Source organism: Gracilinanus agilis, chromosome 1 (assembly GCF_016433145.1).
Source record: "Gracilinanus agilis isolate LMUSP501 chromosome 1, AgileGrace, whole genome shotgun sequence".
Classification (NCBI taxonomy): Eukaryota; Metazoa; Chordata; class Mammalia; order Didelphimorphia; family Didelphidae; genus Gracilinanus; species Gracilinanus agilis.
Genome location: NC_058130.1, coordinates 94895380 through 94967468, shown reverse-complemented (window position 1 = coordinate 94967468; position 72089 = coordinate 94895380). Strand labels below are relative to the sequence as shown.

The window sequence follows — 72089 nt, the reverse complement described above, 5'->3', positions numbered from 1 at the left end:
CTTGACCCATTATCATCACAATTTTCTTTTAGAAGATGTATCTTTTCTAAAGATGGCAACAGAAACCTGTTTCTAGGTTTTCTAGATCAAACCTAGTATGATCTAGGAAAAAGGACACAACCTCCATACCCCTTGACCATGACCCTCTCAAACTGTGGAAGAGGAAGAGGCAGACATCCTGGGGTTCAGAATTTACTGGGAATGCCCCTTTGCCAGCTCTCTAGAACCATTCATAAGGGAATCTGAGTTTGGAAATGGTAAGGCTGCCTCTAAGGCACACTAGTATAGAAAAAAGCACAATTGCTCAGGAGGCAGAAGATTTGGGTTTCGATTTCAGGTCTGCTTCTAGAAGCTATCTCAAATCCCTTCTAGCTCAACATCACCAGACCCTACATTTTCTGGGGGACAGGAAAAGAGCCATCTAGGGCCTTCGATTCAGTGATCACGCATTCATCTTCGGATTTTCCTTGTGGCAAGAGCTCGGTAGAAGCTCATCCCCAGAGTCAGCAGTATGCCTAGGGTGTTGTGTCTCTGTCCTTGGTTCTGTCTTTCCCTGGCTGTTTGTTGGCATGTGATAAGGGAAGGCAGACCTACTTTAATCTCTCTCTGAGCCAGACAACTAAAAGATAAAGAATCCCTCCCTCTCCCCTTTCTCCTTGGAAAGAACCTCAGAGCACATCCCCTAGTCAAACATAAAGGATCCATTCATGTGGTGGGGATTCTCAGAGTTAGGATTCCTGTTGCCATCCTTCCACTGGGCAGCTAATCGATGATTGACCCTATCTCTTCGCCATATCACCATGTGTTTGTGCAGTCTTTTAGCCTATCCCTGGCCCCATTAATTGTGCAAAGGTAATTCTTGCCCTGACTAGTATTTGTTAGAGGTTTAAAGCATGAGAAGCCCCGGGGAAGGAATTACAGTCCCCCATCTGGGAAGAGGTAGGAGTTCCTTTCTTATCCTCATTCCCATTCCCTCTCAAAGCACCAAGACACACTCTTTGGGGAGAGCACAATTCACCGTGGTATCCCTACCATGATCCAAGAGGCAAGATTTGGTGAGTGTGGTGAGGACTTGCCTGGCATCATCCTCATTCTCTTTCCTGCTTCCTCTGGGATCCCAGCAAGAGTCAGGGTCCAGGATGGAGAGAGAGGGAGAAGAAAGGTATGTCAAAGAGAAGGGAATTAAAATGGTGACACAAGGATGGCTTCTAGAGCCCCTCAGAAACTGAGAAATTTCAAAAGTAAGTCCAACAGGTTTTGGAGGCCATGTGGCTATGACCTAAAGCCAAAGCAATGCTCAGAGCATCCTCTCCTCAAGGCTGTTCCTAGAGATAGTTAGAGTGGGGGGGGGGGGGCAGCTAAGTAGCTCAGTGGATTGAGAGCCAAGCCTCGAGATGGGAGATCCTAAGTTCAAATCTGGCCTCAGACACTTCCTAGCTGGGTGACCCTGGGCAAGTCACTTAATCCCCACTGCCTAGCCCTTACCACTCTTCTGCCTTGGAACCAATACACAGTATTGGTTCTAAGGTAGAAGGCAAGGAGTTAAAAAAATAGAGAAGAGGTTGCCCTCGCAGTGTAATTTGAGGGGCACTCCCTCTGACTACCTGCCATAGTGCTTGAGATTCTACCATCATCACTATATTGCTTTGGGTTTTAAAGGCTCCTTAGCTTTCCAAAGGTCCCTGTTCTCTGGAAAGCAAGCTATTTTATACATGTTAGTTACATATGAGTTACCAGCTAATGCCTTAGTTGACCCCTCATTAAGAATAAGCCTTCCTTGTTATTATAGGGGTAAGGCACTGAATGGATTTCTCAAGGCATGGAAGAAGGTGATGAAATAGAAAGTGGAAGGAACTGGAGGTGGGTGTGTGTGTGTGTGAGAAATGAATGTCTAGCTGAGGCTCCCTTGACCATGGACTCTAGGGAATCCCAACTGCTCTACTGACTAGTTGTGTGATCTTAGGTGGATTGGACCCCTCTTTGGACCTGAGTTTTCTTTTCTATAAAGATACATTTGATGATTATTAGGGTTTCTTCCAGATCTGTTGGTCCACATTCACTCTTCAATGCCTTTCCCAGATTGGATGATCTATGAATCTTGGGACTAGGAAGCAAGTATTTCCTTTCCAGTGGGAAGGAGAATGGACAGTCTTGGGGAGAGGAAGACTGAGAGTAGAGGTGGAACGAGGATCTGGAGGAATTCAGCATCATTTCAAGAGTACAGAGATGCCCAGAAGGTGATTCTAGGGGTGCCAGAATCCTCTCTCCTCTCTCAGGCAAAGGGCTGAGATCGTCTCCCAGTCTCAAGTATCCTCAGACCTAGCCAATTATACTACTGGAGAGATGAAAGGAAGGGACTAGTCAAGAACAACACAGTCATCAGGCAAGGATCTTAGCCTGGAGGAAACACAGTGGGTGACAGGAGATAACTCTTAATTATTAACAAAACCAACCCAGCATTCTGCCTCCCTAGAGCCACCCTAAAATGCCATTTTATGGCATCTCCTCTCTCTTTATATACCCAGAAGAATAACCCCTCTAGTGACCAGGACAATTTCATATCTCTGGGAGACACAAAACCAGGCTCATAGGCATTGGGTAAGACTAAGGAGGTGAGCTCTAGGGACACACAGAATCTTTATGTGAGGTTCTAACTCTTTCCATTGCCCTTATGCATAAGGGGACCTAGAACACCTCAAGCTAACCCATCTACATTTTGTCTAATGCTGCAGAATTTCTGCTTCAAGGACAAATGATCTGATCTATAGGTGGTGGGGAAAGTGGCAGAGAGACCCAAATGGAAGGAGAGAGCCAGCTACTTTAATTCACTGGAACTAGCTCACTTTGGCCTTGCCCTAGTTCCTGTGCCAGCCCCTGCTGACTTGTTCTGATATTAGCTTAAGTCAAGCCAAACCACTGGAGGAAGGGAGGTCTGTTGCCTGTCTACTTGTCTGTATTTTCTGTGGAGCAGACTAGAGAAAGTATAAGACCAGAAATAAAACCATATAGGACTGCAGTCTTCCTCTCTCTTACCAAAGGGGTACATCAAGTACATCGATACTTGACAACATTCATCTTAGTTGAAGGCACCAGACTCTGCCCTCTCTCTTGGCTTCATCACAAGTAACTAGCATGGCACAATTGGAAGGAATGTAAAAGCAAATGACACACTGTTAGAGCCGGAGGAGTCCTTAGAGGTCATCCAGGCTAACTCCTTCATTTTACCAAGGAAGAAACTGAGATCTAGAGAGGGAAGTGACTTGCCCTAGAGTCTAGCTCACTTGTTCTTGGTTTCCTGGCACCACAAACTGATTTCTTACTGCCAGGTCAGTTATCTTCTCCTCCGTACTCTGAGATGCTCATAAAATTAGGTTTGGGAAGTGGAGGGATGAAGTGGAGTTTCAGAGTAGATATTCCCTTTTCCAAGGTCCTGGTACATTCATTGAGGACACCTTTGACTTCCTTTCCCCTGAGTCCCATTGACTTTCCATTCCCCTGAGAAATACTTGAAGTCTTCATAAGCCTCAGGGCCAGCCAATGGATTAGCCAGCGAGTTCCGTTTCTATTCCTGCACTAACTCACCTTTGCATCTGGGACTGCCAGTGTAGGGCTGAGAAGCCTGATTCTTAGGATAGCAGGATGAGGGGCAGGAGGCCAGGAGGCCTCTCCCTTTGGTCCTCTCTCCCCATGTCATCACTCAGCCAACCCCAGTTCACCATGGGGGATGTGGGTTCTAATACTAATAGAATGAAATAAAAAAATGAAATAAAACTTGACTTTTGTTTACAATATTCTGCATGTGTCTACCGAGTGTTTGTTTTTTCCAGTCATCAGTGAAACTTTGCTTGCCTCCTATTTTCCCAGACCTGGACTAGTCTTTATATTCAAGACTTGACAGGAAAAGAAGATACAATAAGTGTTCTTTGATGTTCACAGCCTAGTTGAGAAATCAACTCACATCCATGAAACACATAACAATACAAGATGGAATACAGCCAAGATGGAACCACACTAAATTGTGTGGTTCACTTACTCATTCTCTATTCATTCACTCACTGACATTCAGTTATACATTTATTCTCATTCATTCATCATTATCAAGTCCTGTGTTCAAAGCCTTCAGGCTTTTTGGCAGAAAAGATACAAAGATAGCTAATCCTCATTAAGGAATACTTTGGGCCCTCCCAACCTTCAAAGGGTTCATTAACTAAGGGGATGTGACAAAAAAAACTAACTTAAAAAAAAAACAACCTTTTAATAAAAACTTTCTAGGAAGAATATTGAAAAATTGGAAATAATCAACATATCCATTAACTGGAGAATGACTTAATCAGTTTTGGCATATCAAGACAATGGAATATTTTTATACCACAAAAAAAAACAAAAACCCAAGATCAACTCAATGACCCTTAAGATCCTTTCTTTTTTTTTTTTAAGCCCTCACCTTCTGTCTTAGATACTGGGTATTGGTTCTAAGACAGAAGAGTGGTAAGAGCTAGGCAAGGGGGGGTTAAGTGACTTGCCCAGGGTCACACAGCTGGGAGTGTCTGAGGCCAGATTTGAACTTAGGGTGTCCCTTCTCTAGGCCTGATTCTCAATCCACTGAGTCACCCAGCTGCCTGCTACAATCCTTTCTAATTCTGAAATTCCATGACTGAAACACGAACTGTGTGAAAACATATATAAAGTGATGCACGAGAAATAAAGTAGAATTTGAACAACCTATATTTTGACCATAACCATATTAAAAATAACAACAGCAACAAAGCTTTCTAAATATTGAAAGGGAAACAAGAATAAAGGACCATTTCTCCTAAAAACATTCTTATGATAATCTAACTCCCCTGAAGTCTAAAGGTTATCCTGGAAACTCTGGTTCCCCAGTAATCTCACTCACTGAGCAATGTTCTAGATCAATTAAAAAAAACAACCCACACCTTCCATCTCAGAATCAATATAAGACTATTGATTTCAAGGCAGAAGAGCAGTAAGGGATAAGCAATTGGGATTAAGTGACTTGCCCAGCTGTCACTTGTCTGAGATGTGTCTGAAGTCATATTTGAATCCAAGACCTCCCATCTCTTGGCTTGGCTCTCAAACCACTGAGCCACCTACCTGCCCCCAGATCAATTTTTTTGCTGTGATTGTGTGAGATCTTAATTGTAGGGTTCCCTCCTACTTCAACAAAGATTGTCCAAGGAACCAATTGGTGGAACTTAGTTTGCCCACAAAAGAAAAGACTGAGTGGAGGCAAAATTACATAATTATTGTCTTCAAATTCTTCAAATACGCAAAGGGATGTGATATATAGGAGAAAGGTTCCACTTATTCCCCGATTTAGATGGTAAGCTCCTTGAAGTCAGTGTCTGTCTTTTGCCTCTTTTTATATCACCAGCACATGGTAGACATTAATAAATTATATCACCAGCACATGGTAAACATTAGTAAATGTTTATAGATTAATTGAGTATTCTATGCATGGTGCTGGAGGCACTGTGCTAGGCATTGGAGGTAAAATTACAGACAGAAGATAGTCTCTCTACTCAAGGATCACCCTATCATGGAAACAAGTCTTCTCTTAATGAATTATGCATGTTTGTTACAAGGATTTTGGCCTTTTTTTCTTTTTCGATGGATTGGAAGTAGTGGAAGGGAGAAAAAAATATTTATTAATTTCAAAATTTTAATTTAAAAAATAAAGAATACTGAAAGGCTAATGAAGATTAAAAGAAAAAGAAAACAATCAAGAAAGGACCCAAAGTAAATAAATTCTTCTACTTTCCCTTTTATTAAATTATCTCCACTAAAGTCTTCCTTTGGTGCCTCCTTGTGGTGTGGAGATGACCCTGGATTCTTAAAGGTTATATAAATTAAATGCAAGCTCTGGATGATGCCAATTAAACTGGGAAGGCTTCTAACAGTCCTGACAGTAGACTAGAAACTAGCATGGCACGAAGGAATGTAAAAGCAAATGACACAGTGTTAGAGCTGGAGGAGACTTTAGAGGTCATCCAGTCCAAATCCTTCATTTTACCAAGGAAGAAACCAAGACCCAAGGAAACAATTCCCAAATTAGGGTAAGACTGTGGTCTGTGGTCCTTGGATCAGCCTGGCTAAGCCCAGAAAGATTTGGTCAGCTGGAGATAACTTTTTAAAAGCACAATAATTTACAAAGATAGTTTTTACTAAAGAGTTGAGACCTGCATCTTGAAGTATCAAAATAGAAATCATTCAGAATGTATAAGTTTTATTGGGGATTTCAATCCTTGTGTTTATTCAGAGTATTATTAGGTTTCCAATTTTTAAAAAATACTTTTTTAAACAAAGAAAAGAAACATTCCACACAGAAATAGACTTCCCATCTTCCACCCAACCCCCTCTCTCCATCCTCTAGCTCTGTTCAGCTATGTCCTCCATTGGGACAATGGGTCATTAAGGTGCCAGAACTCAATAGAGGTCAGGAAAGCTCATCCTCTCTAGGGGAACACTGACACAGCCTGGCAGACCTGGCCTGGCTCCCTTCTTCCTCCCCCTCTGGACAAAGGATAGAGGAAGAAAAGATCAAAACAGGAGAAGAATCATTTCCTTCTAAAGCTTCACACCCTTTCATGGCCATGGACTGAATTCTAACCTTGGCCATTAACTCATCTTCAAAGCCTGATTATGGGAGTATCTGCCATGGATCATATCAGCCCCTTTAAAGGAGAGCATTCATGGGTCTGTGGGATATCTTGTTAGGGGTTCATCTCTGTTCTTTCATCAATCAGGACCAGGACTCCCCTGTCCCAGCCCACACTCCTAGATAGTATTACCACTTATTAATTCAGGTCTATTCATATTTAGGAAGTTTTGGGGGTGGGGGAAGAATTGAAGTTTTATCTTGGTCCTTACTCTCAAATCTAATCCTAATCTACCATTCCTCAGCATGAACCTGTCTCTAAAGACAACCAGAATTCCTAGTTCTAAACCTTATCCTATCCCAAACTCCAGAGCCATCTTTAATCCCAAATCTAAGAAAATTCACAGTTCTACTCCAAAATGTAGGCTAACCCCAACCTTAATCCTAACCCAAACTCCAAGGCTGTCTTTAATCCTAAACCAACCTAGGATCTTATGCCAGAAATGTTGACTAAAATATTTGTGTCTCAGCTTTGCTACTAGTGCTAGACCTGGAGCCAGGAAGAACCTGGATTCCATTTTCAACACTCGTTATCTGTATGACCATGGGCACACAAACCAAGATGTTTGGCTGATCTATCCACAGAGGAAAGCCGAAATGGATAAAGAACGCCCCTTGCCCATGTGGCCTTCTCTTTGGCTGTTCTCTCTTGAGTTGGCTCCACTGACAGCATGGAGTGACTTTCAGGAAAGGTCTCCAGCATGTTTGGTGGAACTTCCATGGGGAACTTTGGGGAAAGCATTAACAAGAATAACATGGGAAAGTACAGGCACAGAGAAATCACAGTCTGCATTGCTGGGAATCAATGAGAACATGGATCCACTTGAGCATCTGAAGCCAAAAGCAAGTAATTTTCCATCTTTGGGCCTCAGATCTGTAAAGTGGGCACTGATGATAGGGTCATTGTGCTGGTTAAATGAGATCATGCTCACGTAGACCTTTGCCAACCTTAAAATATCACCCAAACATCGGCAGTTGTTAGTGTTATCTGTGTGGCTTTGGCAAAGTCACTTGGCCTTCCTAAGCCTTAATTCTTTCATGGTAAAAAATGTTTGGTTAGTATATCTCTATAGCCCCTTTGAGCTCAAAATCCTCTGATCCTAAGGCAGGTAAAAAAAATGTAAGCAACCAGGAAGAAGAAATGGTCACTTACATCTAGTCACTAGCATAGGGGGAAAGGTGAATAAAGTCTGAATGGAAGGCAGTTCATAATTCAAGCGAAAGAATAGGTCCTCAAGATCCTAGGGAGTTCAGGGCCTGAGAGAGAGAACAATCACTGGTGAAAGCATTAGGGGAATCTCTGGCCCTTAGAGCAAATGATCCCTAGATCCAGCAGAAGAGTTGGTACCTAGGAGAGTGGATATGGTTTTCTCTGAGGCTCAGAGTCCAGGGCATCATGCTTCTATGTCTTCCCCACCAGACCCTCCGTGCCTTGATCTACTCTCATACTGGGAGCAACTTCTGCTATTTTTAAGATCTTTCACAGCCTAAGGATATATTTCTGCCTTGACTCACTGAAAAAGAGTTGGAAACGAAGCCCACTGAGACCACAAGCCCAGGAAGGAGGGATCAGTTCCTTGAGGATATTAGAAGGCCAGAGAGGGAAAAGCCAGGAGTGTTATATAAAGACATGGCCTGGCTCTTGACTAGTTTGAATCCCCTAATAACCCAGAAGAATGTGAACCTGTGGCCTAGGGAAGAGCTTCTGTTTTTACATTTCCTTTTCCAGTTAGAGAATCTCACACCTGTCCTAGGATGCTTAAAGCCAGAGGATGGGAAAGATGGGAGGTGAAAGGTGGAGAATTGGATATTAGAGCACAATCAGAAAGGAATGGGCCATTCAATGTAACTCATTTCCATCCATTGAGCCAATTTTCCTTGTGCTCATAGGAGAAATATTTCATAGACTGCTGCCATGGTGTGTCTGGGGGAAGTGTAATAGAGACACCCCCAAGCAGAGAGAGCTTTCCTCTCTTTGAGCTCCAGGATTGGGCTTAGGGGGTGGGACTGGTGACTAAGAGGAGAATAACAGGAAAATAAGGCCCCAGAGTAGCAGCTCCAGGAAAACCCTAGCCAGCCTTACAGAGACCTGTGTCCCCTCCAACGGCTGTGTTTCCATCCCTCCTTGATTGTCCCACAGCCCAGTTTTCAAAAGCAAATAGAGGAGGAGGAGATGACAACAGGGGGTGAAAATAAGTCATCTGGGGGGCCAGTTTCACACAGCAGCCTGGACTCCAAGCCAAAAGCTCAATGAACAGGGACTTACAAGTTGGCAAAGGGCTGAAAATGGTTTGATTTGAAAATTCAAACCCTATAGATAAAATGGAGACATAGAGTTTGGTAGATTAGGGTGTGGCTAAATGACTGGTCCCAGAAGTGGATTGAAGGAGATCAGGATGTCACTTGCTAGCATAGATCTAACAGGTTGAACCACCTGCCAGCATCTTCATCAATAACCAGAAGACATAGATAGCAAGAACAAGATGCCCCTCTCAAGCTAAGCTCATCAACTCTAATCTCATCTCTAAGCTGGTAACGCTAACCTTGATTAATGCAACCTTCTTCAGCATCCTCTCCCTTGTGATTCGAGGGCTGGAAGATGGAGAACCAAACTTCTTCCAGTGCCTTCCTCTAGAGAGAGCAGAAACTAAACTCTAGACTCACCCCACTTTGTATCTGTTGTTCTTTCTGATTTCAGCTCCCCAAACTTGGTGCCCCTTGGTGTCCAGGCCTCACCTTTTTTGCCTCCTTTTGTGTCTTGTCTCCCTCTTCAGATTGTAAGCTTCCTGAGGACAAGGCTCTTTTATATTTTTAAGTTTTTTTTATTTAAGTATTTTCCCATAGTTACATGATTCCTGTTCTTTCCCTCCCCTTTTCTCCTCCCCCTCCCAGAGCCAACAAGCAATTCTACTGGTTTATACATGTATTATCACTCAATACCTATTTCCATGTTACTCATTTTTGTAATAATCTTTTAAAAACCAAAACCCCACATCCAATACCCATATAAACATGTGAAAAAGGAGAACATTGTACACACTAACCACAATATTTTGAAATGATCAACTGTGCTATTATCAGCAATATAATGATCCATGTAATGGGGATAATTTGAGGAATGGTGTGTGGTAAAAGGGGATTTTGAAGGGAGGTTGTCAGGGACTTGCTAGGTAAGTAATATGGGTTACAGGTAGGCTGGAATAAGGAGATTCAGGATATAATATGGGTTGAAGTCAGGGAGTATAGCACTGAAGGGAACAAAGATCTTCAGGGAGAAGAGGAATTAATATAAACAGGCAAAGACAGCAGGGCTTATAGACTAGGACTTAGACTTAAAGACAAACTGAGGGAAATAGACTGAACTGAAATTAACTACAGGCTTTAGTTAATTTCACAGGAAAGGACTTGTTTTGAAGTTACGCCTTCCTTCAAGCCCAGAGTATGTTGGTTCTTTCTCTCTTCTTCCCTCTCTTACTAATTAACTGACAAAGTAACTAACAGGTCTGTTGAACACAAAGGGTTTATTATCTTTAAGGTTAATTTGTCAGGAAAGTGGATTGAGGAAGCCCTAACAGTTGTTTACAGGAACCTCAGGTGGGGGAAGGGAGGCAGAGATGGAGTCTGAGCAAGGTCCTGCCTTAGCTCAGCTCTCAAGGTGCTCTTGATGTCTAAAGGGAATAAAATGATGACTAACCAATTTCTTTAGATAAAATACTGCCAAATTATAGTTAAACCCCTCACAGATTTGAACTACTCTCTAATTTACTCTCCTTATTAACTCCACAGACATTTAAGGTAAGGGAAGGAAGGTAGAAATAAGGTAGGGAATGAAGATACAAAGGTTTTATCTATACCAACAATTATTAAATAAATATTTCAAAGCTAGGCTCAATTTTCAATTCTTCAGATAGGCATGGAAGCAGCTCAACTGGTCTGAACCTCTCTCCACGAGATTCCCAAACCAACTGCCTTCTCTCCCTCAAGATTCTCAACTCCTAACTGATTTCAGAACTCAGCCAAAGCTTGAAAAAACTATCATGACCCCCCTCTCTCTGTACTACATCCAGGACAATTCCAAGGGATGTATAACAAAGAATGCTATCCACCTCCAGAGAAAGAATTGTTGGAGTAAGAATACAAATCAAAGCATACTATTCTTGACTGTAGTTTATTTGGGTATATGTTATGGAGTTTTGATTTTACAGAATTACTCACAAAAATGAACAATATGAAAATGTGTTTTGTGTGATAATACATGGATAACCCAGATTGAATCAACTACTAGCACTGGGAAGGAAAAAGGAAGAGAAGGAGGGACATAATTTTGATCATATAACTTAGGAAAACTTGTATGGAAATTTTTTATTACATTATTTGGTAAAAAAATCATAATAAAAATAAATTGGTGTTGTTTGAAGAGCTCATTTGGGTCATTTTTGGAGGGGTGTATCTAGAAATGACTATGATGTAAAAACCAAAAAGAATCAAAGTGTATTTTTAAAAAGAAAATACAAATTCTTTATCCTAGTATATAAAGTCCTCTACAATCTATCTCCCACCACCTTTTTTACTTTATTTCAAACTATTCTATTTCAGCCAAACTAGAATACTAGCTATTCTCCCAATTGTGACTTTCCTTTTCCTGCTTCCATGCATTTCCATAAGTAATTCTTCATGCCTGAAATACATTCCCTCTTCAAATCTACAACAGAATTCTTATTTTCTTCAAAACCCAGCTTCAAAAGATAGCTAGTTGGCTCAGTGGATAGAGCCAGACCTGGACACAAGAGGTCCTGGGTTTAAATCTGGACTCAGACACTTCCTAACTGTGTGACCCTGAGCAAGTCACTTAACCCCAGTTGCCTAGCCCTTAACACTCTTTAGCCTTGGAAACAATACATTGTATTGATTCTAACACAGAAGGCAAGGGTTTTAAAAAAACAAACCCAGCCTTGGGTATCAATTTCTTTTTGGAGCTTTCCCTGATCTCCTCTTTAAATTATATGGTTTGTATTTATTCACCTCAAGCCCAATGTCTACTGAAACATGGGAGAAATTTTCCACTGAATAATATCAGATCACCTCTTTCAAGCAAATTGGCCACAGTCTATTAATCATCAAGAATTTAATACTTCCTCACTGTATGCCAAGCACCACACTATGCAATAGAAATAATTTAATAAAGCAAAAATAATATTGCCCTCAGGGAACTTATATTCTAATGAAGAGTTTACATATCAGAGGGAGGTTTTATGAAAATAATTTTTTAAAATAACAACTGTATATTCTGCACCAAATAGCTTAACCTACATTATAAAGATCACAGGATCTTAGAATTAAGACTACAGAGGGGATATCCTTCATTTGGGGGATGACTGAACAAATTGTGGTATCTGTTGGTGATGGAATATTATTGTGCTAAAAGAAATAATGAACTGGAGGAATTCCATGTGAACTGGAAAGACCTCCAGGAATTGATGCAGAGCGAAAGGAGCAGAACCAGGAGAACATTATACACTGAGACGGATACACTGTGGCACAACTGAGCATAATGGGCTTCTCTACTAGCAGCAATGCAATGATCCAGGACAATTCTGAGGGACTTATGAGAAAGAACACTACCCACATCCAGAGAAAGAACTGTGGGAGCAGAAACACAGAAGAAAAACAACTGCTTGACCACATGGGTTGATGAGGATATGATTGGGGATATAGACTCTAAACAATCATCCTAGTACAATTATCAATAATATGGAAATAGGTCTTGATCAATGATACATGTAAAACCCAGTGGAATTGCGCATTGGCTACAGGGTGTGTGTGTGTGTGTGTGTGTGTGTGTGTGTGTGTGTGTGTGTGTGTGAAGGGTTGGGGGGAGGGAAAGAACATGAATCATGGAAAAATATTCTAAATTAATCAGTTAAATAAAAATTTTCAATTAAAAAAAAAAAGAATTAAGGCTTCCAAGTCCAAACCTCTCTTTTTATAGATGAAGAAATTGAGACAAAAGAAAGGTTAAGTGACTTGCCCAGGCTTACACAGCTAGAAAAGATTGGGGATAAGATGTGAACCTCTCTGCAAGTCCAAGTCCCTATCACCATACGGGGATGAAGACTTCTCAATGTTTGCTAGAGTCCTGGTGCAAAATGTCATAAGCTGGGGGTGGTATGTGGCTCAGTGAACAGAAAGCCAGATATAGAGACAGAAGGTTCTGGGTTCAAAAGTGACCTCAGACAATTCCTAGTGGTGTGACCCTGGACAAGTCATTTAACCCTCTTTGCCAGGCCCTTACCACTCTTCCGCCTTGGATAACTGATTCCAAGACAGAAGGAAAAGGTTTTTTAAAAAGTCATAGGTGTGAAAAAGATCTTAAAAATCTTCTACTCCACCTCCCTCATTTTCCAGAAGAGTTGGCTGAGTTTCAGTGAGGAGAAATGCATAGCCAGGAACTAGCAGAGCCAGGATTTGCACCCAGATCTTCTCATTCCCCATCCATTGAGTGGATATCCCTTGCTGCTCCAGCTCCTTGACTAAATGGCACCTCTTTCTTTTCTTTTCTGAGGGGCAGCTGAATGGAAGGAACCCCAAGAGGGGACTGCAATGAACTCAGTCTTAACTCCTCAATCTGCCACTTATTAACTGTACAGGCCAGTCAGTTCCTTCTCAGGGCCCTTGTTTCCTCCATAAAATGCTAATAATATGTGTATTCCCTACCATGCAAGACTGTTATAAAGAAAGAGCTTTGAACATCTGCAGAAATGCAAGCTGTGATTATTTTTATAGGGGGAGGATCTTTGGGTTACTTTCCCAGAGAGACTCTCCCACTTCCTTCATAAGATTATAGATTTATCGCTGGCAGAGACCTCCTGTTGTACCTCTCCATTGTAAAGATGGAGAGAGAGAGGAAGTTGAGGCCAATGGAGCTAAAATGAGGAAGATCACACAGGCGGTTGGGAGGAGAGCGAAGATTGGAACCCGAGTCTTCCGATGCCAGGTGGAAGTTTCCTTCCATGGGGCTACTCATTCAGCAGCAGGATGTTCCTCCACACACACCCCGGCCCCCCCGCAACATCCATAAATATACAATATGTATAGATGTCTTTGTCTACACCAGTTTCCATAGAGATAGATAGAAGGTAAAGGTTCAAAAAAAATAATCACAGGCTTTGGAGGTGGAAGAGATCTTAGAAATGCAAATGGCGTCACAAAGAATTGGACATGATGGAAATGACTAAATATTTAACAACAAGTACCTGTCTGCAGAGTGAATCCATTTTCTGAATCAAGTCGGTCCTTTGGAGTTTGAAGATGCCTCAACTTTATGCAAGTAGGGCTTGGAAAGACATTTGGTTGCACTAAAACTACATTGAAGCAGTTTTATATATATATAAAAAAATAAAATATATGTTTAGGTGTTATGGAAACACACAAACATATTATATACATACATGGGTATGTTGGTATATATGTAAAAACACATACACTATATACACACTCATATATCCGTTTTCGCAGAGCTAGATGGATACATCCATAGATATCTCTGTGGAAACTGGTGTACAGTATATGCACAAACATACACATATGTGTACCTTGCTGTATATATACACATATATGTATTTGTGTAGAGATGTGTGCTGATAATGGAAATATATATTCTATATACTCTTGTGTGCATCTGTATATGTCTCGGGGTGTACAAATCCATACAGTTTTGATGTCCTGTTATGAGTGCTTTCACTCTCCTGAAATCACCTTGTATTATTTTGAATAAACTCTGCATTGACTTCCTTGTGTGCATGTTGTATATCCTCCCCTAGTAGGCTATAAGCCACTTGAGGGCAGGGACTATTTTTTGGTAGCCTTAGTGGATGGTACAATGACTTGCACACAGTAGGTACCTTAAACTATTTACCAAATTGAAGAAGAATAATAGCCAATGTTTATATAATGCCTTATATATATATGTATATATACATGTGCATATATACATATATATGCCAAAAGTGCTTTACAAATATTTTTTTTGCAAAGTGCTTTACAAATATTTTTCATTAGATTAGATCTTCACAATAACTCTGGGAGATGAGTGCTATTATTATCCCTATTTTGCAGCTGAGGAAACTGAGGCATGCAGAGGCTAAGGGACTTGCTCAGGGTCACACTGCTACTGAGTATCTGAGGCCAGATTTTAAATTTTAAATAGTGTAGGTTAAAAATGTAAAGATTCCATGATCAGTGACACATGTAAAACCCAGTGGAACTGCTCCTTGACTATGGAGGGAGGTGGGAGGAGGGGAGGGAAAGAGCATGAATCATGTAACCATGGGAAAATATTCTAAATCAATTAGTTAAATAAAAAATTTCAAATAAAAAAACTTAAAGATTCCAGGTCCAGTGCTCTACCTACTCTACCACCTAGCTGCTTCAAATAAGTCTCAGCCTAGCCAAAGTATCTTTCCAAGACCTACTTGCAAAAAAGCGAGGCATCTTTAAACTCCAAAGGACCAACTTGATTCAGAAAATTGAATTAGTTCTTTAGGTATGCATTTGTTGTTGTTCAGACTTTTCAGTCATGCCTGACTCTTTGCAACCCCAACTGGAATTTTCTTGACAAAGACACTAGAATGGTTTGTCATTTTCTTCTCCAGCTTATTTTACAGATAAGGAAACTGAGGCAGACAGGGGTAAGTGACTTGCCCAGAGACACACAGCTAGTAAGTGTCTGAGGTCAGATTTGAACCAGGAGAAGATGAGTCTTCCTGACTCTAAGCCTGGTACTTTCTCCACAGCACCATCTATTATATTCAGGGCCCTCCACTTGGCACAAGGGAGGGGGTGGTGCATATAAAGTTGAATCTCTTCCTTCAAGATTCTTATAATCTGGCAGTAGCAATGCCACATGGTCATAAATAAATACAATGCAAGGCATGATCTGGTAGGAAGGGCCCAAAGTGCTCTGGGAAAATCAGAGCAAAGGGAAATCACTTTCAACCATGGATAGAGGTAAGAGGAGCCCAGTGACTTGTCCACGCTAACTCTGCTAAATAGCATCAGAGCTAGGCTGGACCTCATCCCAGCCCTCCTAGAACCACACTTAGCCGTGGACATCCCATCTAACCCCACGTCCCCAGCCAGCCAGTAATCTAGAAGCAGCGGAGTGTAGTACATGGCCATGACCTAGCTTCAGTTTCCTGTTCCTAGATCATCTCAAAGGTCTCTTCCAGCTCAAACATTCTGTGATTCTATTTTCAAATGGTCCATCTGAATGTTTGAAAGGGAGGACTGGGTCATGTCTTATTTTTGTATAACCAGTGTTTTACTCAGGGCTTATCCTAGAGCAAGGAACGAATATTTATTGGCTATGAGCTAATCAACCAATAATGATACTCTTTCCCTCCTGCCTTGTCCTTTGGTTTTTCCTTTTTTTAAAAATATTATTTTAATTTAATATTATTTTAATTTGGATTTTTTATTTTAGTGACAAATTTCCACACATGTTTTCTGAAGTTACGTGATCCATATTGTCTCCTTCCCTTGTTCCCTCCCCCGTCCTGGAGTTGACAAACCATTCAATCTGGGTTATACACGATTTATCACCCAAAACATATTTCCATATTATTCATTTTTGTAAGTGAATACTCTTATAGAACGGAAACCCCCAAACATATGACCCTATAAACAAGTGATGAATCATGTTTTCATCTGCATTTTTACTCCAACAATTCTTTCTCTGGGGGTAGATAGTATTTTTTTCATAAGTCCATCAGAGTTGTCCTGGATCATTGTATCGCTGGTAGTAGCAAAGCCCAATTCTTTTCCACCACAAAAAGAGCAGCAATAAATATTCCTTTGGTTTTTCTTAACCGTTTTTCTTTTTGACAACGCCATTAGGGCAAAAGGAGAAGACACTCTTGATTTTTCTTCATTTCCATCTTTATCCCCAGCACCTACCACACCTAGGCATTTTATAAAAAGCTGATGAGTGAAAAACAGCATTTTCCCACTATATCAGATTGGAAGAAGAAGGAGGCCCGACGGGCAAGGCCATGAAGGGTCAACTACGTCACAGCTAAAGAAAACCGTGGAAAATAAAAATATTTTTAAAAATATGGAATTTAGATATTAATCAATGATACGTGTAAAACCCAGTGGAATTGTGCATCAGCTAGGGGGTTAAGAGGGGTTTGGGGAGAGGGAAAGAACATGAAACATGTAACTATGGGAAAATACTCAAAATAAAAATAAAAAATATTAAAAAAAATAAAGAAAACTGCGGGAATGATGAGCCACAGGGACATCCTGCTCCTGGGACAAGGCGGATGCCCAGGTAAGCCAGAGAGGCTTTACCTGTGTCCACGGGCTGCCTGGCACAAGGCTCTGGCTCCAGGCCCAAAGCAACAGTGTCAATGGGAGTGGGCCAGCTTCTTGGCCGCCTGCTGGGTTCAGCCTTCGTTATCCTTGGCACCCAGCGCAGGTGACCTCTTCTGGTAGTTAAGCCTCATTCTTTCCTTCTTCCTGATGGCTTCTCTCTGGCCCCGGCTGCCTGCAGGATGGGAAGTGGATTCTTCTGCTGGTCAGATCCAGGTCTCCTGCCTTCTAAAGGACAGCCAAGAAACGGGGAGGAATGTGCCCCCATGAGGCCCTCCGGGTCAAGCCAGGTCCTGTCTGGGCCTTGTTATTATTCTCATCCCTCTTCTGTTTTCTAGTCCCCAGAAGCTGGCCGGTGGCAGCACTGTACCAGGCCACAGGGACCATCCAGAACAGGAATTCCCGGTCAGGGGTCAAGTCCGGCTCTAGGGAGGAGAGCAGGAAGGCCTTTCATTGGAGAAAAGAGGAGCCTGAGGGGTGGGTTGAAGCAAGACGGAGAAGCAGGCTCCCCAGGAACAGTGCTGGGAGGCGGACAGACGGACGGGTGGCCTGCCCCACGGACCCTGGGTTTGCAAGTCGGCCCTGACATTTCTTCGTTGGGTGGTTATAGGCCAGTGACTTCATTGTTCTAAGCCTGGGCTCTCACTAAAAGCAGGATTGACGCACACTACTACTATTTACTCTTGCCTCACAGAGTTGTTTAGAGGAAAAGCACTTTGTAAGTTTTCCGTCGTTATAGAAACATGAATGTTAGGTCTGTGTCAGACAGCCAGAGCCCTTGAAAGGAGGTGGGGGACTGTGGTGGGTGCCAGAGAGCCCAGGGAAAGGGCAAGCACAAAAACCTTTTTTTTAACCCTTATCTTCCATCTTGGAATCTGTACTGGGTATGGGTTCCAAGGCAGAAGACCAGTAAAGGCTAGGCAATGGGGATTAAGTGACTTGCCCAGGGTCACTTAGCTAGGAAGTGGATGAGGTCAGAATCCAGGACCTCCCAGTTCAGGGTCTGGTTCTTCATTTACTAAGTCACCTAGTTGCCCCTTACATAGCCACTTTTATTTTATTTTATGTTTTTATTTTACAAGTGAAAAGACAATTAAAAAAAACTTTAAAAAATATATTTAGATTTTTTTCCCACAGTTACATGATTCTATATTGCCACTTTTAAATTGGTCTGACAATATAGACATGGACCTGGGGGTTGGGGTAGGGACAAAATCTAAACACCCAAAGAACTTCTTTCTGTAAAACTTTAGCCTAGATTTCTAGACGTTCAGACCTGGCTCTGAAAGGGTTCTAGTTTCCTCTTGTTCTGACTCTGGGCTCTCTCCCCATTGTTTCTGCTCCTGGCCACCTCACCCCTCTGCTTCCATTGGTGCCCTCACTCTTTGGGGTAAAGATGGGAAATAGGCTTCATTATTTATTCTCTGAGATCAGGATTCCTGTCATGCTTACTCACTTGTGTTCATTGGCTTTTTGCTCTTGGGGGTTAGGACAGGACATGGGTAATTAGATGACCAATTATTTAGGAATGAATATGGTCAGGATACCAGCAACTCAGCCTGTGATCAGAAGGCTTTCTTGATGTATAAAAGCAAACTCAGGCTTATAAACCAAATGATGAGTTTAGTCTAGAAGTCAGAGAAGAAAATGGGCTTTCTTTAATTTGAAAATTTTTATTTAATTAGTTGATTTAGAATATTTTCCCATGGTTACATGATTCATGTTCTTTCCCTTCCCTTCTTTCATCCCACTCCCATAGCATGTGTCATTGATCAAGACTTATTTCCATATTATTGATATTTGCACTAGGGTGATGGTTTAGAGTCTACATCCCCAATCATGTCCCCATCAACCCATGTGATCAAGCAATTGTTTTTCTTCTGCGTTTCTACTCCGACAGTTCTTTCTCTGGATATGGGTAGTGTTCTTTTTCATAAGTCCCTCAGAATCGTCCTGGATCATTGCATTATTGCTAGTAGAGAAGCCCATTACATTCGATTGTGCCACAGCGTATCAGTCTCTGTGAATAATGTTCTCCTGGTTCTGCTCCTTTCGCTCTGCATCAATTCCTGGAGGTCTTTCCAGTTCACATGGAATTCCTCCAGTTCATTATTTCTTTTAGCACAATAATATTCCATCACCAACAGATACCACAATTTGTTCAGTCATTCCCCAATCGAAGGACATTCTCTCATTTTCCAATTTTTTGCCACTACAAAGAGCAGGACTATAAATATTTTTGTACAGCTTTTTCCTTATTATCTGTCTGGGGCACAAATCTAGCAGTGGTATGCTGGATCAAAGGGCAGGCAGTATTTTAAAGCCCTTTGGGCATAGTTCCAAATTGCCATCCAGAATGGTTGGATCAATTCACAACTCCACCAGCAATGCATTAGTTTCCCAATTTTGCCACATCCCCTCCAACATTCATTACTCTCCCCTTCCATCATTGTAGCCAATCTGCTAGGTGTGAGGTGGTACCTCAGAGTTGTTTTGATTTGCATTTCTCTAATTATAAGAGATTTAGAACACTTTTTCACATGCTTATTGATAGCTTTGATTTCTTTATCTGAAATTGCCTATTCATGTCCCTTGTCCATTTATCAATTGGGGAATGGCTTGCTTTTTTGAACAATTGATTTAGCTCCTTGTAAATTTGAGTAACTAGACCTTTGTCAGAGGTTTTCGTTATAAAGATTTTTTCCCAATTTGTTGCTTCCCTTCTAATTTTGATTGCATTGGTTTTGTTTGTACAAAACCTTTTTAATTTAATGCAATCAAAATTATTTATTTGACATTTTGTAATATTGTTACAAAAGGAGGAAGAAGAAAAAGAAGAGTTTTACAGTTCCCTACAGGCACTACTTGATGGCACACCAAGAAGAGACCTGAAGATCGTTATGGGAGACTTGAATGCAAAGGTAGGAGAAGACAACACAGGAAAGGAATTCATCATGGGAAGGCATGGAGTAGGCACCTGTAACGAAAATGGAGAGCTCTTTACGGATTTCTGCGCCTTCAACGATCTTGCTATTGGGGATACTATATTCCCACACAAGAAAATTCATAAGTCAACCTGGACTTCGCCTGATGGAAGGACGGAAAATCAGATAGATCACATCACAGTTTCCAGCAAGTGGAGAAGAAGCCTTCTAGATGTTAGAGCAAGACGTGGTGCAGATGTGGCCTCGGACCACCAACTCCTGGTGGCAACTTTTAGAACCAAGCTGAAATCATTCAACGACCTTTCAGGCAGATTACACCATAAGTTCAACATGCAAGATCTAAAGACCAGAGAGGAAAAAGAAGCATTCAATTGCAAAATCAAGAACAGGTTCTCGGCCTTGACAGGACTCACGGGAGAGACAGTTGAAAACCACTGGACCAAACTCCAGCAGACCTGGAAGACCACCTGCGTAGAAGTCCTGAGAAAGAGAGAGAGAAAGCGCAAGGAATGGTTAACACAAGAGACTTGGGCCAAGATACAACAGAGAAGAGATTTGAGACAGAAGATCAGCCAGTGCCAAGATCAACAGGAGAAAGAAGAACTTCGAACACAGTACTGGGAAATTAACCGTCAAGTCAAGAAGAGCGCAAGATATGACAAGAGACGGTTCATTCACGATATGACCGAAGAAGCAGAAACAGCAGCTGGGCAGGGGAACATGAAGAGGCTATATGAAATAACAAGAACTCTATCGGGAAAGAATTACAACCCTAGCAAGCCAGTGAAGGACAAGACTGGCAAGACAATAACAAGCAAGGCAGGGCAGAGAGCCCGATGGGCAGAGCATTTCGAAGAAATCCTGAACTGAACGCCTCCACCAACTGTTCCGGACATACCACCAGCCACCGAACTGCTTCAGGTGAACACGGGCCCACCTGCCAAAGTTGAGATCATCAAAGCCATCAAGACTATGAAAAATGGTAAGGCTGCAGGTCCAGACGGCATCCCCCCTGAGGCACTCAAGGCAGACCCAGAAATGTCAGCAGAGATGCTACAACCCCTCCTGCAGAAGGTCTGGGAACAGGAACAAGTCCCGACAGACTGGAAACTAGGCTACCTGGTGAAGCTACCCAAGAAAGGTGACCTATCCCAATGCAGCAACTGGCGAGGAATCATGCTTCTATCCGCTCCCTGCAAAATCCTGACCAGAGTCATCTTAGAAAGACTGAAGGAGGCCTTGGACAAGAAGCTGAGAATAGAACAAGCAGGGTTTCGTCAGCACAGATCGTGCACCGACCATATCGTCACCCTAAGAATCATCATCGAACAGTCCATCGAATGGCAGTCCCCACTCTACATGACTTTCATGGATTTCGAGAAGGCATTTGACAGTGTAGACAGGAGCATCATCTGGAGATTGATGCAGCATTACGGGATTCCCCCGAAGCTCATCAACATCATCCAGCGGTTATACGAAGACTTTACCTGCCAGGTCATCCATAATGGGAAACTGACGGCTCCCTTCACAGTGAAGACCAGAGTGAAGCAAGGTTGCACGCTTTCGCCCCTTATCTTCTTGATGGTCATAGATTGGACCATGAGAAGAATTACCAAGGACAACAATACGGGCATTCAATGGACTCACACCAAGCAGCTCGAGGACCTTGACTTCGAGGATGACATCTGTCTCCTTTCTCACAAGCAGCAGGATGCGCAAGCCAAACTTGCACGTCTCTCTGAAGAAGCGGAGAAGACAGGTCTGAAGATCAATAAGAAGAAGACCAGGTGATCCCAGTCAACAGCAGACAGGACCTGCCAATCCAACTACAGGGAGAAAACATCAAGGAGACGGACCACTTCACCTATTTGGGTAGCACAGTCAGTAAGGACTGCGGGGCAGACGAGGACATCAGAAACTGAATCAACAAAGCCAGACGGGCATTTAACACCTTACGGTCTGTCTGGACCTCCAGAGCACTGTCCCTCGTCACTAAGCTCCGAATCTTCAATACCAACGTAAAGGCCGTCCTCCTCTATGGATCAGAAAGCTGGAGAGTGACGAGCGCTAACACCAACAAACTCCAGGTCTTTGTTAATAGATGTCTACGTCACATCTTGAACATCAGATGGCCTGAAAAGATCTCCAATGCTAGTCTCTGGGAAAGAACAATCCAGTATCCCATTAGTCAGGACATAAAGAAACGTAAGTGGAGATGGATAGGACATACGCTAGGAAAAATGGAAGACAATGTAGCCAGACAAGCATTGAGCTGGAACCCTTCAGGGAGGAGGAAAGTCGGAAGACCAAAACAGACCTGGCGAAGATCTGCCGAAAATGAAACAAAAATAGTCAGAATGACATGGGCCCAGCTGGGGGAAGTTGCCCAGAACAGAGTCCGCTGGCGTGAGATGGTTGCAGCCCTATGCTCCTAAGGAGTCAACAGGAATAATAATAATAATAATAACAATAATAATAATAATAATATTTTCTAACTCTTGCTTGGTCTTAAAATCTTTCCTTTCCACTAGATCTGACAGGTATACTATTCTATGTTCACCTAATTTACTTATAGTTTCCTTCTTTATATTCAAGTCATTCACCCATTCTGAATTTATCTTGGTGTAGGGTGTGAGATGTTGATGTTGTCTCTCCCATACTATTTTCCAATTTTCCCAGCAATTTTTGTCAAATAGTGGATTTTTGTCCCAAAAGTTGGACTCTTTGGGTTTATCATGCACTATCTTGCTGAGGTCATTTACCTCAAGTCTATTCCAGTGATCCTCCCTTCTGTCTCTTAACCAGTACCATATTGTTTTCATGACCACTGCTTTATAGTACAGTATAAATCTGGTACTGCTAAGCCACCCTCCTTCACGTGTTTTTTCATTATTTCCCTTGATATTCTTGATCTTTTGTTCTTCCAAATGAACTTTGCTAGTTTTTTCTAATTCAGTAAAAAAAGTTTCTTGGTAGTTTGATAGGTATGGCACTAAATAAGTAAATTAATTTGGATAGAATGGTCATTTTTATTATGTTAGCTCATCCTACCCATGAGCAATTAATGTTTTTCCAATCATTTAGATCTAGTTTTAATTGTGTGAAAAGTGTTTTGTTAGTTGTGTTCGAATAATTCCTGTGTTTGCCTTAGCAGATAGATTCCTAAATATTTTATATTGTAGGGTGATTTTTAAATAGAATTTCTCTTTCTAACTCTTGCTACCAGGATATATTGGAGAGATAAAGAAATGCTGATGATTTATGTGGGTTTATTTTGTATCCTGAAACTGCTAAAGATGTCGATTATTTCCATTAGCTTTTTAGTTGATTCTCTAGGATTCTTTAGGAAGACCATCATATCATCTGCAAAGAGTGATAGCTTGGTCTCCTCACTGCTTATTTTAATACCTTCAATTTCTTTTTCTTCTCTAATTGCTACTGCTAATGTTTCTAGTACAATGTTAAATAATAGAGGTGATAATGGGCATCCCTGTTTCACTTCTGATCTTATTGGGAAGGCTTCTAATTTATCCCCATTGCATATGATGCTTGCTGATGGTTTTAAATATATACTGCTTATTATTTTTAGGAAAGGCCCTTCTATTCCTATACTTTCTAGTGTTTTTAATAGGAATGAATGTTGTATTTTGTCAAAGGCTTTTCCTGCATCTATTAAGATAAAGTGAGCTTTCTTTTGGGAGCTACAAGCAAGTTGGACAGCTGGCCTATAGTTTATCATGGAATCATACTGGAACTTTGGATGTAGATTAGATGAACTATCAGGGTTACTCTGGAGAGACTCTTCTCTTTTTCTTGTAGATTCTGGATATGACCCTTTCCCCTTGTGACTAAATCCTAGGAAATATTCTGATGGTCAGGAGCATGTGAGAGCAGAAGAAAGAGAACAAATGCATGTGACAGTCACTCAGTAAGATTCAGTGACCACAGCAGAAGGATTAGCCTTATGTAATGGGGAATTGGTAAGTGATAGAGAAGCAAATCTGCAATCTGGGAGCTAAGCAAGCTTGAGGATCAGAAAGGGCCAGGAGTTTCAGGCCCTCATGTTGGAGAACAGGAAAAAAAAGAATTTGGGACCATGGGTAAGACCTCCTGGAACATTTCTAAGAAGGGGCTGGGGGCTAAAGAGGCCCAGGGAAAATGCCTTTCCAGAGCCACTATGAAGCATCTCGGTGGCATAGAGGTCAGAGGATAGGACTTCAAGCCAGGGCTAAAATCCTACTTCCAACATTCATTGTGACCCTATAGCACTATAGCCAGTTGCCTAACCTCTGAGTTCAAGTTTGTTTACCTATAAAATGGGGATAATAATTATAACCAAAGTATCTCAGAGGGTAACTGTAAGATTGATGTATTCAGATTGCTTTATAAATCTTAAGGTCCTGTGTAAATGCCAAATATATTATAATGTAGCTGTTTATAATAAATCACTCCTTCAAGAGTCCAGAGCCCAGTTGATGTTGGCCTTCTATCCAAGTGCTACTGGTCCATCTTTATTGCTTTTGCTCAGGAGCCATCTGGCAGTTGCTGCCTCCACCCAGCTCGGGGGAGCATTACTTCACATAAAGTTTTATATATGAAGAAATATCTCAGAGTCTACATATGTTATTTTTAATGGTACAACAGTATCCCTTTGCACTGAAATACTATAATTTGTTTTGCCTTTCCCCTGTGGATAGGTAAGTGTCTAAGGCTGGATTTGAACTCAGGAGTTCCTGACTTCAGGCCCAGTGTTGAACAGAGAAGAGAGGAAGGCCCTTGATATACAGTTTGTAGGCAGTCAGGACATGGATGGTTTAGGAGGATGTTTTTCCCACAACACCACACTGCCTCCCCATGGTGGGATCTGAGTAAATCTAGGTCTCTGTGAAGGCAGAAGGACACATGAGACAAAAGTTGAAGATAAAAGGTGATTTGTTTCTTTCAGACTGGAGATTCCAAAGATTATAGAGAGAAGAGGGGTCAGTGAAGAGTGTATCACTGAGGGGGGGGGGAGTTCCTGTCTATTTCTTCTACCAACACCCATCGGGGAGACTCTCAGAAACACCCATGTGGTCTGTGGCAACAACCTACTAACCAATTCTTTCTCTAGTTCAACAGTCTTTAAAGTGGCCTTCAAAGTGAGGTTATCCATTGGTCTATGCTATGGGGAGAAAATAGAACCTCTATTTCTATCTATTTTATCTAAAAAGATTTTACTAAATGTTTAATATATGGATTAATATGAGAGTCTTTACTTGGTCCATATATTAGACAGTCATACCCTGTATAGTATTCAAGGCATCTTCAAGGGGAGGGGTGGCATTTCACAAAGTGAAGAAGATGACATGGGGGCAGCTGGGTGGCTCAGTGGATTGAGAGTCAGGCCTAGAGACAGGAGGTCCTGGGTTCAAATCTGGTCTGAGACACTTCCTAACTGTGTGACCCTGGGCAAGTCACTTCACTCCCATGGCCTAGCCCTTACCGCTACTCTTCTGCCTTGGAACCAATGCACAGTATTGGGTGGAAGTTAAGTGAAAGAAGGATTCTGATGCATTGGTGGTTCTTGCTGAACTACTTCTGCATTGGAGGGTCTTCTGCCTCGGACTTCTGTGTTGGAGATTGATTCTGCGCTGGTAAGACTCAAGAGACTACCATGACCTCTGGTTGGAGATCAGGACCTGAGGGAGCCTTTGTCAGAACTGAGCTGGATTTCTTCGGATCTGGGCTTAGGGAATTTAGCTAGGCAATACCTTCTACCTCCTTCCTACATTTCCCTCTTTTATTATCTCTACCTTGCTATATAATAAAGCTACTAAAGCTACTAACAGCCTTTTGACTTAGGGGTTAATTATTATAAATGGTGACCACAACAATATTTTTTCAATTCTTATATTTGTCAAACCCATTTACATTATTGCATAAGGGTTAAAAAAAAAAAGGTGATGACAATGGATCCTCATTCATTTGCTCACCTTTGACATAATATGACATGTTAATTTAATTAGATTTATGAATTAAGGACAAGTCATTTAAAAAGATTCTAGCAAAGAAAGAGCAGATTTAAGATAATACTAACAATACTTTATGCACAATTGAACAAAATGAAAATGGCGAAGCTGGCCCTTGTCTGACTCTTAGTACGGGCTCTTGGTTAATCTCCTTGTAAGGCAACAACAAAGACAGTCTGACTAGGAGTCAGCCAAATATCTTCAAAAATGACCAAGAATATTACAGAACATATGGATTTATATACAATACCATTCTCAATGAACCTCATCTTAAGTGTGTATTGTGCCTTAAGATCTTACCTAATGCTTGAATGAAGTCATCCCAATTAGCAAGACACTTAGAAACCAAGCATTTGTTCCAAAAAAATGTGCAACCTCTAACTGATACTTATACTTTAAAAAACACAAAAATGGGGGACAGCTGTATAGCTCAGTGGATGGAGAGCCAGGCCTAGAGACAGGAGGTCCTAGGTTCAAATCCGGCCTCAGACACTTCCCAGCTGTGTGACCCTGGGCAAGTCACTTGACCCACACTGCCCACTTTTCCACCTATGAGCCAATACACAGAAGTTAAGGGTTTAAAAAAAAAACATGAAAACAGAAATTTTAACCTGTTTGAAAATGTTCCAGAAGAAGAATTTCATTGAGTTTTTAACACATTTGCCAAAAAAAAAAAAATGTAAAAATGCAACACTTTCTGATTAGTTGTAAAACCAAACTAATTGATATCTAAGGAGGGAAATTTACTTGTTGAATTTCAACAAAAATCTTTGTATAATTGGATGGGACTGAAAAACTATCATCATGATTTATTCAGAGCATTCAATAATTAATTCACTTTTCCCATTTGGATCTCTGTATCTCTATGAGATCTCTTTTTCAGCTATGAGAACCATTAAAATCAGGTTTCAAAATAAGCTGAACTTAGAACCAAACCTTCAAATTGTTCTCTCACAGGGTGAAGAACTGAGGTTTTTTAAAAATAGGAAGCCTATTCAATCATTCTGCTCTAATTAAAAACCACTTATATTCATACTACTTAGCAAGAGCAAAAAGGAATTTTGTATTGTTGATAAAGTTCACATTTTAAAAATATTTCCTCTATCATTTATGTTTTTGTTTTTTATAGGCACATAATAGTAAGGTAGTTATTGGATTAAAGGATTAGAGATCAAGAGTTAGAAGGACCCTCACAGGCCACCAAGACAACTCTCCTCATTTCACAGATGAGGAAACTGAAGTCAAAGGAGTAATTCACTTGACTTCTGAGTCAGTGTTCTTTCATTTATCTAGATGGATATGTACATATAGATGTGTACACACATACATTTATAGCTTTTGTTTTATATATAGATATAGATATACATAATTTTCTATTTTATGTACATGGTCTTTTCATTGCACACACATATCATTTCACACACATATATTTATACATACACACATATGTATATGTATCTATATAAACACATACATAAATCTACACATATCTATATGTTGAATACCTGCTTAAAACCTTTAAAAAAAAACCCTTACCTTCCGTCTTAGAATCAATATTGTGTATTTTGGTTCTGTGAAAAGAAATTCTTGGTTCTCTTCGTCTTTTCTGAGTTTACACTTATGAAAAGGGAATCCTTTATTCTCTTTACCTAGTTGGACTTAAAACTTTGGTTAACAAATAACTTAAATACCCCTACTTAGTACTTCACTAGATTGTAAGGACAGGATTAACTCTCCTTGGTCTACTTTTGAATTAATCAACTAAAGCAATATACCCCTACATAACCCTAAAGTAAGGGAAACTCTTACTATAGGAGTTTACACATCCAAAAGGGAGACACCCCTACTTAACCTTAAGTAGGGGGAAGTCTGCAACCCACTAAACTAAATGCTAGACTGAGTGATAACTCAGAAACGTGTGAATGCTATGAGAGTTAACACTGTTAGAGGTAACAAGTCAATCCCACAGACACTGCCCCTGGGCAGGGCTGAACAATTTATTAACTGTGATTGGCCCCTGTCAAGAGGGGCAGGAACAGGAAACCACCATAAAAGCCACGAAATGCTTGGGCTGTAGCAGTCTCGTGAAGTTGAGTCTCGTGGAGAATGTCTCCTGGAGATAGTCTTCAAGGGAACTTCACTGGAGACTGTGGCATGAATCATGGCTTCAACTTACATTCTGACTCCTGGACTACTTCCCAGGGTGAGTGAAAAGGGCTGACTCTGTTCCTAGTTTCCTAACAAATTAGCTTTCATCTTGGAGGCGGCCTCGTAGTTACTCACTACTGGCCCTCCTGGCTGAGGACTAGTATAGGTATTTTTTCTAACCTCACTCACATTTCTCTACTTTATTGTTTCCCCTCTAATTTGGTAAATTAACTTCTGACTTGGGATATAATAACTTCAGCAACCACATTATTTCATATAATTTAAGTCCAAACACTAAATTTAACCTTTACAGTTTCAAGGCAGAAGAGTGAGGGCCAAGCAATGGGGATTAAGTGACTTGCCCAGGGTCACACAGCTAGAAAGTGTCTGAGGCCAGATTTGAATCTAGGATCTCCCATTCCTAGGCTTGACTCTCAATTCACTGAGCCACCCAGGTGCCCCCTAAAACTTTTTAAAAATTGATATTCAAATTAAAATTTTTGGAGAATATGGACTCTGTGGTAGGAGCAATGCTCTAATCCCTTCCCCCATGCACCTCAGACTAGTTTTTTTCCACCAAAGGTATTATAGCCATCCTCAAGACTTGGTTGGCTTGGGAGGCTAAAGGCTAAAGGCTGTTGACCACTTCCTGGACATCCAAGTATAGAAGAAACATGAGACGCTCTAGGCTGGTCAAAAGTGATGGGATGTGAGCTCAAGGTATTCTCAATGCCTATCCTTTTTTTTTAGTTCCAATTCTCTTTCTCCCTTCCCTCCCTCCATTTCCTCCCCCATCCATTGAGAAAGTTGTTGAACATCCTTCTTCAGTAATAGCTAATCAACTATTGAATGACTTACAAGTGTCTTATTTTATTCCAATCCTGAACATAAACTACTAGGGGAACTTGTCAGTCAGGCCCAGTTTATAACATACCCCAGATATATATATATATATATATATTTACAAATTATTTACAAATTATATATGTATACAAGAACATAAAAATAATACATAAAAAGAAATACAAAATGGACATTTTAAAAGTGATAAAGCAAAAAGAAACAATATTTAAAATTTTTAAATATTTTTATTATTAATAACACAAAAAACCTTTTTTGACCTTAAGAGCAAGGTGATTGAATAGATTTTGTCATTTTTGAAAAACAGCTGTGTTCCTACTAGGGGATTGGGCAAATCTGCAAATAACTGTTAGTAGCTCATTGTTCAGCTAATTTAATCAATGTAGCTGACCAAGTAGATGAGTTTGGGTGGGGTTATTTTTTTATGGAAAGATACACAATAAGAAAATAGGCCCAAATAGTATGTCAACGAGCACAACAGCTTTTGTTAAATCAACAAGCACTTATTTTTAGCAAGGAGTCAAAAACAAGAAAAAGTGATTTCTTTTAACTCAATAGAAAATTTTCAATATAAATCCATTCTTTTTTCTTTACTCGACTTTGCTTACTGGATAGTATCATACCATCGTTTCCTTCATGTTTGGCATTAGTTGTGTTTGTGCATGAAAAGTTGTTTGTATAAGGAAAAGCAAGACCAGTTTGGCTGGTCAGGGAATAGAGGAAGGAGAACAGTGCATATGTTGGAGCCAAGATGTGAAAAGACTTTAAATGAGTAGCTTCTATTACTCCTCCAGCTAAGAGGGAGGCACTGGAGTTTATTAAGGTAGGGTGGGTTGAGATGCACTTTAGGAAAACCAATTTGATAGTTATATAGAGGATGGATAAGAGTATGAAAAAGACCTGAAGCAGTCAGCAGGTTATTGTCATGGTCCAGGTGAGAAGGGATGAGAGCCTGAATGAGGGTGGTAGTGTGTGAATGGAGAGAAGAGTATGGATGACGGATAGTATGGAGGTAAAACTGGCAAGTCTTGCCAACTGAAGGGATCTGGGGATTGAGGGAGAAGCTATCGTCAAGGATGATTCTTAGGCTTTAATCTTAGATGACTAAAAGGATGGTAATGCCCTCAAAACAAATAAGTATGGAGTAAATCCAATAAAGGTAGCCTGAGGTAAAGACTCTAAGACCTGTCTATTGACAATGATACATATAGGGGCGGCTAGGTTGAACAGTGGACTGAGTGTAAGGCCTGGCGTTGGGAGGTCCTGGGTTCAAATCTAGTCTCACATACTTCCTAGCTGTATGACCCTGGGCAAGTCACTTAACCCCCTTTGCCTAGCCCTTGCCCTTCTATCTTAAAGTTGTTACTAAGCAGAAAGTAAAATTTTTTTTTTAAGTGATGCATCTAATTGGTAACAAAGCCAGTCAGACTGGCAACCTCAGCAAAGCCAGAGACCCTAAGAAAAGGAGTCTCTCTACTCACACACCACAAAGGAGGAGTCTTGCGGGGGCATTGAAAAAAGGTGATAGGCTGTAGGATCAAGGCAGGGACACTGCAGTTAATGAATGTGGATTGGCATTCAAAGGCTAATCCCCCTTCTCTAGCAATTTCTTGCTTTTCCAGTTATATTTTACTTCATTTGGGGTTTTCTTGGCAAAGATACTGGAGTGGTTTGACATTTCCTTCTCCAGCTCATTTGGCAGATAAGGAAACTGAGGCAAACAGGGTTAAGTGACTTGCCCAGGGTCACACACCTAATAAGGGTTTAAGGTCAGATTTTAATTCAGGAAAATGAGTCTTCCTGACTTCAGGCCTGACACTCTATTCACTGCACCACCTAATTGTTCCTTTAATAATTAAAGAATCTTAATTGCACCATGGGATCCACCTCTATCTTGTAGTCTTTGCTAGAGGATCACAGCTACTAGACTTTTTGTCTTTCTGTCTCCTTAGAAGAGATAAAGACTTTCATAATTACACAAAGACAGGCAAGGATAGATGGCATGTCTTTTGAGGATAGCAACACATTAACTTGTGGGACTTAATAAACAGATATTCAGGAAGTATTCCAATGAGTACCAGAATGTGAGATAAAAAAACCCTTTTTATTTAAATTAACTTTAAGCAAACTCAGAGGGAAGGCTACATTTCTGAGTTCAACTTAAGGAAATAGAAAAATGACTTTAAGCAGATGTACTCTCAATTACAAAAAAATCAATAAGGCATAAAATCAATTACAATAGGAACTTGAGGTAATATTAATTTTGATCTTTTCAGTATGTTTGGAGGAGGGATGAGTTTTGGGGAAAAGAGAATGTAATGAGACCTGCATTGGAAAATGCAATCCATCCATGACAACTCATTAGGTCCTACACAAAACAAAAAGACTGGTGAAGCTCTTACCATAATTGCCTGGGAATTCCATGCCTGCCCTACAAGGGGTGCCTGCCAGCTTCAGCCTCAGAATAATCTGGTAAGCATTTTGTAGATTTGTGTATATAGGGTAGGTGTGCTCTAGAGGGATATCAAGGAAAAATAATATTTAATGTTAATTCATTTGTCAAATTATTTTCATTTCGTTTTGATTTGTATCCAAGCCAGATCTAAATTGGTATAATTCCCCATGTTTCTACAATGACCCTCTGCCCTGATAAAATTTCAGATGACATCTATTTTGAGCAAGTTAAAGATCACCATATGTAAAAGTACAATTTGGGGTTAAAATTCCAGAATTGTTGAGTGATCAAGTCACCATCACACTCAACCACTACCTTCACTCTTAAGAGTTAAACAAAAGGAACTCTTCCCTTCCATCAATATATATCTTACAGTCATTTGGAGTAATGAAGTTAATGATTTTGTTATTAATCACTTTCTCCAAGAAATACTCACTTTTCTAAGGGGGGAGAAAAAGTATAGAAAGTATAAGGAAAATATTCCTAATATTTTCACTTTGACTAAAAGGAGGTTTTAAATATATATATATATATATATATATATATATATATATATATATATATATCCACAGGTGGATGGAATTTTCCAAAAGGCACCTGTGATGTTGCTGACATGGTGCCCTGGAGTGGTTGCCCTAAGTCAAGTTGGAAAAGCCAAGTTTGTCCTGGCATAAGAGTGGGGGAATGTTGGGATATATGTGCACATACATGTACATGTACACACATACATACACAGAAGAGAAATGAAACTTCCTCTCAAATACCTATGATTCAAACCTAGGTCTTCTGTCTCTAAATCCAATTTTCTTCTCATCTTTTTAGGGTGAGAATCAATAGGTGTGATAGGAATATGTTATTTTTTATATGTTTATATATACACACATATTATAAACCATGAGGCAGAAAGGAGTGGTTTCAAAATTTCAGCCTTGTAACTATTTGCTTTATATTTTGGGAAATCTTAAAACATTAAAAGAGATCATGGACCTGAATTCAGAGTGAAGCAGATATTTGTTCTGTCTCTTTATTGATCAGTACCCTGAGTGAAAGGCATTCATGAAATTTGGTAATTCCTGCCTTGTAAATTTATTGAACCTTATAAATATTCGGTAGTCTAATTACAGTAATATGTAGAGGGAAGGTCTGTTCTTTCATGTGTATGAGAGGACAGGAATTGCATACCTAGGGCAGTTCCTGTTCTTTTAACATTCCTGAAACCATTAAAGTTGATTCATACTCTGGGAAATGTCAGGTCACAGATATATCATTGAGAACTGAAATGATTTGTTTTCTATGGAATGAAATTTGTTTGGGCCAGACTACTAAAAAAGAAGTGAAAAGATGTTAAAGGAGCGGAAACTTCTCTAGATATGCAATTTTTGGCCTACACACAAAAATCTTTTCCTCACTGTGGCAGGAAATTGTTAATGACTTTTCATATTAAATACTTTTTAAGAATTTCCAATTTAGTGCTACAGTGATACATCAAACATAAATTTTATTAATTTACACACTACAGGAATATGCATTATAGTTACATATAATATCGTATAATATTATAATCATGGAAGTTCAACAGTCATGCCATCAATTCAGAATTTTAAATCCTCAAAAGTGCCCAAACAAGACAAAAAATATAAACTCTTAAAGAAAACCTATTGTGAAGACAGTAGGGCTCTCTGCTCTGCCTTTCCAGGTTACTTGTCTCCTTGACAGCTATGTTCCAGCCAAAATGAACTACTTACCATCTCCTTCCTCTAAGCCTTTGCACAAGCCATACCCTATTTCTCCGGTGCATGTTCTCTTTTTTCCAAATATAGCTTCACTCAAAGTTCAACTCATGCAAAGTCTCCTCACCTGCCTGGTTAGAGATCTTTTCCTCCTTCAAAACATTTCCTATTTATTCATCTATACGAAGGTAATATAGCACCACTACCAGCCTCTTCCTGAGGCAAGGCTTCCTGAGGATAGGCACTGTTCACATCTGTATCTTCAATATCTACTAGGATGTCTTCTACCTTGCACTTAATAAAAGCTTGTGGGATTTAATTAGGAATTTGAAAAACTGATTGAAGTCTGGGGAACAGACAAAAAATGCAAGAGTGGGAGATGGCACGTGGTTTCAAGGACTGGAAACTGAGGCGCAGTGGAGAAATCAAACTTCTCAGCCGCCTCTAATTCAAACTCAGGTCCTCTGTGTTTAAATCCAGTTTTTTCTCATTCTATTAAGTGAGAATCAGCAGGTTATGAGAAATATATTTGTTCCAAGTACTGGAGAAATTAGAAGAGGAAAGTGAAGACTTTGTGGTAAAAATCCTCCTTGCTGCGTTTAGGAAGGAGGGTTTCCTGGAGGAGGTGACATCACGTTCTTCACTCTCGCGAACTATAAGCTTCCCAAGGGCAACAATATCCGAACTTTCTCAAAAACACAACTCGCCTAGCATAGCAGGAGCATAAACCGGCGGGTGGGGTTTACACGATTGGCTAGCGGATTGATTGACAGCCACAACCACCCCACCCCTCCCGCCCCTCATTGGACGCCTTTGCTAGTGGGCGGGCCTGAGCCGTGGTGGGGGGAGGGGAGCTGTGGCCTTCTCCTCCCGTAAAGGGCACAGTGCTACTCCTCAAGATGGCTGCGGCGGTACTTCTCCGCTGGGCAGGCCAAGGCCTCTACAGTTCCGTATGGGGGCTGCCGTTTGGCGCGGGACTGAGGCGCCGCCTGAGCCTAGGCAGCAGTAGCAACGGGGAAGGCGGCGGCGGCAGCTGGTTGTACTTCCCGCTGCGCGATCGCGACGCGCTGCGCGTGCACGGGCCCGATACAGAGTCGTTCCTCCTGGGGCTATTGACCAATGAACTGCCGCGACCGGGCCCTGGGGGCGGGGCAACATCTGAGCCGGCCCCGGCGCCCGCGCACTACGCTCACTTCCTCAACGTTCAGGGCCGGACGCTCTATGACGTCATCCTCTATAGGTGCGATGGGGTTGGCGGGGGTGGGGAAGGATGGGAGAGACCATTTGGAAGACTGGGGGTTGAATTTCTATATCAAGTTGTTCCATGTAGGTGGTGGAGGGAGGGAGGAAGAAAAATACCTTTTATTAATATCATTATAATAATAGCTGACATTTACAGCTTCTTGAGAATCACCCACATTTCTTTTGAGCTTATAACAAGCCTACGAAATAAGGAGTTGTCAATATCCTTACTGAGAGCATAGTTTAGTGCCAAGCAAGCTGGCCGTAAGCGCAGAAAGCCGTTCCAAGTGCTTCCTGTCTCAGTCCTGCTGTGTGACCCTGGGTAGGTTACTTAACTTCGCAGAGCCCTAGACAACTCTCTAAGACTATAGTTTTAAGAAGTGTCCACCTGCATTGATACCAATGAAATGCTAGGTCCATGTTTCTAATAATGATAAAAATAAAACAGCTAGCCTTCAGATAGTGCCTTCTACGCGACTTACAGTTATCTTATTTTGTCTTCACAACTCTGTGAGGTGAGAGCTATATTATTATCTCCATTTTACAGATGAAGAAACCGAGTTAAACAGTGGTTAAGTGATGTGCCTAATGACATTCTCTCTCCCTAAGTATTCTTGTCCCCAGTTTAGGAGGAAGCTGAGGCTTAGAAAGAGGAGAAACGGCCTAGGAAGAGTCCATACTACTGCCTGTAAAATTGTAAAAAATCATTCTAATACAGCTGATATTTAAATATGTTGCAATGTATGTGTATATATGTAACATATAATACATATACACAATGCAACATATTTCATATATATCGTATATTTAATATATAATCACTTTAGAACTTCACAATCTTATGAGGTAGGTAAAATATTTTTATCCCCCTTTTTCAGATGAAGAAACTTGAGTCTTAGGTGAAATGACTTGTTCAAATTAATAATTGTTATAATTATAATAATATTGTTGCAATGATCCCATTAATAAGTTTACATTATATTTCATTATATTCTGCTTACATTCCTTTAATATAAGTAGGTCATAGTCATCCTATCTTTAGAGGTCATCCAACCCCATCATTTTACAAAGGCAGTGTGGGGAAAGGGTGGAAAGAGAATAAGCATTTATTATGCACCTACTGTCAGGCACTGTCCCTGAGCCCTTTACAAATATTATCTCATTTCATCCTCACAACAACTTTAAGAGATCGGTGCTATTATTATCTCCATTTTATAGATGAGGACACTGAGGTAAGATAGGCTGTCCAGGGGTCACATAGTTAATTAGTGTCTGCAGATAGATTTGAACTCAGGGCTGCCTGACTTCAGGGCCAATAAGCCCATAGTACTGCCTAGCAGAGGGCAAAGAGACTTGACCCAGTTAACCTGACTAGAGAACCAGTCTTTGTACCTAGATTTCCTGACCACAAATCCAGCTATTTGCACTGTATTATGCTGCCAAGTCTTCCCAGGTTAACCTGCCCACAGTCCACTCAAGTACTAAGTCAAGGCAGAAAACTGGTAAGGGCTAAGCAATTGGGGTTAAGTGACTTGCCCAGGGTCATACAGTGAGGAAGTATCTCAACAACATACTTTTAAGTTTAACCTACATTATTAAACTTTTCTCCATCATTTTCTTACATCCAGGCAGCCTATGAAACAGTAAACCAAGCTCTGATTTTTGTTTGCCAATTTCCAATGTATAAATGCACCCACAGGCCAATGAACTTTGAGTCCTAGGAGCTGCCTCCCCATGGGGCTGGATAAAGGCTTGAGATGGGGAGCTCACCCTCTAGTTTCTTGCCAGTTGGTCCAGCAGCAGCATTGAATGCATGCCCTCTTCAGGCCCAGGCCTGTTAGGCACAGGCCTTGGAGTTTCTTTCCAGCTCCAATTCAGTGATTGGGTCCTAAAGAGTACCCCGGCAGCTAGGAGGGGGTGAGTCAGGAGCAGGGCCCAGAAATAAAAGAGAAGACAGTATTGGATAGCCTTAGAGGATGGCAGAGGCTCTTCCAGGTGGAAGGGGAGTCAGGGAAAGGAGACCCAAAGGAACCTGCCCTGTGCATAGGCCAGTGGAGAAGGGGCTAGCAAGTGGTGGGTGGAATGTGAGCTCAGGAGAAGATGGATGGTGGGGAAGGACTCTGGAGGCATGGAGCAGCTGTGAGAGAGTTTGGAACTGGTCATTCCCTCCACACCTACAGCCAACAAGTGTTTGCTATGTGCCAGTCCCACTTCTAGGCAGACTCCCTGTTCTCTCCTCGGACCCTCCTCCCTGTGTTTGGGTCAGTTACCCTCCCAGGACTGAACCCCAGAACATGATCTCTCTTCTGCGAGGCCTTCCTTGTCACCTCTCCTCCCTCCTCTCAGGGACCCTGAAGAGGATCTCCCTGGTTTGTGACTTTCCCATGCTCACCCTATTTGTTAGTTTGTATGGGCAGGGAGCCGTCTGACCCTCCTGTGCCCCCCGTTGTGTCAGCTTCTCATTTCCCAGTTTGTATCCCCAGCATGCAGAGGGGGTGCTTGGGAGTCTGGGGAAGGGCCATACCTGCTGAGCATTGGCAAAGTTCATAAAAGCCCCCAAAGGCAGGTTTATCAGTCAAACATTTATTGATCTGTCTTAGAAGAGAGGTAAGGGATAGGCAATGGGAGGTAAGTGACTTGCCCAGGGTCACACAGCTAGGAAGTGCCTGAGTCCATATTTGAACCCAAGACCTCCTGTCTCTGGGTTTGGCTCTCCATCCTCTGACCTACCCAGCTGCCCCTGGGACTTCACTTCAGAGGTCATGTCTTCCTGCCTTGCTCCAGAGGCCAGGGGCAAGTCTTGGCCTATGTCTATCCTTTTGGAGAAAACAGCATGTATACATTTCAGCACAGGCCACGGTCTCTAGCAGCCTTTATCTACAGGGGTGCAGGGCAGCTTCTCCTCACCTGTTTATCAGCCCCGCCCAGCCGCAGCCCCGCACTTGGCTCTGGCCCGGATGGCTTGAGGGCAGCACATCATCCTTCCAGTTGGAGCAGCCCTTTGCTGAGTGGTGCTGGGAGGGATAGGAGAGGAGAGGACTCAGCCCTGGAGGCTGACCACCAGGCCAGCCACAGGCATGTAGAATCAGGGAACCCGGCACCCATCTTGTGGCTCTCACACGCCCTGTGTAACTGTCGGACCCGGGGCACGTCACTTCCCCTGTAGACCTCAGTTTTATCGTCTCTAAAATGGAACTGATCTTTTCTCCATGACCAGACCACACAAGGTTGTTTATAAGAAAAGTACCTTCTAAAGCTCAGAGGGCTAAAGAAGTAAATTCTGTTGCCATGATGAATATTGAATATTGTTGCCGTTCTTGAAGAGCCTGGAATCACAGATCTCAGAAGAAAGATGAATGCCCAGATCAAGGACTAACCCAATGCTAGCCTAGGGCCAATAGTAGAATAAGTGTTGTAAGCACTTAGAAAAAAGAAAGACCAGAAGGAAGGGGGACTTGAAATGTATGTCAGAGGATTTTTTACTTACCTCAAAAAGGCTGCTTATTATCAGGTCATTGGAGTCCAACCCCTACTCAGTACTTTTTCAAGCCCAATGAAGGGCCTTTTTTTTCATCCTCACTAAAAAAACCATTTTTTACTTTTTTCATTGTGTGTACTGTACATTTTGTTGTTCTTGCCCTTTGATTCAAGCAGATGTTCTCCAGGGATGATCATGAGGCCCCTGTACTGCACAGCACCGAGCATGGTGGTCCTAGAGTGACGGTGAGGGGTATGACCCAGACCTTCTCTCAGGGAGCTTATCATTCAGTGAGGGAAAGACGAAGGAGTGCACAAGTAATTGTGCCGGAGGGGAGAGTGACAGCGTGCTGAGGATAGATAGGCAGCTGCCATTGGGAGGCATCAAGCTGCTGCCTTTGACTTTCACCCGTTCTTCCTTGTCTGCCCTCAGTGGACAGGCAGAGCCAGGCGAATCCCTCTAACACATGACAGTTCTTCTTCTAAGGCTTAAAGAAAGTAATTAGTTTCCTCCATAGGTTAAGTCCATGGCCCCAGACACATGCAGTGCTCTAGGAATTCAGAGAAGAGAGAGATAAAGAGAAAGGTAATAATAAAAAGAGAAGGCTGGACTTGTCAAGGATGGGACTTCAACAGAATAGACTGGGTTGGAGATGGCCATATAGAAATTGTAAGATTTGGTAAAAATTGGTAAAAATTAGATGGACAGAGGTGGGAGAAATTTTCATTTTACGAGAGGAGGGGAATAGCTAGATAGCACAGTAGCTAGAGCACCAGGCCTAGAATCAGGAAGACCTAGGTTCAAATCTCACCTCAGACATGTCCTACCTGTGTGACCCTGAGCAAGTCACTTAACCCCAATTGCTTTAGCCCTTGCTGATCTTCTGTCTTCGAATTGCTGCTAAGACAGAAGGTTAAGGATCTTAAAAAAAAAAAAATTAAGAGAAAGGGAAGGAGAAAAACTTCATGGAGGAGGGGAATTTCCTTCCTTCTTTCTCTTCCTTCCTTCCTTCCTTCCTTCCTTCCTTCCTTCCTTCCTTCCTTCCTTCCTTCCTTCCTTCCTTCCTTCCTTCCTTCCTTCTTTCCTTCCTTCCTTNCTTCATGGAGGAGGGGAATTTCCTTCCTTCTTTCTCTTCCTTCCTTCTTTCTCTTCCTTCCTTCCTTCCTTCCTTCCTTCCTTCCTTCCTTCCTTCCTTCCTTCCTTCCTTCCTTCCTTCCTTCCTTCCTTCCTTCTTCCTCCCTCCTTTCCTCCTTCTCTCTCTCTCTCTGTGTCTCTCTCTCTCTCATCTTCAAGTATTTGAAGGACTATCATATCAAGAAGGACTAGATTTGCTCTTCTTGGCCGCAATGGTAGAATTTTGCAAAGGTAGATTTCAGCGTGATTAGAGGATATGCTCCCTGACTGAGTAGTGGACTGCCTTGGGAGCTAGTGGTTTGCTTTTCTCCCTGGAGGCCACCAAGCAAAGACAGGATAACCAGTTTAGTATATTGTAAAGGGAGGTTGTTCAGGTCTGATATTGAAATCATCATCTTTTGGGTCCCCTTGAGGCCCTTCCAACTCCGAGCTTTTGTGATTCTGTGACCTGGAGTCCAAAACTAGCTAGTTATGTGACCTTGGGTTACCCTGAGCCTCAGTTTACTCATCTGTTATATAGAGATAACAAACCTTGTGATTCATTGGCTCATTGTAAAGAAAATGCTTTGTAAACCTTAAATGCCCTATAGATAAAGAGTTAGCCCAGGCTGATCAGAGAGGGAGCTTCCTGATGGTGATAGAGGTTGAGCTAGACCTTGCACAGTGGTTAGGAGTTTATGGACAGAGTAGGCAGGAGGGCCTTTGGGGCAGAGGGTAAAGAAGTCTGTGGCTAATTTGTCTAGCCTGGAGAGTGCCTTGATATAATCTAGAATTACAGAATGTCAGGAGGGAACTTTATATATCATCTGGTCCAACTTTCTTATTTTACATGTGAAGAAAGTAAGACCCAGAGAGAAGCAACTTTTCAGGAGTCACAAAGCCAATGATGGGGTTCATCACTGGGCTTTAGGAAGGACATTCATAAGCAAGGGAAGATCTCATGGAGTACTCCCGGAGTGGAGAAAGCTTGAGATTATAACACAGAAGGAGCAGTTAAAGAAATCAGTCATTTTAGCCTAGAGAAGAGAAGATTTGGGAGAAGAGGGTGGGGGGGGGGGGGAAGGAAGGATAGTTTCCTTCAAATATTCTAAGGCAGTGATGGCAAACCTTTTAGAGACCCAGTGCCCAATTTGCACCCTCACACTGCATGTGAGCCCCCGCCTTGCCCCCCGACAGGGGAGGGAGGAAGTGCACCCATTGGGCTACTAGGCAGAGGGGTGGCTGTTGGGAGAAATGTCCTCAGGCATGGAGAAGGGGAGGGGAGCAGCCCCCTCCGGCACACGTGCCATAGGTTCGCCAAAATGCTTCTGAGGGATATCACGAAGAAGAGAGGATCAGACTCTTTTTGGCTTGGTCCAGAATACCAAAGATGCCCTAAGCTCTAAGATACACAGTCTTTGTAAGCTAAAACTTCCTGACCATTGGTGCTGGCTCATAGGAGAAGGACAGGCCTGGAGATGAGCGCTAGTTGAGGATTCATGGAGCCAGTTCTGGTTTAGAACTAGAGAGCGCCTGATGGTTCCTTCTATCTTCCTCAGTCTGGGTTGTACCCGAGTGCCAGCTTCTTCAGGCATTCTGTGGCACCAGTGCCACCCAGTGGCAGATCTGGAGTCCGGCCTCCGTCCTGCTCCCTATCCCTACTGCCTGTGGCTTAGAGCTCCGGCCTGAGCATACTATCTGTAAGGTCAGAGGATAGGTTGGAGCCCTGTTCTTCTGACAGCAAGACCGCATCATGCTTCGTCCCCTGAAGCTGAGAAGGGAGCTCTCCCTGGGAATTTTGGCATGGAACACAACTAACTAGTCCTTCCTACAATAACAGTAACAATAGCGATGATGATGGTAGCACTTTAATATTTGCAGAGTGCTTTACAAATATTATTTCATTTGATCCTTACAACAATTCTGGGAAATCGGGATAATTATTATCCCCATTTTATAAGTGAGGAAACTGAGGCAAACCGAGGTGAAGTGATTTGCCTAGGGTCACACAGATAGGAAATATCTAAGATTGGATTTGAATTCACATCTTCTTGACACCAAATGCAATGCTTTATCCCCTGTACCACCCAACTACCTTAGTTCCATAACTCTTTACCAGTTCTACTTGGGTCAGTAAATCCTTTTCAAATTTCTCAAAAATCCAGAAGAGAGAAAAAATAGCATGATATCATCATCATAGCTCCAATTTCTTTAGCACTTTACAGTACATAGTATATTTTCAAAATCCCTGTAAAGGAGGTAAGGCAGGGATTATCTTCATTTTACAAATGAGAAAACTGAGGTAAAGTAGCAATAACTAGTATTTATATAGTCCTTTACAGTTTATAAACTACTTTATATATGTTATCTCACAACAGCACTGTGAAGTATATAGTGGAGGTTTTATTGTCCCTCATTACAGATAAAGAAACTGAAAGGTTTAAAGAGCTTCTTCAAGGTCACACAATTCAGCATTCTCACTCTAAGAATCTTGGATTTATCCATTGGGTTCTCCTCTGATGTAATCCCTGTAGCCCCATATATTACTAGTAGGTCGTTGGTCAAAAAATTCATATCTGGTGGATAATCCTCTCAAGATGTATCACTCAGCATATAGCCAGGCCAGTTTTTGGATGAAGGTGGTGCAGTTCATTGCCAGGCCTGTCCTGATAGCTTTATAGGATTTGCCAGAATCTGCAGTTCCCTGGCATAGCTTCTAAGAGAATAGACCACCTCCACAACCCAATGAGACATCAGAAGAGGACTCCCATAGAGACCTATATGCCTTTGCCACATAAAACAATTTAGTGACAGTATAGTAAAGGGTCAGAGCTGCATATAGCCTGTGAAATTCAGTGTTCAAACAGAAAGGGTAAAGAGCTCCCTGAAAAAGCCCAGGGGAGAGCCACAAGGTGATCAGAAAGTTCTAGTAAATTAGCCTTGTAAGCTAGGATCAGTAGAAACTAGAGAGGGGCAGCCCAGGTGTCCTGAAGACCCAGCCCTCTGAACCTCAGAGATCCAGAGCTTCCTATTACTAGGAGGAAGAGGTCAGCACAGACACCTAGGGCACTCAGGATGAGAATAAGCAGGGCCAACACACCACTTAACATGCAGCAGGGGGTAGAACCTACCCCTAGCCTAGCACAAAGTCCCAATGCAGGAACTAAAGCAAGAAATATGAATAAATCAAAGAAAATAATCATCAGTATAAGAAATTATTGTAGATCTGGAGATTCCTCACAGCCCCAAGAAGAAAGACTTACATGGTTAAAAAATGTATTTTTTCACAAATACTTGCTGATTATCTAAAAGAAATGAAGTAAGAAAATTAAAAATGAAATAAAAGCACTAAGTGATCAGAGACTAAGTTAGAAGAAAAAATGGTAAACCCTCTCCAAGAAACGGAATCCCTAGAAATTAGAACAGAATAAATAGAAACCAGTGATTCCATGAGCCTGAAACATTAGAACAACATCAAAATATTGAAATTAAAACATGTAAAATATTTGATAGCAAAAACAGTTGATCCAGGATACAGGTCAAGGAGAGATCATTTAAGAATCAGTGGACTGCATGAAAACTTTGGTTTAAGAAAAAAAAGCCTGGACATTGTTTTAAGAAGTCATAAACAAAAACTGCCCAGTTTTATTAAAATTAGAAAGCAAAGCAAAAATAAAAAAGATTCAACTTTAGTATTCTCCTGATATGGGCTCCAAGCAGAAAAGTTCTAGGAATATCATAGCCAAGATGAAGAGTTCCCACATGAGAGAAGAAATATCTCAAGCACCTAAAAGAAAGTTTATCAAGATACTACAGTCAGAATCACACAAGAGCTGCCAGCTTCTACTAAAAATGAGAAGAGAGTTTGGACTATACCATTCTAAAAGGCAAAAGAAGTTTGCAATAAAGCAAAAAGCTTGGGGAAAGCTGAGTATAATCCTACAGAAGAAAAAAGGGGGTGGGGCTTTGAATGTCTTATGGGGAAAGCCAGGGGAGATAACTTAAATATTATATGTGGGTTCAGAAGGGTGAGTAGGAGACAAGAATGACAAAAGGTGGGGACTTAACAAGATAGGGAAACTGGATTGAGCTGTTAAGGGAAAAGACTGTTGACAGAAGGGACAGTTAGGCCTAACTGTCACCCTGCCCCAGCTAGACAAGGGCCTGTAAAAACCAGCAAGCAAATGACAAGAGAGTTTGTAACAAATTTAATTAAGGGAACTACCGTCTAAAGGATGGGAATAGGGGTTTCTATACTTCCAGACTATGGGCAAACCACAGGGTCAGGGGAGGGACTTATCTACACTGAACTAAACCTAAAGCAGGACAGGGCCCAGAGAATAGCAGGACTGAAGTGGACATCCTCACAGCAGAGTCCTGACACACTCCATTGATGTTGCAGCTCTTCCAGGACCACTAGCTGTACTCCTTCAGGCAGGTAGATCTGGGAGCTAACCCAGCCCAAGTTAACCTGCAACTCAGGTTGGGATTAATAGTCTCTACCAAAAATCTCCCACAAGTAGATGACAGTCTTCCTTCTGGATATCAGGAAATTTGGGTGCAAACTCCACTTCCTCTGAGGTCTCCCAGGATCAGTTACAACTTGTCCCAACACCATGGAGTCTGTCTCAGAGAGGCCACACTTCCTGCTTCCCCATTCCATTTAGAATTCTCCAGCCCTTCTTGCTAGGTCTCCTAAATAATAATTTAGTAAACTTCCTCACAACAAATGGAATGGAAAAAGCTTGGGAAAAGCCAAGTATAATCCTTCAGAGGGTAAAACAAAAAGGGGGGGGAGGGTGTGCTTTGAATGGAATGAAGGAATTTTAAGCATTTTTTATGAAAAGGCCAGTGCTGAATAGTAATTCTGAAATATAAACACAAGAATTTAGAAAAACTAGAAAGACAAGTTTATTTGAGCAATTAGAATGGACTATATGATAATGCTGTGTGCCAATATACTAATGAGAGAGAAAAGATAAAGTGTCCCTTCTGAAGCTTAATGTCGTCAAAGGATATCAAGGAAATTAAATAATAAAGACCAAGGACTTTGGGCTGGATTAGTTCTGTTTGTATGATTTTAAGAGTGGAAAGAGAAGGAAGAATAAAAGAAATATATTAGTACAGAAAAGAAGAAGAGGGTAGAATTTCCAATTTCATGTAATTGGAGTACATGAGAAGAACATATATACAAACATGGAAGAGGAAGGGTTTGGGGAAAAGTTCAGAAGGAAGCACAGATAGGTAGGACAGTTTTGAATAGAATATGTGAAATTTACTTTTTTTTTCTTTAAGTAAGTGGTATGAAGTGGAAATTCATGGTTTCATATACCATTCTCTTATGTTCTTCTATGTGTATAGAAATGCTTTTTCTTTTCATTGTTTAAGTTCAGAATTTAAAAAATTAAGAAACAAAAAAAGTTGACTGGGACATCTTACTGTAGTAAAATATTCAGAGAGGGGGTAGTCTGTGAGTGCAGAATGAGACATCCATTTTCAGACATGGCCAATGTGTTTGGTTTTGTTTGACCACTTATTTGTTATATGGGATTGTTCTGTTGATTAAAAAAAAATTTAAGGAAGAGGTTTTTAAATTTAAAATGTATTATAAAAATTAATCTATTAAGATTTTTAGTAATTAAAAATGATCACATTTTGGCCTACAGGATTTTTTGTAAGTGTTGAGGAGCTTGTTAGAATAAAGGAAGTGTTATCTCTTCTGTCTTCACTCTTTGTTGCTTATAAAGTATCTCAAATTATCCCAAGCAAGCCTTCCAACCAACCACATTCTTCCCATTTAATTCTTAGGAATTAAATGCACAAAGGCATTTAATTCCTAAGAAAGTTTAGATTCTTTTCTTTGGCATCCAAGATCCTCCACAAGCTGGTGGCACCTTATTTTTCTATTCGTCTCCCCCATCCTTTCCATGCCACATTCTAGTAAAACTTGACTGCAGCCCCCAAACACACCTTGCCCCATCCTTCTTTTAGTCCTTTGCTTTTGCTATTCTTTATGTTTTAAAATACTCATACTCCCTTTCTGTGTCTGCTCAGTCTCTAAGCATCCTTTAAAGTCTAGCTCCTAGGGCAGCTGAGTAACACAGCAAATATACCACCAGGCCCAGAGATGGGAGCTTCTGGGTTCCCATCTGGCCTCAGACCCTTCCTAGCTGAGTGACCCTGGGCAAGTCACTTAACCCTGATTGCCTAAGCCCTTGACGCTCTTCTCTTAGAACTGATACTAGGACAGAAGGTTAAAGAGTTTTAAAGAACTTTAGAAGTCTAGTTCACAGGATGGATCATTCAATGGAGTATACACTACGACAGGGCGAGTGCTTTCTTTCTACCCCCAGTACCAAGAATAGCAGTCTAGCAGAGATGGTCCCTTATCTCAGCTCCGCATCTGGCTCGCTGTTCAGCATTGGGCTCTGCCAATACCAAGACTCCTCCTAAAGTCCTGAGTGGCCGGGTAGCAGGAATGCGGGCAGGAAGCTGCGGCCAGCCTGCCCGACCCCAGACTCAGTCACCCAGGGGCTCTCTGGACCCGTAGCTGTAAGGGGGCCGTGAGGAGGGCCAGAAGAAAGAAGTGCCTTGTTGGGCGAGACGGGGTCCGTTTGCACAAGGTAGCGAGTAGGCAGGCATCGCAGGCTAGAGGCGGGCCACCTTCTGGAAGTTATAGAAGGGATCCAAAGGATGAAATGGAGGAAGCCTGGAGTCTGAGGTCAGTCAACAAGTTATTTAAGGTCAAGCAAGAATCCACAAAGACTAGATGTATAAGCAGAAAAGCAGGTTTGGACTTCTCTAAGAGGGTCATTTCCCAGTCTGACTTATCATTATGGCATCTGCGCTCCTGCCCTACGGAGCCCATTGTGGCTAGTCTCCCCTTGCCTCCATCTCGCCCCATGTTTTGCATGCGTTTTCGCTGTGGATGGCTGCCCATCATTGCCACCATTTCCCACAGGGAAAAAAAAAAGTTTGTCCAGTGGACTAGAGAAGAGAAATTCTTGCCTGACTCCAGACCATAAACCTGACACAGGCTCTAGACTGTACCCCTAATCTCTCCCACCCCAGCCCCCCTGCAGAGGCATTTATTTGTACAACCTAGGAAAAATCTGAGAATGACATTCCTTATATATCGTTGTTCACCAGAGCCTTTGAGCCCTCCCTATAATACATAAGACTTTCCTTATGGCAAAATCATTCCCTATTGGTTATGGAGAGCCTAATTTTCCAGCAGTAAAGGGAGATGAATTTATTTAAAAACCATTACCTTAATTTGGAAATATGGCCAAAGGGCTTTAAAAGAAGCCATGCCCTTCGATCCAGCAATACCACTACTGGGTTTGTATACCAAAGAGATAAAAAAAAAAAAAGGTGGGGGGGAAGGAGAGGACCTGTTCATACAAAAATATTTATAACTGTGCTCTTTGTAGTGGCAAAAAATTGGAAAATGAGGGGGTGTCCCTTGATTGGGGAATGCCTGAACACATTGTGCTATATGATGGCGATGGGATACTATCGTGCTGTAAGGAATGATGAACAGGATGGTCTCAGAAAGAGCTGCAAAGACCTACATGGACTGATGCAGAGTGAAGTGGGCAGAACCAGGAGAACATGGTACACAGTAACAGCAATAGTGTAGGATGATCATATGTAGTTGATTTTGCTACTAATAGCAGCACAATGATCCAGGACAATCCCGAGGGACTTATGAGAAAGAACACTATCCACCTCTCTCTAAGGAGAAAGAACTCTTGGAGCAGAAATGCAGATGAAAACATATGATGGGTCATTTATTTATATGGGTATATGTTTGAGGTTTTGGTTTTAAAAGATTATTACAAAAATGAATAATCTAAAAATAGGTTTTGCGTGATAATACATGTATAACCCAGTAGAACTGCTTGTCGGCTCTGGAAAAGGGGAAGGAGAGAACATGAATCATGTAACTATGGAAAAATATTTCAGAAAATAAAACTTTTTAAAAACCATTGCCTTCTGTCTTAGAATTGATAAGTTTGAAGGCAGAGGAGTGGTAAGGGATAAACAATTAGGGTTAAGTGACTTGCCTAAGGTCGCACAGGTAAGGAGTGTTTGAGACCAGATTTGAACCCAGGATCTCTTGTTCCCAAGCCTGGCTCTCTATCTATTGAACTACTCAGCTGCTCTAGGTAGGTACATTTATTTTTTTTAAACCTTATTTTTTAAAAGTATCTCCCTGTGTGTTGTTCCCTTGCCTGTTATACTCTGGGCAGCTGCCCACCTTACCTACTGCTCTAGGTTTGGTGGTATTATAGAGCTCCATCCCTAACCACAGAATGAGGCTGACCCCTTGACTTCACCAGCAATCTTTTAAACATGTGATTGGTTAAAAAGACTAGATGTTGATAGCTTGGTGCAATCCATCCCCCTCGATGGAGACGCTCTTCAGGACCCATATTGTACTGGGATGGGAACAGAAACTCCATCCATCTGTAAAGTTGTTTGTGTGCTTTCTATATTGAGCACTGAGAGAGAGACAGAGAGAGAGACAGAGACAGAGAGACAGAGAGACAGACAGAGAGAGAGACAGAAAGAGAGAAACAGAGAGAGAAACACAGAGAGAGAGACAGAGAGAGAGACAGAGAGAGACAGAGAAGAGACAGAGAGAGACAGAGAAGAGACAGAGAGAGACAGAGAAGAGACAGAGAGAGAGAAAGAGAAAGAGAAAGCTGGTCAGTCTCCTCAGTAGTATCTGATTCTTTGGGACCCCATTTGGGGTTTTCTTGGCAAAGATACTGGGGTGGTTTGCCATTTCCTTCTCTGGCTCATTTTGCAGATGAGGAAACTGAGGCAAATGGCATGACGTGACCTGCCCAGGGTCAGTCAAGATTTGGAGTCGGGAAGAAGAGTCTAACTAACTCGGGGCTGGCATTTGATCCATTGCGCCGCCTAGCTCCCATAGATAACTAGCCAGATAACCTCTTAGATCAAACTTCTCTGATTCACTTCATACAGATTTTGTTCTTCTCTGAAGCCTTCCCTGGTTCCACACCAGCTGAAAATGAAAATCTTCCTTTCCAGATTTCTGTTAGTACTTTGTCTGAATAGGAGAGGTATCCCTTCCACATTGTGACTTTCCCCATTGTGGTTTCAGTATTTTGCAGGTCAGCATAAGAAATTAAATGGGGGGTGCAGGCTGGGTGGCTCAGTGGATGGAGAGCCAGGCCTAGATATGGGGTGTCCTGGGTTCAAATCTGGCCTTAGACACTTCCTAGCTGTGTGACCCTGGGCAAGTCACTTAACCCCCATTGCCTAGCTGTTATCACTCTTCTGCCTTAGAACCAATATACAGTATTGATTCTAAGTCAGAAGGTAAAGGTTAAAAAAAAAAAAAAAAAGAAAAGAAAGTAAATGGGAATTTGGGGAGAGTTTTGCGGAAGTTGCAGAAGATACATGAAGGCCAACAGAGGACACAGAAGAAGTTTAGAACCTCAGAAATGCATGAATATGTATATAGTGTTATATATTATCAATGTATTTTGTTTTTTAATGCCATAAATACACATCATTTCTTTTTAAAACTAAAACAAAAAGTTAAAATTTGCAAAAAAGAACACAAAAGCCAAAACATTTTATGCAGATTCCCTAGATCTCAGAGTGCCGTACCCCTAACCCCCTCAGTGTGGAAGGAATACCTATACTTTTGTCTTGCTCACATCCTAACTGCTATTTCATTCCCCACTAGATTCCTTCCCTTGAAAACAGAAGGGTTTTTTCCTTCCTTTTTAAAAATTTTAACTTCAGTATCCTCAGCACCACATGCAGTGTCTTGAATAAAGCAATAGGTGATTTCTAGATGCAGGTTGAATTCTTGAATTGAAGTTAGATATTTTTTCCTTCTGCCTTGCTCGATTGCTCAAGACCTTCTTTCTCTTTTCTTCTCAGACTCCAAGAATGCCAAGAGGAGCCACACTTTCTCCTGGAGGTTGACAGCTCAGTATCTGGTGCTGTTCAAAACCACCTCAAACTGTACAAGATCCGAAGGAAAGTCAGCATCAGTCCCTGCCCAGATCTCTCCCTCTGGGCGGTCCTCCCCCAAACTGCAGCCGAGGGCTCCGCAAAGCCCTCGTTAGAGAAAGGAGGCAAACCTTTGGTCCTCACCCCAGATCCCAGAGCAGCATGCATGGGCTGGAGGTTAATTATCCGCAAGGAAGATCTGGCCCAGGAGGTGATTCCCAAGACCCAGATTAGAAACTCTCAGGACTATCATAAGTACAGGTATCAAAAAGGTAAATGAGAACTCTCTGCTGGGGTGGGGAATGGGGAGGGGACCCTGGCCCAAAGTGGTTCAGGAGTCCCTCAGGTCAGGGATTCTGAACCTTTTCTGTCTCGTGGGACTCGGGAAGTCCTGGAAAGCCCAGGGATCCCTTCTCAGAATAAGGTTTTTAAATATAGAAAATAAAACACGCAGGATTGGGGTCACAATGGATAGAGTGCTGGACCTGGAGTCAGGGGCATTCATCTTCATGAGGTTGTTTGGCCTCAGGCACTTGTTGTGTGACCTTGGGCAAGTCACCTCAGGTTCTTATCTGTAAAATGAGCTAGAGAAGGAAATGACAAACCACTCCAATGTTTTTGCAAAAAAAAAAAAAAAACAACTCAAAAGGAATTTTCTGACAAAGAATTGGACACCACTAAAAAAGACTAAATAACAATAATGAAAACCAATTATATTGAAAAACAGATGGGACAGCTGGATGGCTCAGTGGATTGAGAGCCAGGCCAAGAGACAGAAGTCTTGGGTTCAAATCTGGCCTCAGATACTTCCTAGCTGTGTGACCCTGGGCAAGTCACTTGACCCCCATTGCCTAGCCCTTACCACTCTTCTGCCTTGGAGCCAATACAGAGTATTCATTCTAAAATGGAAGGTAAGGGTTAAAAAAAAAAGCAGATATTAAAATATTTTATAAAATAAGTTCATGAACCCCTAGGTTAAGAACCCCTGGACTAGATGGTTAAATAATGATAATCACGATGATCATGATGTAGAAAAAAGTTTTGACAATTGTTTTCTGATATTTTGCATGAAATTCCAAATCCATATTCCATTCCATATGACCGAAGGCATGTATCACACATACGATAAGAAAAGCATGAAGGAAATAAAGTGCAGGATAGCGTGCTTTGATGTGCAGTCCGATTCCAGCAGTTCCTTCTGTGCCTGTGGCTAGTATATTTTTGATGAATTTTCTATGGGCCTTCCTCAGCCCTGACATTCTGTGTTCTGCATTTCCACCTCTCATAGGTCATCTTGGCTTCCTCCATAACAATAAGTCGGTCAAGAGGTTGCTAAAGATGCTTGTTATTCTTTCATTGCTCAGGCACCACTGGAAGGCAGACCTGGAGAGGGTTTAATAGATGACCGAGCAAAGAGCCCTGACCTGGGCGTCAAAAGCCCAGCTCAAAAGGCTCAGCTTCCCACTGACAGAGCTTCAGGCCTGGAATCGGGAGGACCTGGGTTCAAATCTGGCTTCAGATAATTCTAGCCCTTGCTGCTCTTCTTAGAATGAATACTAAGCCAGAAGATAAGAATTCCAAAAAAAAAAAGAAGAAGAAGAGGTTGGGATGGAAAGAACTTGGGACTTGGAGTCAGAAGATCTGAGTTTGAATCTCATCTCTGCCATTCACTCATTACTCATGTGGGTGTGTTCCCTGGGTCTGTTTTCTCATCTGTGAGGGGGTCTGCACAAAATGATTTCTCAGATCCCTTCCAGCTCTTCATCTATGTTTCTGTGATCTTAAAAAACTAGGGAATTTGGAAAGGCACAGCAGGTAAATGAACTTTTCTCCAGGAGTCTTCCTGGCAACAGATCCCACGATGAGGGCCAAGGCGAGGGTATGGTCACAGGCCACATGAACAGGAAATGCTCTCACCCTGACACGATGCAGTTGTCACACAGAGAAGGATCTTCAGGCTTTCCAGGGGCCTCGGCCCTCCTCATAGCCCCCTTTTAGAGGCAGAGCCCTGGAGACAGCCGGGGAGCCCCGACAAGCTGTTCGTTGCCTGCATGCTCATTTCTTTTTTTTTTTTTTTTCTTTTTTGAAAAATTTTCCATGGTTGCATGATTCATGTTTTTACTTTCCCCTTCACCCCCCCCCCCCCATAGCCGACATGCATTTCCACTGGTTCTAACATGTGTCATCCATCAAGACCTATTTCCATATTATTGATAGTTGCATTGGTGGGGTAGCTTCGAGTCCACATCCCCAACCATGTCCGCCTCAACCCATGTGTTCAAGCAGTTGTTTTTCTTATATGTTTCCTCTCCTGCAGTCCTTCCTCTGAATGTGGGTAGCATCTTTACCATAAATCCCTCAGAGCTGTCTTGTGTCATCGCAGTGCTGCTGGTACAGAAGCCCATTACATTCCATTGTACCACAGTGTATCAGTGTATCAGTCTCCTGCATGCTCGTTTCTGACCGAGGCCAAACCTCGCTTCTATTCTCCCCTCCAAATCCCCCAAACTTCCGGCCCCTCCAGAATGCTGGGCTAACCCAAGGCTGCTCTCCCTCCTCCTCGCGTTCCAGGCCCTGCGCAGGGCGCTGCTCTCACTGGCCCCTCCATTCTCTGCTTTGTAATGAAACCAGAGCCCGGCACAGAAGTGACCTGAGGCAACATGAGGGTCCCAAGCAGGTCCGAAGTGGCCGCTCCTGCCGGCTCTTCCCAGCCCTCAGCAGCCTGAGCCTGCTGCCCGCCGGTGATCTCCTAGGCAGGGGGCTGCCATTGTGGATGGAGAGCTGGGCCCGGAGTCCCCAAGTTCATGTCTGGCCTTACCCGGCCTCGCAGGGTGATGGAGAAGGTCAAACGGGAATGTTGATAAAATGCTCTGCAAACCTTACCATAGGAATGTTAGCCAAGATGAGGAGGAGGATGGTCATTGGTGTTAACTGTATCACTTGAGAGTTGGGGTTTTAACCTTTGCCTTCTGTCTTGGAATCCACGCTGTGCATTGGCTCCAAGGCAGAAGAAGTGACTGGCCCAGGGTCACACAGCTAGGAAGTATCTGGGGTCAGATTTGAACCCAGGACCCCCTGACTCCAAGCCCTATCCACTGGGCCACATAGCTGCCCCTTGATAGTTTTAAAAACCCTTCTCACCCCCATTTACTCATTTGGCCTCCCGGCGTGAATTGGAAGGCTGCTGCAGTCTCCTCTGAAGAGCCCTGGGCCTCCTCGCATCCGGACCTCCCAGGCCCCACGTCTACCAGCCAGGACTCCCCGAGGAGCCCACAGCCTTCATATCTGACGGCTGCGCCCGGATCTCAGCCTGCAGACTAAAAGCTGCGGGAGATGGAGAAGGCAGAGCAGTGGCCAGGCCTCCGGGCCGACCCTGCCAGCAGGGGGGGCCACCAGCTCCTTTCCCCTGCCTGGGTGCCCCACAAACACTTGGTCTATGGAACGGCCCCATGAATGTGTCCGTGGTGCTGCGGCAAGCGCGTACGGTGAGGGGCCGGGTCTGACTCCCGCACTGGGGTGCCCCGTGCTGCTGCCGAGGAGGCCCGGAGCCTTCACGTGTTCTCCATGAGGGTCTGAAAGGGCCAAACACGGAGGCCGGGAATTCTCCCCCTAATGGAGCCACCGGGGCCTTGCAAAGGTTGGGGGCTTGGGGGTTGGTTTGGGGTTGTTTTTTTTTGACATTTTGATTTCATTTTGATCAAAGGCAGTCTGGCAGAATGGAAAGAAGGCTGGAGTTGGAAATATCATGATTACTTGTTTGGAAGCTCAAAGCAGCCTCTCTGCCAGCTGAACGGAAAGAATCTGCCAGTTGTGGTACCGAGGGGGACGGCTTGTTCCCGGCCCGGAGAGCCGGGTCTGTGGGTGGCTTCACCTTCTCCTCTTCTCTCTCCATAGGAATTCCCGAAGGGGTCAAAGACCTGCCACCCGGCGTGGCCTTGCCCCTGGAGTCCAACCTGACTTTCATGAATGGGGTCAGCTTCACCAAAGGCTGCTACATCGGACAGGAGTTGACCGCTCGGACCCAACACATGGGAGTCATCCGCAAACGCCTTTTCCCTATTCGGTTTTCAGCTCCCCTCCCGGAGGAAGGCATCTGCTCCGGGGCCAACGTCCTCACGGAAGCAGGGAAGCCGGCCGGGAAGTACCGGGCAAGAGAGGGTGACCTGGGCATCGCTTTGCTTCGGGCCGAGAGAATCAAGGACCCTCTTCACATCAAGACCTCCAGAGGTCAGCAAGTGAGCGTCGTGCCATCTGTGCCAGACTGGTGGCCTCAAGCTAGCAAGTAATCCCAGCCCCCAGCAGCGCTGTCCTGCGGACACTGGGTGGACGTTCTCCCTTCCCGCTTTGGTGGTGGGGAGGGAGAGCGCATCACCCTGGGGACGGAGCTACCTTTTCCTTTGTCTCATGCCGCTGGCATCGCTATAAATAGCCCATGCCCACAGAACAGATGGAGCACACTGTGGGCTCCTCTCGGGCCAGGACCGGCTAGAGGACAAAAGGGCAATGCTCGCTTCGGGGGTAGGCGAGCGGAGGCTGGAGACCAGAGGAGAGCCAATATCCTGGGTCTGGCCCAGTCTGTTATGGGAGGAACTCTGGGTCCTTGATACCAGGGCTAGGCCAGGAGAGAGAAGCAGTCCTAATCAGAGAGGCCAAAGCTGAGGGTTTTAGCTCACGTTTAAGGAATCAAGGTTGGGGGAATGCCCTAGAGGGGATGCTTCCTCTGAATTGAAGCTATTTCCCAGTGCTTTTGGTTTTATTGTTGAGAGATCTGTGTGCCTTTCCTCTTGCTGGCACTGATGAACTTCCCATTTCCCAGATGAGCCCTGTGGCCTGTGGAGGACTCAGCCCAGGACCTTGTCCATGTACCTGTGGGCTGAGTAAAACTGAATTGTTAGGAACTTTTCTGACTAGCACTTGAATTTTGTGTGAATGCTTTCTTGGGAAAAAAAAAAAAGTCTCTGTCTAGTATATAGCCCCCTTATCTTCCAGTGCCTCCAGGCTGTTTTGATCCTCTTAGCCAAAAAATTCCCTGCCAGATAGCTTTCTTTGATCCCTCCTGTGACTACTTAGCAAGAACTTTTTGATATGCTGCACTCAGGGGAAAAGGCAGTGCCTGTCCTAGCTGAGTCAGTACAGGCTGGATGGCACACTGGGAACACAAGTCTGGGTCCTATTCTTGCCATAATATTCACCATTTAAATGAGACAGTCATTGGACAGACTGAGAGGAGAGAGAGAGAATCGTGGAGGGACCAGAGCAGAGCATTGCCAAATTTAAGCCAGGCTCTGTTGCCCACACTTAGTCTTTTGAGTGAGAAGGGAAATCTAGGCTTGTCTCTCAGAGAGAATCAAACCAGAAGCATCAACCAACTTGCTGGCCTATCAGCAAGGAAGCAGAAGTTAGCACAGTATGGTTTGCCTCAGGGTTGTTGCCATCTTCTCCATCGTACTTCATCTGTGAGAGGATGGAATCTTCTTCACTTGAGGCTGACCCTGGGATAATTTTGTAGCTCCGAAAAGCCAGTTCTGTCCGCTTGCCTCAGCCTTACTGGGCATGAGTGGCTGTGAGTAGCTCCTTCGGTGTAGAGCCAGATCAGAGAGTAAAAGACCCTGATAAGGTACTCTGACCACATGCTACTGCTCCACCAGTTCAGAAAATGACCCAGATTTGGAAAATGAGAGACCTAAACTAGCCATTGTTCCTTCCTGTTTGTGATCTTGGGCGTGTCTCTTCTCTCGGAGCCTTGGCTTCCTTGTCTGTAAAATGGTCTACACTCACTTCTAGGTCTAAAGTAGGAGTTCTAACCATTTTTGTCGGTCTGGTGAAGACTACTATCTCTTCAGACTGTTTTAACTGCATAAAATAAAATACCAAGGATTCTAAGGATATTGAAATAGAGTTTTTGAAATATTTTAAAAAGAGGTTCGCAGACCCCAGGTAGAGAATCCCTGCTCTGGATCCTAGGATTCTGTGACTTTAAAAATAAGGTTCAGATCCAGGCTTTAAGGACAGAGCTCCTGAGGCCCATCAGAAAAGTCCCGAGACAAGGTTTTTGTCTCTCTCTTGGGAGAAGATGTACTGAAAAAAAAACAAAAAACCTCCCAAAGTTGATGGCATATTCCTCATCTGTTGGGCAGCTCCACCATAGGAGCTAAGATAGTTTTCTCTAAGATGCCTAAAGGTTTCCCAGTGGTTTTATAGTCTGCTGGGAAATTTTTGTTCCTTTTCTTTCTGTTGACAACTTCCTGATCATCATTAGACAAATGATTCTGATTCTGGCCAAGACCAGCCTACTCTGTAGCTTTATCCACTTCCAGTCCAAGGCGCCTAGAGTTCTCTGTGGGAGGCAGAAGGATATAAATAGGCATACCCACATGCAGGCACACATATGCAGATTACACATGAAGAAAGGAACTCGTGCTTTAAAAAAACAACACATTAATTCATCTTCCTCTTAAAGTTTAACTTTGATGATAAGGAGGCTATTTGTCTCTCTTAATCATTAATCCATCCTCCCCTCACAGGGAAAGCTAACAGCACTTAGAAGTTCCTCGCTAATTGTTTCTTGCCAAAAACTTTGGGTAGGACAGCACTTTGGAAACCTTCACTTTGCTCCTGCTTCCTGTTCAGGAATGACCCTGGGAGAAAAAAAAAAAGAGCAACTTAGAAATGGCTTCAGTTATTCCTCCTCTGCCCCAGTTGAAGTGGGGTTTTAATTACGGGTAAAACACTTCCTGGAGGGCAAAACCAACGGGACAGTTCATGGCACACCTTCGTTGGCTCCATGAGCAGAGCAGCCCTGAGCCCCAGAGTGGGCTGTGCTCTGCCAAAGGTGGCCCCTTCCATAGCAGTTTGGGAACAGTTCCATTTGGATTTAATTTATTTTAAATATTTAGTTATAGGTGTTTATATTTAAATATATGTATACACACACATATTTCATCTAAATGGGGTTTTAAACAATCACTACCTGGAATCCTATTTTATTGTGCAGTAACCTGACTGTCTTTCTGTGGGACTGTTGGTGAATGCCCACGTGTGAAGAAAAAGACTTGTGATGTTTGCCTAATAAAAAGTAGTTCTATCAGTAATCTATATGGACTGACCTGGTGGGTTCTGATTTTGTTTTTTTTTGGGGTGGGGGGGCCTGTCATTCCCCATCAGGCCCATTCTAGATCAGTTCACTTAAACAAAGACTGCCTGCCTAAGGCGTGTAGAACCTTGAAAAGGCCCCATCAGATACAGAGATTAGAGAGGGCATGTCCCTTGCCCTTCCAGAGGTTACAGTCTGGGGGAAGGTGGGGAGGAAACAGGGAGGGGGAGAGAGAAGCTGAAACATTCCATTAAATTCAACAAGCATTTATTAAAAGTGCCAGCTGTTGAGACAACTAGGTAAAACAATGGATGGAGAACCAGGCGATCCCTACAGGTTCTAATCTAGCCTGAGACATGTCCCAGTTGGGTGACCCTGGGCAAGTCACTTAACCTCAAATGCCTAATGCTTACCACTCTTCTTAGAATTGATCCTAAGACAGAAAGTAAGGATTTAGGTTTTTTTTAATTGCCAACTATTCTGGGCGCTGGAGCTACAAATACAACGAATGAAACCATCCCTACTCAAGAGGAACTATATATCCTACAAGCCTTTAGAAAGCTCAGGTCTGGTGGGATGTTAATATTCAATTCACCAGGCATGTGTTGAATGTCTGCTTTACCGAGAGCAGTGTCCTGGCTGGTTGCTAAGGAAAATACAGAATTTAGATGAGACTGTCCCTGCCCCCATGGAGTTTAGAAGGAAATAAAACAAAGGGCTTTCATCCATAAGACTGGGGACCTCTCGGGTGTGAGGTCCAAAAAGGGAGAAGGGCATTACTGACCGGGGGTGGGAGAAGGGGAGGGAATAGGTGGCATTTAACATAGGCTTTAAGAGATGGTCAGGAATTCAACTTTCACTATAGACCTCTTTAGCCACTTCATCTGGTATCTATTTGCAGAAGGAAGACCACCTCAATTGGGAAGGTTTTGCCTAGTGGCCTATCAATGGGCTGAAGAGCCACTAGGTGGTATTAAGGAAAGACTACTGGGTTTGGAGACAAAAGGACTCCTCTTCCTGAGTTCAAATCCAGCCTCAAACACTTACTAGCTATGTGACCTTGTTGGCCTCAGTTTCCTCATCTTTAAAATGAGCTGGAGAGGGAAACACCAAACCACTCTGGTGTCTCTGCCAAGAAAACCCCAAATGGGGTTGTGTAGAGTTGGTCAAGACTAAAAAACAACCAGACAACAACAGACTGTCGTCAAGGAAGGAAGCATCAGTCAAAAAACATTTATGAAGTGTATTTACTATTTATGAGGTACTGCAGATACAGAGCGAGCAAAAGCATGGCAAGGTGAAGCTTGAACAAGGAAAGGGCTCCCTCTCTCTCCATCCTGCCATTGCCCACTTGCTTGTACCTAGAAGCACTGACCAATACTTTCTCTTCTGGCTATCATAACACTAATAGGAATGAGCAAGAAGAGCAAAGAGATTCAAGTAAGATACAGATGTAGAGAAATCTCTGGCTCCAATGGGAACCTTGTTTTTTGTAAAGATATTTTATTTTCTCAATTACATATACAATAATTTTCCACATAAGTTTTCTGAAGTTATATGATCCAAATTGTCACCTTCTGTCGCTTCCCTTCTCTTCCCCTTCCCAGAGCTGGAGAGCAATTTGATCTGGGTTATACATGTATTATCATGTAAAGCATATTTCCATATTATTCATTTTTGCAAGAGAATAATCACCTAAAACCCAAACCCCAAAATAAAAACCCATGGGAACCTTGTCCTTAGGATCTTTTGAGCCCCAGCTGGGGATTAGGAAGAGTGCTGGGACTAGAGGCAGACCTCAGCAACCTCAAATCTTAGTCTACCTCTTATTCCGTGTATGATCCTGAACAAGTCACTTTCTCTGTGGGCCTCAGTTTCCTCACCTGAAAATCAGGGAAGTTGGAATAAATGAGCTCTAAGACTCTTCCACTTTCAAGTCTTATGATCTGGCTCTGTCCAAAAGATTGGTATCCCAATTTTTTTTTAATTCAAAGGACATTTTCTAGGTGCCTATTGGTGATTTTTTCTTCAGTAATGCTTTATTCCCCACCCTCAATTATATAGAAAAACAATTTTTGACATTCATTTTTCTAACATTTTGAGTTCCAAATTCTTTCCCTCACAATGGGACTGTCATTTGATATTGGTAATGCTATCTTACAAAACACATTTCCATATTTGTCATGCTGTGGAAGAAGACTATCTTAAAATAGTGTATTGCCTATTGTATGCAGAGCATTGTGCTAGTTGCTGGGAGAGAAAGTTTAAATAAGACATGACATATCTATCATACATGATACATAATTTAGTTGTCAGCCTAGTGGGAGGAACAAATGTGCCTGGAATATAGTAGGCACTTTAAGTCTTTTTAATTAACAGGAGTTTTCCCTGTCCTTTTAGATCATCAAACTGTTCACACACAAATGAGAGATCACAATATATTTGTCACTGATCACAATATATTTATCATTGGGTTATTTGTCTTTTTTTTTTTTAATCCTCACTGTCCATCTTAGAATCAATACTGGGTATTGGTTCTAAGGCAGAAGAGCAGTAAGGGCTAGGCAATGAGGGTTAAGTGACTTGCCCAGGGTCACGCAGCTAGGAAGTGTCTGAGGCCAAATTTGAACCCAGGACCTCCCATCTCTGGGCCTGGCTCTCAATCCACTAAGCTACCCAGCTGCCCCTGGACATTTTTTTAAAATGGTGTTACACTTAAACAGTCAGCACAGGATATAGTAGTGGAGAGCATCCTAATTTGGAGTTAGAAGACTTAGATTTCCTTACTAGCTATGTGGTTATAGGCAAGGCACATAGTGATTCAAAGCCACCGTTTTCTCATCTGAAAAATGAGCATCATAATCATTGTACTGCTTTCCTCATAGGGTTGTGTCAGAGATGTGCTGTAGAATTCCTACAAGTGCTATCAGTTGAATTATTAGTAACTTAGAAGACAGAAGGCTTACTAGATGTGCGACCCTGGGCAAGTTACTTAACCCTTGCTTTGCCTTAGTTTCCTCATCTGTCAAATGAGCTGGAGAAGGAAATGGCAAACCATTTTAGGATCTCTGCCAAGAAAAACCCAAATGGGGTCACAAAGAGAAAGGTCACACAACTGAAAATTATTAAATAGAAACAGACAGAGGGCTAGCCTTAGAGTCAAGTAGACCAGGGTTCAAATCCTGCCTTTGACACATACTGGTTGTGAGACTCTTGGCAAGTCACTTTATACTCTTAATGCACTAGACAACTTTTCAAGATTAAAAGTTGCACAAGATTTGCTTCCTATCCTGAGGAAATCAGAGTCTGCCCTCATTCTATAACAAAAATATACCCCAAGCTTCAGGTATTTAAGGAATATCTGAGGTACTAATAGATTTTCAATGAACATTTCTTATGTACCTCTGATGTTTAAGACACTGGTGCTTTGGAAGATTATTTTCACTGGGTTTCTTCCTTTGCCATTCCTCTAATCAGCTGTATTTTTAATTCTTCTACCTCCATGATACTTTCCCTAACAATTCCAGCTTATGATGAATTCTCCCTTGCCTATCTTTGTTCCATGCTCTGTATATGGTTGGGGTAACACAAAAGACAAAAATCCTGGATCTCTGTCCTCAAATCTTTCAGTTTATTAGAGAGCCTTGGAGAAGTAAATATGTGCATTGTGGATATCTTCCACAAGAGAGACTTATCTCCCTAACAGGTTTCTAGAGGGTGGGGAGGGGGTCTTATAGATCTTTTTTTTTTTAAAACCTTTACCTTCTATCTTAGTATGAATTCTGAGACAGAAGAGTGGCAAGAGTTAGGCAATCAGGGTGAAATGACTTGCCCAGGGTTATTTAGCTAGGAAGTGTCTGAGCTCATTTTTGAACCCAGGTCCTACTGTCTCCAGATCTGGTGGTCTTATAGATCATCTAATAAAGCCCTTTATTTTTCGGATGAGGAAACTGACACCGCCAGAGGAAAAAAGTGACATGCTTAAGGACATGCAACTTTTTGGAACAGCCTTCCCATCCTGGAAGTTCCTTCCATCTCTGCAGCCTTCTTATGCTGGGAAGTCCCTCCTCCATCTAGTAGTATTTGACTTTCTGGATTTCTTTCTTCAACCCCCCCTTCAGTTCCCTTTTGCTTCTATTTGTCTCCCCAGCACATAGTACACAGTAAAACATTTTTTAAATGCTTGTTGACTTTTAGAAAATCTTTGAACTAGAATGGAGCCTTCTGACTTTGTCAACCCCTTGTAGTAAAGAGCAAAACTAGTTGATTTCATTTCATCTATTCCTTTGTCTTAGCAAAATGTTTGACTTAGAACTTGGGTTTGTTGTCTATAAACCAGATATCATTTATTGCTTAATATCTGTTTATGGGAGCATATCTGTCTTGTTTCACTAATTGGGGCTAATCACTTCAAGTTTCTGGATCTCAGTTCCTCTATCTGGATAAAGCTAGACTAGATATCCTCTTATGGTTTCCAGCAGGGACCGGGAATTGGGAGTATGGCTTTGTTGCCGCATTGCAGAGGGATCAGGCGGACCCCCAACTGCCAGGGATCCAACCGTCCCGCCCCGCCCCACGCCTTGGTCCACTTGCGAGCGCGCAAAACTCCCCGCTCAGGGAGGACCGGCGGGAGAAAGACTGCGGAGAGCGCGCGAACAGGAGGGAATCCGCTTTCCCGCCTCTTACTGTAAAGCAGCGCGAAGAAATTGATAGGAGATGGGAATTGAGTCAGATGGAGGGTGGAGGTGGGAGTGACGGTAGGGAGTGGCTGATATTAGAAGAGGTGCGCGCGCAGCCAGAGGGGATCCTGCTCCCCGCCTCCTATTCCTAGGCCCCTCGCTGAAACTGACGCGATGGGAGGAGCCAGATTGAGGAAGAGGGGAGGTAACGGGAGAGGAGGTGCGCGCTCATCCCGGAAGTGGTGGGGCGGAGCCTCCCGCTGCCTCGCTTACGATTTCCGAATCTCCTCTTGAGCCGGCTGTTGGGGAGCAGGGGCTGGATCCGCGGGAGGGAGGTCGGAGGTGGGAGCGAGATGGTGGCCAACACCGCGGTGCCTGTGACCCCGCGTGCCGCCGCCGGCGCCTGCTACCCCGAGGTGAGGAGGAGCAGGAGCAGGAGGCAGCTTCTGTAGAGAGGACGTACCGGGCGGGCGGGCGAATTGATGGACGGATTACGGGTCCCGCGGGCCGCCCTTCTCTGCCGGACTGAGTGGAGCGCTGTCCAAGCGCTCCGCTTGGAGCGTGCGGAGGGGGAGGGGAGGTCTGGGGACTGGGGCGTCCTCTAGGTGCTAGAGGCTGCTGGCTGCTCCTCTGGGCGCGTGACATGCGTGTGTTAAGCACCTGCCGTGTGCCTGAAGCTAGAAAAGTCGTGCACTCCTTTAAGTAACTCTACTTTGAGACAACTTTCATTTTTAGCAAGTTTTTTTTTTTTCAGTAATCAGTAAAGCAATCCGCGACAGTTGCAAAGGACTCAGGATAAAAAATTCTCCCCTTTTCCAGAGAGAGAACTGAGTGCAGTTTGAAATACTTTTCCTATGTTTTCTTGCTATTTTTTTTTTGCAACATGGCTAATAGGGAAATGTTTTGCATGATTTCACATATGTAATTGATATAATAAAACAAGTCTGCCTCAGAAGCATTCATCCATTTTCCTGGATCTGCCTCCTGGAAACAAATAGTCTAATAACTTCTATTTGACAGCCCTTAAAGTAATAACGGTCTTTCAGAGATAGTTCTAGATACTATCTTTTAAAGAAAAGAAAAGACACGTGGAATCATAGACTCTCAGTATTGGAAGGAACTTTATAGATTATCTAGTCCACCCCCTTCATTTTACTAGGAGAAGATTGCATCCCAGAAAAGTAAAAGCAATTAAAACCTAGTTCTCCTGCCTCTTACTTAATTGCTTTTGCGGGGCCACCAGTTTGCCTCTAAAAACATTCTAGAATCACAGACTGTTAAGAGTTGGAAGCAATATCAAAGATCTACTTTAACCTACTCACTAAGTAGTTGAACTTAAGTCAATAAGTTGAAGTGCACAGAAGTTAAATTACTGGGGCAGCTGGGTAGCTCAGTGGATTGAGAGCCAGGCCTAGGACTGGAGGTCCTGGGTTCAAGTGTGGCCTCAGACACTTCCCAGCTTTGTGACCCTGGGCAAGTCACTTGACCCCCATTGCCTACCCTTACCACTCTTCTGCCTTGGAGCCAATACACAGTATTGACTCCAAGACAGAGGGTAAGGGTTAAAAAAAAAATAAAAATAAAAAAGAAGTTAAATTACTTGTCCAAGCTAAAGCCGCCTTTTTAAAAAAAAAAATTTATTCCAATAACAAATCTATACATAAGTTTTCCAAAGTTACATGATTCATGTTGTTTCCTTCCCTTCTTTCCTCTCCCCTCCTGAATTTGACAAGCAATTCCACTGGGTTATATATGTATTACAAGAAAAAGCCGCCTTAAGTGGCAGAGGTGCCACTCATAAAGTCTAATAAATGTTTTTTTTCCCCTATTATTCCACCAAGACCTATGAAAAGAAGGAAGTGGCAGAAACACTTTTAATGATAAAATGGTTGTATCTGTGTACTAAGAATTTCCAATATTTGGGCTATATTACCGAGATAAAACTGATCTTAAAAAGGAAAAGCAGTATGATTTAGGTAAAAAAGGAGATAGTCAAAGGAACTGGGAAATGGTCAGGTTTTCATTTTTGGAAATAGAAAATTTAAATGCTATTTGGTTTTCAGTGTTATGTTTCCATTATTTCAGTTGGTTAAAAAGTAAATGAAAATAAATGTTTTTGTAATTATAAAATATATACTTAGCTAATAAAAATAGTTATACTTTTGATGTATTGGTTTTGTTACTCCAGTTTTGATAAGCTCTCTAGTTAGCTATTAGAAAACAACCAGGGGCAGCTGGGTAGCTCAGTGGATTGAGAGTCAGGCCTAGAGACGGGAGGTCCTAGGTTCAAATCCGGCCTAAGACATTTCCCAGCTGTGTGACCCTGGGCAAGTCACTTGACCCCCATTGCCCACCCTTACCACTCTTCCACCAAGGAGCCAATACACAGAAGTTAAGGGTTTAAAAATGTAAAAAAAAAAAGAAAACAACCAAATATCTTGCTGGATGGTTAAATTGATAAATCATGTGGGTTTTTCCCCTCCTCCATACATTTAATGCCAGCTTTTCTCATCTTACATTTGTCATGTGCTACATTTAAGAAAAAAATTAGCTGTAAATCATTGCCAAAAGATAACATGTTTGCACATTCAACTGAACCTGCTAAATTAAAATAGTTTACCTTTTAAATATATCCTTATTTTTTTAAAGACCCCTCTGTCTTGGTATCAATTCTAAGACAGATGAGTGGCAAAGGCTAGGCTGTTGGGATTAAATGACTTGATCAGGGCCACCCAGCTAGGAAGTATTTGAGATTAGGTCCTCTTGATTTCAGGTTTGGTTCTCTATCTACTTTCTTACCTAGCTACCACAATATCCTTCGTTTTTGACATTTTTCCAGCTTCTTTCCAGTTTGTAAAGGAGTATGTGAATTTTGGATTTGGAATCAAGACACCCCATGTGGGACCTTGGGCAAGTCAGTTAACCTTGTTGGGTCTCATTCTTCTACCTAGGGAGTGGGACTTAGATATGTGAAGTCCCTTCCATTTCTAAATATATGATCTTGTGATCCTGTTACCTGAACCTCAGTAGATGCTTAATAGCTTTGTCACTTTGGGCAAGCTGCTACCCTTTTTTGAACTCATTTTTTCATCTGAATAATGAGGTATAGTAATACTTGCCTTACAGATTTGTTGGGAGATGCAAATGAGATGGTATATGTTATATACTTTAAAAACTGCAAGAGGCTATTAAAATGCCTTCAGCTGTTTGTTTTTTGATGAGAAGGAAATTTGCCCTGGGTCTCTGAAATTCAGTCAACCATGAATTTTTTTCCTGCTTGAAAATTGGTTATCTGCCAAAACTAGTCAGTGCTACCAAAGTGTTACAATGTAGTGTAGTGGAGAGAATGCTGGATTTTGGAATCAGATCTTAAACTTACATTTATTTACTGGGTTATCTTGGTCAAGTTACTAAACTCCAGTCATCATCTCTAAAAATGATAATATTAGATAATCTCAAGGTTCCCTGTCAGCTCAAAATCAATAATTGAATGATCTTTCCTTTGTCAGAAGCATTTCTGCAAGATGGTTTCTCTTTAATTTCTCAAGCATCAGAGACTTTGTACAAGATTATGTGAGAGGGGATAATTAGAGACCAGAGAGGTAGAAAGTACCCAGAAACTCTAGTTTGCTATCTTTAGTTTAGTTTGTAGTTAACTTTTAAAGTGATCCTTTCTGCAGCACAAGGTACATTCTTCTAACAGTATTAAGTTCCAATCTCTAGCAACTTAAAAGAGTTTTCATTTAGGAAAGAAAATGTATCTTTAAGAATCCCTCCTGTTTGTAAAAGCTTTCATGCTGCTCACATATTTTCAGTTAGCCTTTTCATGCATCTACTACAAATGTACTCAAACAGGAATCTCTTCTATAATATTCCACAACTTGTCATTCTTGCTTGAATTACTCTCAGTGATGGGACACCCATTATCAACCAAGGTAATTTAAGCCACTTTGAGACAATTTTAATTTTTGGAAAGGTGTTTTTTGTGTATGTGGTTTTTTTTTAATATGTAGATTTGAAATCTACCTCTATGTAATATTCACCCATTATTCCTGGTTCTGCCTGCTGGAATGAAGCAGAGTAAGTCTAATAATTTGTTCTTTCATAAGATAGCCCTTCATGTAATAACTTAATAATAATTGTAACAGTGATTTGCTTGTTGTTGTTGTTGTTGTTGTTGTTGTTGTTGAGTGGTATTTAACTCTCCATGATCCTGTGAACATCAGTCCATGGGATTTTCTTGGCAAGATACTGGAATGGTTTGCCATTTCCTTCTCCAGTGCAAAGAGAGATTAAGTGATTTGTCAAAGGTCATACAACTAGACTGTTTGAGGCTGGATTTGAGCAAGGGTCTAACTGATTCTAAGCCCAGCATTTTCTCCACTCCACCATCTAACTGACTTTTTAGAACTATATAATAGCTATTATGTAGTAGCTCTTTTAGAATTATTTGCTTTTTAGGACTGTATAATCCTAGCCAGTCGGTAAACATATTAAATGCCTGCTGTGTTGGGCACTGTGCAAAATTCTAGCAATACAAATGGAGCAAAAGACAGTCTCTGCCCTCAAGGAGCTCATAATTTGTTGGAGAAGACACTAAGCAAACAAATATGTACAAATGATATACAGGATAAGTAGGAAATAAATAAGAGAGGGAAGACACTAGAGGGACCGGGAAAGTTTCCTATAGAATATGGGCTTTTAGTTGGGTCTTAAAGGAAGCCAAACAAGCAAAATGGTAGAGATGAAAAAGCATTCCAGGCATGGGGATCAAAGGTGGATGGCTTTTTCTTGGAACAGATGTAAGAATTAATTAGTTATTAATTAGTTAATTAGATTAATTAAGGAATAGGTTCTGCTTAGAAGAAGGGTTTCCAGCTTAGGGAAAGAGTTTTAAAGTTTCTTAAGAGAGAGAAGAATGTTCAGGGGGTTCCTTAAGAATTCCCAGAAACCCCTAGGAAAGGACCGTTGGAAAACATCACTTTCTGGAGCTTCCTCGCTGGGAGCAGGTGTCTAGGGAGTTGACTCTTATTAATCTTGGAAGATTTTGGTGGTAGGTAGCTTTGGGAAACATCTTTATATCTGAGAAGAATGTGAGAGTAAGTCAAGTAAAATAGAGGAGTGGCTGAGGCTGTTCCCTGGAACACTACAGGGGGAGGCAGAGAGCAGCAACTGTGAAACCTGAGGGGTTGAAACTCTTGAGGCTGGGCATACAGAGTTACCTTCAATCTGCCAATGTCAAATATATAAGTGAAGAAAGTTTAAGGAGATTTATAAGTAGATTTGCCTAGTAAGTTAGATACTATATTTATTAGTTAGTAAGGGAGTCAAGTTAGGCCTGATTTTCATCAGGCATGGAGAAGGCCCTCGAGGGACAGAGGGGTTTGGAGGTTCAGTTAGAAATCTTAGTTTTAGGATAATATATGTCCTAATCAATTTATTTCTTTATCCTGCCCCTGATACTTCTCATAGTTATTAATAAATAGGTTTTGTAGTAATCTGTCTCCAGCTAGTTTTATCTACTGTTGGAACCAGGTAGGCCCCAACAGCTTTAGTAGAATCTATACCACCTAATCAATACCAACCAACAATCAACTGGCCATAATCAATATAAAGATCAAATATAATCATAACACAGCCAAGAAACTAGTGTCACTAGATTAAAAATACATAGTGGAGATTAAGGTATAAGAAGACTAGAAAGTTAGGATGGGAGTGGGGAGATGAGTTGTGAAGGGCTTTGAATGCCAAACAAAGGGAACTACTAGATTTATTGTGTGGAGAGATATAGTTGAATCTGCCCTCTAGGAAAATCACTTTAAAGGCTAGAGGATGGATTAGAGTGGGGAGAAACTTGAGGTGGGCAAATCTACCAACAGACTGTTGCAATAAACCTGGCATGAGGTAATGTGCACCTGCACCAGAGTGGTGGCAGTGCCAGAGGAGAGAAGGGGGGAATACTGTAGAGATGCTGTAAAAGAGATATTGACAGGCCTTGACCACAGATTGGATGTTGGGGGGTGGGGGGAGTGAGAGCAAATAGTCAAAGAGGGCTCCTCCCCTTAAGCCTGGGGGGTGTTGTGGTGTTGCCTTTTACTGTAAGAGAAGGTAAGGGTCGGGGAGAACTTTTTGGGGAAAGATAATGAGATCCGTTTTGGACATTGAGTTTAAGATGTTTACTAAACATCTAGTTTGTCCAAAAGTCAGTTTGATAATTATACTTGGAAGCCGTTGAGCTCACTTATTTAAGGGGAGAGGGAAAAAGAGGACCCAGATCAGAATCCTGAAGGATTCCTATGATGAGAAGATGTGATCTGGAGCAAGAGCTAGCAAAGGAGACAGAGATAGGAGGGGTCAGCTAGGTAGGGGGAAAACTAAGAGAAGCTGGTCTTCTAAAAACTTAGAGTAAGAGGAGAAGAGGGTGATTGTGGATCTGCAGAAAGAAGGAAGAGATGCAGACTGAGAAAAGAACACTGGATTTGGTACCTAAGAGAGGAGAGAAAGAGAGAGACAGACAGAGACAGACAAAGAGAGAGCACTTAGACAGTAAGGGGTTAAGAATGAGAGTAGAGAAAGTAGAAGCACCTATTGTTAATGGCCTTTATGTATCTACTATTTTTTGTAACAAATTGAGGGTGGGAACATTATATTACACACTGCCTCTCTTAGCTTGTTTCTTTTTCTTTTTTTTTAAGATCATGTCTTGGAAAAACATTTGGCATGTGGGGGTCCTGGTATAGAAAAGTGATTGAATCACCCCTCTGAACCTTTTAAAAACTTGAATACACACATTTTACTGTTTCTAAGAAAGCATTCCAGACTAAAGAAAAGCATTTAAAAGGACAGCTGAGTAAAGTTGAGCCAATACAAATTCACTGTTTTAATTTAGAACTTCAGTTCCAGGCACATCTAAAATTAGGTTCAGCACAGAATATGTGGGGAGTTGGCAATCTCCTAGCAGCACTGTTGGAAAAGGGAAGAAGAGGCCCCTTGTGATTTGTTGACATTTCCCTGAGCCTGCTCAGCAGTCTCTGATTGTGGGGAATCACCACTTCATAGGCTGGGTGGAAGGGAAGGAGGGCAGGATCCTGGAGGCTGGCTGATCTTGCTGCTAACTGAACAGTGTTACACTGTTTCCCGTGGCTTTACTTGGTACTAATCTTGTTGGATGGGATCATGAATTGGGCCCTGTGCCTGTGTTTGATAGTGCTAAGGGGAAAATGCAGTTCTTACTCTCCCACTCTTGGCAGCTTTCCCTAGTAGTCCAAGGGGGGCACATCGGTGGCCAGGCTTTTAGGTGAACCTCATCAACAGGCTTTAGTTCCTCTCTAGCCCTTCTCCCCCTGGCTTTTGCTTTCTGAGCTGCTGATGCTATGCTAGGAATGTCTTCCAGAGGGAAAAGCAATAGGGGATTTATGGTGGTCTGGTTCATGGCCACTGCTGCCATCGTTCAGATTTAGTTCTCACTCTCCTGCATGGATGCTGTCACTTCCTCAGTGGTTCCCTTGTCTTGGGTTTCCCCCCTGCCCCCATTCTCCTCTCTGCTAGCACACACAGCTCCTCTGTCCTTTTTCTAATAATACACAGCTCTGATCATCCAGGATTCTCAGAAAGCTAGCCAGTAAAATCCAAATGAACTGCTGAGCTGCTGTTTAACTCTGATCTCACATTTTATAGATGAGGAAAGTGAAGTCATGGAACTGTGGCATCCCCTTCTAAAGGCCATAAGATTCCTAGGCTGCCGCTGTAGCCTTACCGAGCCACTTCCACTTTTTGTAGCCAGGGAAGAGTCCCTTAAGCACCCTGGGCCTCAGTTTCCTCAGCTGTAAAATGAGGTTACCCTGGAGGACCCTTGCCGTGTCCGAGAGGCACAGCTGATCCGCTGCCTGCTGGAATGGTTTTTGCAGTCATATAGTGGGGGTCCATATAGATGCACACCCAGAATGCTGGGGGAGCTGGAGTAGCCGCCCCTCCAGGTCCCAGGTCCCCTTCTCAGGCTTGGACAGGGACAGCCCGCACGTCCACCATGCCTGGCCAGAAGCCGGAGCGATGCCCTGCTGTGAGGGTTTGGTGCCCCGAGCCCTGGCCTCAGCCTACCTAGCTGGATGGTACTACGGGAAGCCCGCCCGGTGAGCGAGCCTGTGGGGAGGCGTGGAACGGGAGCTGGCCCGGGTGCAGCGCCGTGTGCCCTTCGCGGAGCCTCCGCCAACACTTGGGGCCTCGCGTGTTTCCTGTTACACTCTGAGACCGGGGACGAACGGAGGCAGGGCGGAGGGACGCCGACCATAGCCTGGCAACAGTTTCCATTCTCGAAGACTCTGGGTGGGGGCCGGCCGGGGCTGCGCCTGCCCTCTTGCCATTGGGGCTGCTGGGAAGTCCGTTGCGCCCCGGCCAGAGGAGCTGCTCGCTGGCCGCCCTGATGCCCGATGCCTCCCCCTGGTAGGTTTGTAAGAGGAACCTCCGAGTCTGATCCCCGGGCCGCTCGGCATCCTCCCCGGGGTGGCGGAGGTCGCTTCAAGCCTGGGAGGCTCCAGCCACGGTTTGCTGGCTTTCCTTTGAGGCAGCCTTGGCGGTGATTCTCGGAGGGGAGGTGGGGGGAGGAGAGAGGGAGAAGCGCCTGGAAGAGGGCTATCTTAGCAAACTGCCCTTCCTTCGGGGGCTTTTGTCTTTCAGTTAACCCGCTGCTGCTCTCGGAAAGTTTGTGTTCTCTGGCTCCCAGCAGTGGGATGAATGGATTTTCAGTTATTTGGAGGCTCTGAGGAAGCTAGAGAAAACGACTTCTGAAATCACCTTTCAGTTGTCATCGATTTTTCTTTTTTCTTTTCTTCAGTTGTGCTGCCACACCTTAGTTTGTAGCTTATTTTAAAGTTATTTGTATATAAAACCTTGTTTAAAAAATTAAATAGGGTCATTTGGGAATATGCTTTTTGAAATTCCATTAGGACAGGAATGCTTTTTCAAAAAAATTATTTTTTTAAAGTGATGCTTATGAGACTGGAACATGATGCTGGAAAACAGAAAAATGTTGCTTTAAAATTTTGTTTTATAAGCAGTCCCCTCTGTCCCCAGAGAGCACATATTTGATAATTATGACAATAACTCATATTTTCTACTACTTTATGGTTTGCTGAGCTCGGCAACAATTTTGTGAGGTAATAAGAAGCCAAGAGTGTTCCTCCCTGCCTCCCCCTTGTCATTATCTTTTTTAGCCTTGAGGTAGTTAGTATGATATGGTGTAACCAGCCTTGAAGTCAGCAGACCTGGTTTCAAGTCCTGCCTTTGGCACATTCTGGGCCGGGAATTTCTTAGTGAACCAGGCTCCTTTTAAATTTTTTTAAAGATATTTTATTTTTATCAATTACACATAATAATACATTTCCACATAAGTTTTCTGAAGTTATCCAAATTGTCTCCCTCCCTTCTATCCCTCCCCCTTTCCACAGCTGGCAAGCAATTTGATCTGGCTTATACATTATTATCATGCCAAACATATTTCCATATTGTTAATTTTTGTAAGAGAATAATCATAAAAGTAAAACCCCAAATAAACTAAATAAAATAAGTGTAGGCTTTGATCTGCATTCTGACTTCCAAGTGCTTTCTCTGGAGGTGGATAGCATTCTTTGTCATCACTCCCAGGCCCTTTGAAGACTCCATTGCAGAGCAGGTCACGAGGTGGTTACAACTGATAGTCCAACTGCCCTTTGGCAGATGAAGGAATTTAGATTCTGACTGATTGTGCCCAGGATGGATTCAGTTCAGCAGACATTAAGTGTAGCCTCTGGGATAAAGAGATGAGAAATGAAACAACTCTGGCCCTCAGAGGACTTCCATTCCACTGGGTCACACAGCCTATAAGTCTTGGAACAGGGATTGAAATGCCATTTATCTCACCCAGAAAAGCAGAGCTGGAATAGGTTCCCCCCATCATGCGATGGATATGACTGTTTGGTGCCTTTTTTTTTTTTTTTTTTTTTTTTTAGAAGCCTGCTTTATTGTGAGGATTTTTTTTTAAACCCTTGTACTTCGGTGTATTGTCTCATAGGTGGAAGATTGGTAAGGGTGGGCAATGGGGGTCAAGTGACTTGCCCAGGGTCACACAGCTGGGAAGTGGCTGAGGCCGGGTTTGAACCTAGGACCTCCTGTCTCTAGGCCTGACTCTCACTCCTCTGAGCTACCCAGCTGCCCCGTGTTTGGTGCCTTTTGACTCCTAATGCCTGGAGAAAACTTTAGGGAAATTGTTCAACTTTTTAGTGCTTTGAAACAGGTGATTGAGAATCCTTTCATTAGATAAAACTTACTATGAGTATGTCCCTGTTAACCTGAAATTCCTCTTTTGAAGTGAGCGTTAATGTTTATTTAATCAAAGAAAAGAATATAGTGTTCTTTCTGGAATGGCTAGGGTACTGCAGTTTCCTGGAGGTAGGAGGTTGGGCTGATAATGACTAATGTTTAGGTGCCCTCTGGTGCCCTCTTTTAACGGCTGTAATTCGATGATCCTCTCAACTCTTTAAGGTGATCAAAGTAATCCACACTTCTGGCTGTTTCTGGGTTTTGATAGCTGATCGTTTTTAAACAGGTCAGACCAGAGCTCACGACCCTGAGTTCTTGTTCATTCAGCAATGACCCAAGCTTGTGGAAAGAAACCTTGCACAGTGAAGATATGCTCAACACAGAGGACTGTTTCAATCTTTACAAATCACAGGTGAGCAAAGACTAATGAAATATTTTTACCAGGGTGAAAATTGACTTCAAAAATGTTTAAATAAGCCATGTGGCCTAAGGGAAAATCATTGGACTTTTCTGTGCCTTAATTACCACCTCTGTAAAAAGAGAGGGCATCAGAAAACATGATCTCATCAAGGCTCCTTCTGGCTTAAATTCCGTGGTTCTAGCTTTTATAACTTTAATTTTCTGATAATCTATTGTGAAATTATGTATCTTTTAACCCTCAGATTTTTTAATTAGGAGATACCCTGATCTTTAAGGCCAGTTATGAAATCCTTTTTGCAATCCTTCCTTATATATTCCAGGATATATTATCTAATCAGAGTCACAGGATAGGAAGCTCTTGCCTCTAGATTTCAAAGTTTTATGATTTTTTTTGATGAAGACCCAGATAATTTTTATATGTGAACATAAGCACATAATCTATAATTTTTTGTTTCATTTCTTTCTACTATATATAGACATATATTAGATATTTCACTGGAAACCTTGATTATCTTTTTGTGCATCTTTTAAGAATTCTAAGAGAGTGATTTAAAAATATTGATTAGCAAGAGTTC

The 72089-nt window shown here is 42.4% G+C and overlaps 2 protein-coding genes across 3 annotated transcripts in view; both read left to right on the top strand.

Moving 5' to 3' along the window:
• The first annotated feature begins 33963 nt into the window (after positions 1 to 33963).
• IBA57 (iron-sulfur cluster assembly factor IBA57) lies at positions 33964 to 53569 on the top strand. 2 transcript variants are annotated; one of them, XM_044681195.1, is made up of 3 exons: positions 33964 to 34437; positions 48958 to 49301; positions 53101 to 53569. In XM_044681195.1, exons 1-3 carry the CDS (start codon positions 34097 to 34099, stop codon positions 53313 to 53315), a joined length of 900 nt encoding a protein of 299 aa, XP_044537130.1. In that variant the 5' UTR covers positions 33964 to 34096; the 3' UTR covers positions 53316 to 53569. The 2 variants fall into 2 exon arrangements, with proteins under 2 accessions (XP_044537130.1, XP_044537060.1); XM_044681125.1 differs by having other exon boundaries at positions 52924 to 53569.
• Positions 53570 to 60975: 7406 nt separating this feature from the next.
• The window catches only part of LOC123251690 (meiosis-specific coiled-coil domain-containing protein MEIOC-like), a 37114-nt gene continuing 26000 nt past the window's right edge, over positions 60976 to 72089 (top strand). The window contains 3 exon segments of the mRNA XM_044681026.1: positions 60976 to 61030; positions 61033 to 61217; positions 71381 to 71506. Of these exon segments, the coding sequence (XP_044536961.1) occupies positions 60976 to 61030; positions 61033 to 61217; positions 71381 to 71506 (366 nt within the window).

Excerpts from the sequence above, each read along its gene's own strand:
- IBA57 (XM_044681125.1), top strand. The coding sequence starts at position 34,097 with ATGGCTGCGGCGGTACTTCTCCGCTGGGCAGGCCAAGGCCTCTACAGT. Across the intron at positions 34,438-48,957 it reads TATGACGTCATCCTCTATAG|ACTCCAAGAATGCCAAGAGG; the intron begins GTGCGATGGGGT and ends TTTTCTTCTCAG. Across the intron at positions 49,302-52,923 it reads TAAGTACAGGTATCAAAAAG|GAATTCCCGAAGGGGTCAAA; the intron begins GTAAATGAGAAC and ends CTCTCTCCATAG.